Raw genomic sequence first — 72,089 nt, forward strand, 5'->3', positions numbered from 1 at the left:
AATAGAGGTTGCAGTAACAACTCGGAGTCTAGTCGATCCTGAACCTTCGGTCACGGTAAGCCTCTTTTCTTTCTTATTTCTAGCATTTACATTTTTTTTCTGTTCATTGCTCCATCGAAAGCATTTCTCGTGGTACTGTGTTGCTCATAGCGAACATCAGACCACCAATGTGTGAAATCAAAGGGAAACAAGCTATGTTCCAACATTCTCTTCCGATTTTATGATTTAGTTGTTTTTTTTATTATTCAGATATGATGTATTTTCATATGGATTATAGCATATATTATTTCCCTTTTGTTTTGAGTTTCGTTTCCCATAAATCCTCTTGATTCATGTATATACATTCTTTGTTTTCATCAATTCCAATGAGACTTATGCACCATGCTATGATTCAGTAAGTTTTTTTTTTATTATGAGACATACCATATAGATTTTTTTTCTAATTTCTCTCTTGCATCATCATCGTTTTGTTTAGATATTTTGATGTCCAGCCTTCAGCTTATCTTGTCACTACCTGCATTTCTTTGAAATTGAGCAATGGTTGCTCTTGGAGGTTCTGGTGTTGAATCCTCCCTGGTTGACCATTCTTTTTGCCTCGGTTTCGCAGATATCTTACTGTGATACTAGATACCTAGTTTGATTCAAAGAAGGGACTCGACCCCCCCTAAAATCTTGCTGAAAGCGAAGTGAGGGGATCAATTTGCTCACGCAAACTCATTAACATTTACCCGTACTTCATGCCATTTGGAATCAGACTCCCGATTTGTTTTAAAAATGCTTCATCTAATTCACAATCTGGTTATAATCTGTCATAAGTCCCCAAACTCCGTTGAGTTAAGATGGGTTTCCACCTACACTAGGTAGGGCGTCAGCATTTGCTCACCCAATGTCTATTGTGTTTTCTGTTGCTCTAATCCAAAACCTTTTAGGTCTCTAGTTCATGTTATGTCACATATTTGAAGGCCTGAGAAACTCACCCACCATCATTTCATAGATGCAAGCGATAGTGTAAGATTTCTTTCTAGCTAAAGCAAGTGCGATGAGCATAGTCATTGATCGTTTGGGGAACTCTTCTTAATACTTCTGCTTATTGAAAGTCTTATATGTCTCAGCATGCTTTTAGTTATTCCCTGCATTATCCAAGTGTGGTTGTATGTCATTCGTTTATATTATCATGATCATTGTGGCATGACATCCTTTTTCTTTTTTTTAATTTTCGTGGCAGCTTATGGTTGCTGCAACTCTCATGTATTAGCAACAGGTTGGTACACACTAGCCACATTAATGTGCACATGTTAACTATATTATACACACTAGCTTGTGTATATCAATTATACTTCTGTTTTAGTTCGTGTACATTGCTACATTATTAGATAGGTGTTACTCAACACCTACATCAGGTATATGGTGAATCTAATATTGGCACCCTCTGCACAAGTATATTTCATCACACAAATACCCCACAGTATGTTAATTTGAGCTTTTTGTTATATATCACCTCACTCACTCACAGATGCCCTGCATCTTCTTTTATTTACCAACCACACACCACTTGCCACTGTAAATATTACACAGCGTGTCCTCTTTAGCGATTATCGTATCCTCATTAGATATATCTGTATTTGCATCAGTTGTGCAAATTTTTCTTTTTTCTTTTTTCTTTTTTCTTTTTTCTTTTTTCTTTTTTCTTTTTTCTTTTTTCTTTTTTCTTTTTTCTTTTTTCTTTTTTCTTTTTCTTTTTTTCTTTTTTCTTTTTTTAGCGTTATATGTTCCCTTTAGTGCATATTAGTCTTGGTCTTTCATCAGACCTCCACTTTCCAATGCGATGGTAGTGACGAGTTTGACAGATTTTCAGATAGATTGGTACCTCATCTAACATGTTGGGTCCATCTTAGGGAGCCTTTGATTACGAATATAGTGTGGATTAGTAGCTAAGAGTGAATACATAAGGTGATTATTTTTCTCATCTCTCTTTCGATACTTTTTTTCTTTCTTCTGATGGATAGATAATAGAATTTGTATTTTTCCGCTGTTCTGGATCATAATCATTTTTTTATGTTTAAGGTACAGTTGGTGCTTGTTTTACTTAAGTATTGCAGAAAAACTCGGCAGAGATATTGAAAGGTGGAACTTGAGAATTTCCTACCCTTCAAAGTTATGTCCCTGTTTTACTTGTTGGTCAGAGTCGTTTTATTTTTTTATTTTTTTATTTTTTTTTCTTCTTTTGTTTTGCTTTTTCTCAGTTTGTTCTCACCATGTACTCGGTCCTCTACCATGATTTAGCATCAATCTTTTCATCCTTGTACTCATGTTTTCTGCAATTGAAATCCTCCTACCCCTCTCAAACATTTTGTCTGATTTGGTTCCATATGAATTCCTGTATTAACTATACTTTTGTTATCATAATCGATCAAGAGTTGCTAAAAAAAAAAAGAGATACTTGGTTCACTAGCCTTCGCAAGAAGGTCCACCATACTTTCTGTCATTCAGATTTTTACTTGTAGTTTCTCTTGGCATTGTCAAAACCAAGAAAATCTAGGGTCCACAGCAACATAAGTGGTTGTTTTATTGGTTCACCAACACCATGTTTTATTGTCACACAGTATCATATAATGGCTTCGATATAGGCTGTCCATTTTCAGTGATCTTTCTTTTTTTTCTTTTTTTTTCATTGTCATATCATTTGTATCATTAGCCTAATATCAATCTGATATTCCACATGGTATTCACATCCAATTTATAGCCAACATATCTCCCCATTGTCATGGTAAGATCAAATCTGGCCTTATGATAGACTCGATCCACCATGCACATGTGCCAATAAAATCCATCGACATAACATGGATTCTCGAATTTTGTTGGGTCTCTGGTTATTGTTGCTGCTGAATCATGCCTCAAGAATGAGATACGCTAGGAGTTATGTGTTACAGTTCTAATGATTGAAACAACTATTTTGTTTATCTGCATGGCTTTGACAGAAGGTTAATCCCCAGGGGTTAATTTAATTTTGTTCCCTTAAGTTACACAGCAGTGCCAAGGCACTGCTGTAATCTCCACTCTCGTTTCATATACTCCAACATCATCCCTTTCATAACACTATGCAGCATGTACACACACCTACTGCACTTCACTTGTAGCATGTGCACATCATTGTGCACACATTTACTGGTGCACATCAGTAACCGCAAAATTCCTTAGGGGTATAGTTCATATGCAATATTACACATGTTGGGAAATTTCAATAGATTTCCTATTTTCACATCAGAGTCTCTGATGTTAGCCGTCCCATTTACCTCAACAACACATGATTAGCAGAAATTTTCATTTAGTGGAAGCAGCTGGAGGGTCTAGTCCTTGGGACCGTTGTGCATTACAAAAAATTTGTTCACATCTGCCAAAATCATTTTGGTACATTAGCTGAAATGTAGACTCTTATGATCTACCGAGCATCAAGGTCTAATCTGTCACATTTGAATTTTGGTCATAAGCAAGTAGTATGAAAACGTTACCTGTATATTAATTTGTTTCATCCATATTCAGCATACTTTACTTATATACTTGTCCACTTTATCAATATCATTCTCATCCACCTATGTTGCCTATATATCATATGTAATGTATATATATATATATATATGTATATATATATACTCATATCTATATATATAAACATATATATATATGGGTATATATATGTCACTTCTCACATTATGAACCATAAAGATCGTAGCATAGAAGCATCTCATTTTGTATCTTTGAAATCAGGGTAGGTGTATGAATGTTTCATAATTTGCATCTTTGAAATCCACATGATATGAGCAATTCTCTTCTATTTTCATACTAATTAGGTGTTTTGCAGAGGAATATGTAGAAAGGGTCATTACTCGAAGTTGTAAATTCGATTTTATGTATTGTAATAAGTTAGGCCTTAATGAGATATTACATTTCCAGCTTTTAGATAGAATGAATGAGCATTGTAAATGTCATAAATTGCTTGTTTTCATGCTTTTTTTTCCAAAATCTCACAATGGTGAAACACGAATGACACGTGCACCATTTCGTAAGAGGTAATTAATCCTAAGTTGACGATTTACATCAATGGCCATAGTCAGGATGTGAACAAAACTTATGATTTTTATCTTTTATAAAATAACACAGAATCCGCATTGGATCCCTCTTCAAAAATCATCATACTTTCAAATATTTTCTTCTTTTATTAGAGTTTAACTTAAAATTAGCTCAAAATATATATCAATGGCCATAGTCAGGATATATTGAGAGATAATTTCATTTTAAACTCTATAAAAGCACCAAAATGTATTTTATTCTTCATTTGAATTTAGATATGATTATTATACAATACATTCAATGACCATAGTCAGAAGTGTATTATATCATTAATCTTATTTACATTCATTTAAAGAATGAAATACGATTTTCAAATCCAATTTCAAAATTATTTAAATTCATTCATAATTTAGGATAGAATTGCATCATATTTTCAAAATTCCCTTTTCAAAAATTCCAAGTGATTCTCTTTTTCTCATTTCTCAAATCAAATCTTATTTATAAATTCAGATTCAATTCTATCTCATTTCAAAATTCAAAAAACTCAATTTCAAAGACCAATTTGACTTTGAAATTTCAAAAATCATTTTGTACTCAAATTCCAATTTCCAAATCAAAATCCGAACTTCAAAGTTCAATTTAACTTTGAAGTTATCTTCTTTTTCTCATCTTTAAATTCAAAACCAAAGTTTGAGATTGATTTTAAATCTCAAAACTTGACTCTTTTTAAATTTTAAATTCAATCTGGGTTTTCAAAACCCAGATCCTATTTGGATTTTTCAGAATCCCAATACAGAGTTAGATCCAAATTCCATCTCAGATCTTGGATCCAATTCCATTTAAAATCTAGAATTCAACTGCATCTTGGATCTCAAACTTCAGATCCAAAATTCATTTTAGGATCCAGAATCCAATCTCATCTTGGATCTCAGACTTCAGATCCAAAATCCAGTATAGGATCCAGAGTTCACTTCCACCACGGATCTCAGACTTTAGATCCAAACTCCATTCCAAAAACTCGGATCCAATTCCCATTTAGGATTCTAAACCCAGATTTCAATTTTGAATCTCAAACTCTATTTAGAATCCAAACTTTGGATTCAAATTTCATCTTGAATTCCAGATTTCCAATCAACTTCTATTCTCAATTCCAATTCTCAAATCCAATTTTGTTTCATCCCGGATTTCAAAATCCAAGTTTTGATTCCCAAAATTCCAAAAACCAATTCCATCTATCAATTCTATTTGGATTTCTCAAATCTTACTCTGGTTTCAAACCTTAAAGTTGAAATTCAAATCACATTTCATCTCTATCCTGATTCAAAATCCTAAATTCAAAGTCCATTTATGACTTTGAATTTTCTTTTCTTCTCCTTTCATCTTAACTTCAAAACCATTCCTTTCAAAGTTCAGATTTAATTTCCCAAGCTCTGATTATTCCAAAAACTTAGAACTTTAAATCTTAAGTTCTAAAGTTAGAAACCATTTCTTCACTCTATTATCAGATTCATCTCAGAAACACTTAGAGATTTCCAAAATCATTTTTTGAAAGAGCATACATCTTTGCATTGCACAAGTATGATTCTTTGTGCATTTATATTTAGGATAAATTCTTAGATAATATTTAGGCAAAGCAAAAAGGCATAAGCTCGATCCTTGGTTCGATTACCCTGGTAAAGGCGCCAGGAACGGTCGAAGCTCGTACCGATGAGCGAGCCCCATCTCTCCATTTTCCCGCAATGTATTTCAAAAACGGAGGCGAGTAATTTTCTAAATATTTTCAAATCAAGGTCAAGTGAGACCCCGCAAAAGAGTTCATCTTCTTCTTTTCTCTTTTCTCTTCTTTTTTCTGTCTTTTATTTTACTCCCTTCAAAAAGGAGGAGAAATAGAGGTCAGAAAGGAAAAAGAGAAGGAAGAGAGAGAAACACCAAGAGTGGAAAAATTTTGTGATGATCACAATAGGGCATACATCTAAGGATCGATGTCGTCATCGTCCTGTTGACCCTGACTCTTGACTGATCGAAGAGAGTCCATCTCTTCTTCTAAAGTGGTTGAATATACGATGCCCTCGGCTGGTGCAGTTTTCTTTCCTGGCCTCGTCTGAACCATTAAGTATCATGAATGCTCTCTGTGGGGCAAAACTGAGGCTTAGGTTCTGAGAATGATTTTGAATAGAAAGAAAATATTTGCTGGAGATTTGGTAGACAATTGAAAAGATATCCCATTACTAGGGACTGAGTCATCGCTGAAGTTACGACAATTGCGCTGCTATTCTTTTGCAAAAAGAATAAACAACTGAAAATATGCCTTGTTACCTAGGCGAGGTCATCAAACCATGATAGAATGAAAATTGAAGGAATTTTATTGAAGAAAAACATGATTTTATCAATAATAAACTTGACAGAAATGAGGGGGACAAACAATTTTCCACCACTCCTGATAATCATTAGACATCCGAGGACCCATAAAAAGAGTGAGAGTAACAAAAGAATCCCAACCATATCTGACAGAATGGTATGCTCCGGACCACTATATTGATGCGAGATCGAACTCTGGCATAATTCCTGCTAGTAGTCGAGCTTCTATGCACTTTTGTCTTTGAGAAAACTGCCTGACACAGCGCTCTGAATGGTAATAGGTGCAGAAGAATGGGGCAAGTAACTTGAACCGCTTGCCATATGCATAAGTGTATCTGAGAGGTGATTCCTGATGATCAAAGTAGTCTCATATAACCTCTTCTTCTTGAAGGTTGTTGATCAAGAATCTATAATGTGCAAGTGGAAGAAGCTTCTCACCATTGTATCTGAACAAACTTGCTCTGGTCGACACTTGTCAGAGGAACCAGGACTGTAAGGCATAAGTGCACCCTTCGACTAGAATTGACTCTCCAAGTGTGAAGCGGGTCAACCCTCGATATAAGAAAGCGAGTGCGGCCATGGCTATCGAGAGGCGGTTGGTCTGTCAACTTCCCCACCTTCGCAGGAGCTGAACTATTCTGACATCCACATAATTCTGTCCATCTGGGAAGAAGGCAAGTCCTACAGTGTATAGGACCATCGCATGTTGAATTCTCTCTCGAGCTGTTCTGGATAACGAGCTGACTTCTGTGAATGCCCCATATTGTCGGTAGATCTCGAGCAAATCTATGTATTTATTTCTATATGCTTCGATCAGTGGCCAAGATTTTCATCCTATCATGCCAGCTAAAGCATCTCTGGGATCCAGACCCGTGACATTAATAAAAAATTGCTGCTCTAATGGATCTCCAGGCTGACCGGCTGGCTCGGGTGTGAACACCCCAAATTTTTCAAAATCTTTTAAATATTCCCCTTTTGCCCCTAAATTCATTTTTTTGAGTAAATAAGTCACTTTAAATCTAAATTCCAGTTCATTTCTCAAGTTTTATTGAAATTAAATTCATTTCACATGTTTAAATTGATTTTGGATCTGGATCCATTGTCCAGATCCAAATCTGAATCTCCTTGTTCAAATTTTAAATCAAAATTATGGAAAATACCAAAAATAGCCTTTAAATAGCTCGGATAGTCCATTCGACATCCGTTTGGATCCATAACATTGAATTTCTCAATTCGAGTGTCAAAACTCGAACATTCTCTCAAAACCTGGGTCCAAACCCATTCTTCTGAAGAAATTTCCCCGGAATGGTCTGAAATTCTCAAAAAAATACAAAAAAAAAATTAATTATTAGTGTTTAAAACTTAGTTTTCTTTTTTGAATTTTAGTTTTCTACTACAAAACTACAAAAAATGGAAAATGATGCAAAATTTGAAAAAATTGGGGAAAGCAAAAGATTTTAAAACTTGAAAAATTGAGTTTTTGCGAAAAACCTCTCTTGAACCACTCTTTTTACAAAAAATCTTTCAAAGGGGCCTTCTTTTGGAAATTTGGAAAATCTCCAACAAACATCTCCCGCGCATCCTCTCTCTCGATTCTCCATCGTCGATTTCAAAACAACCTCATCCCTTCTTCACCTTCCATCTTCAACCGAAATCCCCTCTCGAAGGCTCTTCTTTAGCCTTAAGAGGAGATCACGGAGGGGGAGCAAAGGATCCGTCTTCTGCCTCCCCATATGCTCTTCTCATTGCCCTCTCTATGATCGTCTTCTACCCCTCCATTTGCTTCTGATCCGTCTTCACCACACCACCGGTCTCCTTCTCTTCTCTCTACTTCACAAACCACGTTTCACCCCTGCATCTTCTTCTTCCTTCTTCTCTGATCGGCCTTCACCCTTTCCTTGCTGCTTCTTCATGCATCATTCGTCTTCATCTCCCCGGGAAACCAATCATCCTGGCAGCAGAATTACAGGTAAGTGATCTCTTTCCTCTACTCTTCCTTTTTTCCCTGTAAGCATTTCTTTCCCTTTGTTGTCAACATCCATCGGTTTTGATTTTTTTTTGTTTCCCATCATTTCCCTCCTTTTTTTATAAAGCAAAGTGGTGGAATCGACCTGCAATGTATGCAGGATCGATCCACCCATTTGCAACATTGACGGAATCTATCGATTCCTACATTTAAATTCCCATTTTCCCTTTCCCTTGTTGTCATTTTTGTTTTGTTTATCTTTTACATTTTGATTCATCATTCAGAAGCACCAGATGGCCTTTCCATTGTTCTAATTCATCGTACTGGATTCATTCTTTTTTATGAGTTCTTCTATGTATTTCACATAAGTTATAATTCATTTAGTATATATCGGTTTTTCCTTTACAGCATATCCCTTTTTCACAAAATTTTTTTTTTTTCTTTCATCCTAGCATCTAAATGTTTTTCGTAAACAATTTCTGATCAATGTCTTTGGCATTGATGTGTATTTATGTTTTCATTTCATAGGTTCTCATGTTTTTCATCTCTCTTTGTTTATTGCATTTTGAATCCACACCTTTCCTGTGAATTCAGCATTGCATCATCTGGCATATGGTTGCAGCATATCATCTTCATCAAACTGATGTCCAATAATGCCTATATTCGGATATACGCGTCTCATCTCTCCATTCATTACATTTATAAGCATGCCTCTTTGTTCTGATTTCATGCTCGGATCTAATCTTCTGCTACATGGTGACTCGCGTTTTAAACTTCCTTCGGGCCAGTTGTTGCAATTTGTATCTTGAATGGTATAACCTTTTGTTCCTGATGTTTGTTGTTGCAATAAGATGCCGGATCATATTCAGCATTTGGATCTCGATGTTAGAATTCCTCTATGGGGCTTCGCACCATTCTCAAGAAAGGTAACTGAAGCTACTGGGGATATCGGTGATCCCTTGAATTCATGATCACCTGATCATGATCGGAGGTCTATGGGAAAGCTGTGGAGTCACTAAGGGCGATTATGGAAGCTGGAGTCGAGCTATTGACTTTGATTGTACCACTTGCTGCGATAATCACAGTGTCTATCACTTAGAATCACACCCACAATTATGTTAACAGGTGCAAAAGTATTGGAGTTTTGGTATCTGAATGGGGATGCTAGCCCTGTCTATGATATGAAACGACGTTGTTGAAGCCAGGACAACCATTTCAAAGACACTTCATGCTGATAAGTGCAGGCTTTACACTCATCTGGGTTACTACAAGGATGGTTCTGTTTTGGGTGATTATACTGTTTCTCGTTTTATAGCAATGAACTGTCACTGTGTATGCGTTTATTTCTGTTACTTTTGATTTTCCTCCATGACTCTAGATTGTGGAAATATAACCCCATTGCAGATTTGTATTTTTGTATTAATACTCTTATGTCCTATCATTTCGGCTGCTCAGGTTATCCACTGTTTTCAAATTATTTTCTAAATTTTTGGCATACTAGCAAATACAATTCTTGCGGGTCTAGCAACCTGGTTTTGGATAAACCTCACTGAATCTGATGCAGGAAGTCTTTTTATTTTTAGTACAATTGTTAGCAATTTGTTTAATTATCCTTGTACCTGACCTATATAATTCATGTTGTTTTCTATGATTGTCCTGCAATATCTGTCTGTTGGGAAGAGCGTTTGCAGCTTCTTAATCATATACTTTGTTCTAACCATTTGATCAGTCCTGTGCCAGATGAAAGACTTTCATGATTGACCTAGTGCTGGCCATTCTCTGTTACTGCGAATTGAATAATGAAAATACAGGAATGGAATCTTTTTGACAAAGGGGAAGAAGCTTCACGAAGTTGAAAGATGCTTATGCTACTATTCAAGAGTGACATTAGCATCTAAACAACTACCTGGGAATATGACCTGAATTTAAAAGCATCTAGATAGTCACAACTCGAGGTATGAGGTAATCAGTTTTAAAATATGCGTGAAGCCAGCAAGGGTGGGTATATTATCATAGCTACAGGAGTGTTTTGCTAAACACTCACTTTGAACTTCATTTTCTGTGAAAATCTAGTGCAAAGGCAGATCTACTGTAAGCAAATTATTATGGACACTTTCTGCATCTCGAGTGGCATAATCTATAATTTCAATATTTTACTGATTTCTATGTCCTCATCTCTAATGTTATGTCTTCCACCTTTCAGGCGTTACACAACATCACCACCATCTGCTCTTCCGAGCAGAGAAATCTTCTGCTGGATCAATACCACCTTTTAGGACAGCGGAAGTGGCAATCATTCCTCAGCAGAATATATCTTCTTGTAAGATGCCTTGGTGCAAGTACTGAAGTCATCATGTTCCAGCTCTATCAGATTAAGCCGTGTCATGGGTTTCGCTATCTAATTGCTTGGAGAAACAATAAATCAAAGTTCCAGACAACAAATTCACTCTGCAGTTATCATCTTGGATCATCAAAGCCTCATGTTACTATCAGCATCCAGGAGGTAAGCATGGTATTATATCCTGTCATTCTTTGAAAAGGCTCTTTGGTTTCATTTAGGATAAGCTGGATATTCATGCTTGCTGACCCCCACACGAGCAAAGAGGGCCAAAGATGGTCGGCTCAATATTGATCCTCTTTATATTTCTGCAAAGACAACTTTCTAAACAAGCATGAATTATCAGAAGATTCTTTCATTCTGTTCATTTGTATAATGGGAAATTCCCAGCCATTTAAGGGTAATCGAGTATTGGGAAGTACAACCAGGCCCCTGCTGCTACGTCTCTCCCTAGTCATTGACTGTATACCTAAATTCTTATTCTGGTTGACCAATCTATTCTTTGGGATGTTTTGTTACTTCAGATGTCCATCTATGATACGTCATTTAGCTACAGCACTTCATAAATGATTCACACAATCACTTGTCTTTTTCTGGCATAAAAAAAAAATCCAGGACTATGAGATACGTTGGTTTCTTACTAAATATTTGAATGGCCAATGGTTAAAATGTTTCTTGTATCAAATCTGGATTTCGGAATACCTACAAATCTGTTTTCTTGATTTCTGAACACTTGGGAATTTTAGTGAGCGGAGTTAATTCCGATTCATTTGATCATTGGAATTGCCGAATGTTACTGCAAATTTCAGCACCCACTGAGTGTTATTGATTTCAAAATCATCTGGATTCTATTTATATGATGCCTTGAAATCTGTATATCTCAGATTTTTTTCTACTATATAGCAGCACTCTGCTGTTATTATCCACAATATATATTGCTGCCCATTTGCATATGCTGCCAACTATTCCAGCACAATTCTGCGATGAATGTGGAACTCCCTATTTACAAGTAACCTCCAAGTCTTGCTCGGAATGTGGTGTTAAGCACCTTGGTATTTAATTGATATATAGGCTTTACTGCTATTATTTGGGAAATATGTGTTGTGATGTGCATACATTCTTTACTTATTTGATATGGAGTTGATGGTCACGTACTTTTAAGATTGATTTAATACCAATGAATTCTGGTGCTGATCACATTGCTTGCCCACCACAAGAGAAAAGGAGAAGCTTGCTCATTGAAATCTCATCTCAGGACCAGCTGGTGTTTTGAATAACATCCTGCAGATGGCATCATAGAGGGTCAGTAAGTCTAACAATACAGTGATTCATATGCCTCATCTTCATAACAGGGTAAAAGGAAAATTTTCACAAAACCTATGCAATAACAAGTAATAAATGTAGGGATTTACTCAGGTAACTGCTCTCTATTGCTTTCTTCTTTTCTTTTGCATATACCTTGGCATACAATTCTCCGTTAATCTTAGTATATCATGTATGAATGACTTCCCACCAAGTATGAGGTGTCGAATTTTTGTTAGTATAAAGGTACATTATATCAATTGTCTTCTAGATTCAACATGGTACTTGGCAAACTGTTTTCTTTATGATAACCTGGAGTTCTCTATATCTTTCTTCTCCATTTAAGAAATTGAATCTCAACCCAATTCAAAATTTTGCAATAGTTAGATTGTAATATTAGATTAGAATACATGAACATATATATGTCTTGAAAATTGCTCTTTTCGCATCATTTTCCCTTTTATTTTTAAATTCTCACAATGGTGAAACACGAATGACACGTGCATCATTTCGTAAGAGGTAAATTAATCCTAAGTTGATGATTTACATCAACGGCCATAGTCGGGATGTAAACAAGACTTAGTGTTTTTATCTTTTATGAAATAACACTAGATCCACACTGGATCCCTCTTTTCAAAATCATCATATATTTCCTTCTTTTATTAGAGTTTAACTTAGAATTAGCTCAAAATATATATCAATGGTCATAGTCAGGGTATATTGAGAATTAATTTCATTTTAAACTCTATAAAAGCACAAAATATGTTTCATTCTTCACCTGAATCTAAATATAGATTATTATATAATACATTCAACGACCATAGTCAAGAATGTATTATATCTTCAAATCTTATTTTAAATTCATCTAAAGAATGAAATACGATTTTCAAAATCCAATTTCAAAGTTTAAATTCATTCATCATTTAGGATAGAATGGCATCACATTTTCAAAAAATTCTTTTCAAAAACCCAAGTGATCATTTTTTCTGCAACTTTCTATTTCAAATTTATCAATTCTATCTCTTCTTCAAAATCTACATTTTGACTTTAAACCAAAATTCAAAGTTCAATTTAACTTTGAAATTCTTGATTCATTTTCTAAATTCCAAAGTCAAGGTCCAATTTGACCTTGAAATCCATCTGTATATCCAAAATTCTAAACTTCAAATTTAAAGTCCAATTTGACTTTGAAATCCCTTTGTATATCCAAAATTCAAAACCTAAATGAAATTTTAAAGCTCAAATTGACTTTGAAACTTCAGAATCATCTTGTATTTCCAATTCTAAATTCTATCTCAAATTCAAAGTACAAATTAACTTTAAAATTCATTTGTATATTCAAGATTCAATTTCTAAAAATTCCTTTTCCCAAATTCAAAATCAGACTTAGAAATTCTCGATTCATCTTCTGAATTTAACTCCAAATCCATTTTAGGATCCAGGATTCAACACTCATATTGGATCTCAGACTTCAAATCCAATTCCTCTTTAGGATCCAAACACCAATCTCATATTGGATCTCAGACTTCAGATCCAAATCTATTTTAGGATCCAGAACCAATTTCACCTTGGATCTCAGACTTCAGATCCAAATCCATCTTAGGATCCAGAGCCCAATTCTACATTTGGATCTTAGACTTCAGATCCAAACTCATTCCAGGATTCAGAACTAAAGTCCATCTTGGATTCCAAATCTCGGATCCCATTCTGTTTAGGATCCAGAATCCATTCCCAATTCTAGATTTCAAAATCCAAGTCCATTTCCAGGTCTCATCTGAACTCCCTAAATCCATTCTATTCTTAAATACCATTTGATTATCTCAGATCCATTTCAAACTTAAAATCCAAATTCAATTCCATCTCAAGTATTCATTTCCTTTCCTAAAATTCAAATTCAAATTCAAATTCAAAGTCCATTTCGACTTTGAAACTTCATTCCCTTTCATTTTAAAGCTTCAAGTCATTCTTTCTCATTTATTCCTCCAAATCCTGATTTACTTCAAAAGCTTAGAACTTCTCTGATCTATCTCAAGCTCTAAGTTAAATTCAATCATTTCTTCATTCCTTTACCAAGTTCATCTCAAAATACTTGGAAATTTCCAAAACATTCTTTTCAAAAGAGCATACATCTTTGCATTGCACAAGCATGATTCTTTGTGCATTTAGAGTTAGAATAAATTCTTAGATTATATTTAGGCAAAGCAAAAGGCATAGATTCGATCCTTGGTTCGATTACCCCTGGTAAAGGCGCCAGGAACGGTCGAACCTCGTACCGACGAGCGAATCCCGTCTCTCCATTTTTCCCGCAATTTTTTCAAAACGGAGGCGAGTAATTTTCTAAATACTTTTCAAATTAAGGTCAAGTGAAACCGCGCAAAAATAGTTCCTCTTCTCTCTTTCTTTCTTTTTTTTTCTCTTTCTCTTTTCTTTCTTTTATTTTTTCTCCCTTCAAAAAGGAGGAAAATAGAGGTTAGAAAAGGAAAAGAGAAGGAAGAGAGAGAAACCAACAAAAGAGAGGAAAAATTTTGCGATGATCACATCGGGCAATCCCATAATCTCTGAAAACTCGTCCATCAGTAGGGCCATCTCGCCCCATGGGAACCAGAATGTGCAAGTGCACGGATTTCACCGCTCTGCCAGTGCATGGATCAAATTGTCGTTGACTATCAACTTTCTCGTTGCGGATGCCCGTTTCAATCCACAATCTCTCAAATGGTCCGAAAACATACAGGAGAAATTCTTGTGCCATGAATAGTACCACCGGAGAATGAAGGATCCAGTGTTGAGAGTTCGATGCTCGGGAAGACTCTACCGCACCTCATAGGAGATGTGGCTCTCAGGAAAGACTGAATCGAGCTGACTGGATGCCATCAGACTGGAAAACAGGAAAAATTGGGATGAGACTTGGGAAAATATAGGAATTTTTGGAAAATTACAGGCAGGATAAAAAATGAAGCCGGAAATCCAAGATCTAGAGGAACAAAAGGATGGAGAATCACCTGGAGTTTTGAAAAAGTTGATAATTTAAGAAAATCGTTCAGGGTTTTTGAGAAAAAGGAGATATTTCATAAAAGATAGAGAATAAGATATTTTGGAAAATCGCCCAGTATTTTTTGGAAAAATTGGGGGAAATATGGGAAAATAAAGAGAAAATGACTACAATACATTCAATCACATCCTGCATAAACAATTATGCACATACAACATTCCCTAAGAAGCAGACTCTAAATGCATCAATTTTGAAAGAGTTGTAGGACCCTAATCCTGACTCTAGACTCAGATCAGCTGTGTCCAATCATGCTATGCTGATATACTCGAGCCGAGGCTTGATGTACGTGGCATAAAGATTCATCTTCGATTCTAGGCTTGTGTTTTCCCAACATCCTTGAGCGCCTGCTGATATATGTTGGACTATGGCCCTTGGTACGTGGCAGGGGGGGCGCTAGCCCAAATAAGTGGCCCAATTATGAGACTTTGTCTCGAACTATGGTTCTGGAAGAAAGCCCAGCAACGTGAAGACCAGGTAGACATAGGTGGGGTGGTTTTTGAAAAATGATCACATGCAAGAAAATCAGAAGGCTCTAAAACCTAAAGAGATAGATTTTGAAAATTTTGAAGAAGCAAACATTATTTACATACAAATCCTAGATTGAGAAGGGTTATATTAGACCTAGGTCTATGTGAGCATGAAAATTTCCTCCTCAATATGGTCCTACCAAACCATACCTAGTCTATATGCAATCCATGTCAATTGGGTTCAAGCCTAGGCTCCTAGGTTCACATGATATCAGAAAGTAAAAGTTGGCATTTCATAGAACACAATTTTGATAATTGAACTAAGCTAAGGCACACAGTTGATCAGGCGAAGACAGATCCCATCTCGATCGCCAAACCTGTTATCATCGCAAAAAATTTTCCCTCCCTCTGTGAGAGAGAAAAACGATTTTGCGAGTCAAACTCAACCAAAGTTTTGAAAATGGTTTTGAAAATTACTCGCCTCCATTTTGAAAATTTGCGAGAAAATTCCCTGGAATGGGATCCGCCTGTCAGAACGAGGTTCAACCGTTCTTGGCGCCTTTACCAGAGGTAATCAAACCAAGGATCAAATGTGTACTTTGACTAAGTTCAATTTTCTAAATTATGCTCTATTTTCCTAAAATGCACAAAGAATCAGGCATGTGCTATGAAATTTTAAAAAGATGCAAGTTTGAGAAATATGATGTTTGCTTCTGATATTTGGAAAATGCTTGGAAAAGGGATTCCTGGGAAAGCCATTGAATTTCATTAGAAATCAGAAATTTGCATTGGAAAGTAACTTTTGAAGGGAAAGTTGATTCTCAGGAAAACTTGAACTTTGAGAAAATCGTTTTGAGATTTGGACTGCTTTTCTGAGAAAATCGATTTCTAAAATGGATTTGAGAATTCTGAGAAAATCAATTTCAGAAGTAATTCAAAGATTTTGAGAAAATCGATTTATGAACTTTGAAAATGAAATTGAGAATGTTAAAACATTGAAAAATCATTATTTGAACTTGAGAAATACTTGCAATATCATTTGAAAACACAGAGTTTTTGCGAAAATCACTTTCTGAAAAAGACTTAGAAAATTTTAGAAAAATCAATTTCTCTGAAATGGAATTGAGAAATGAGTTAGAAAATGATGCAAATTGAATGAATGAATATGGATTTGAAAGATATTGCTTTGAGAAATGCAGTGCAGTTTTGAAATTAGTCTAAGAGTGTAGGTTGAATGTGGCTAATACGAAGATCACAAATCTGGGTTTCCTTCGTATTCTGACTATGACCATAAATACAAATTTAACCAAGTTTGTCAACTCCCTAAGAGCTTGTGCACATTCCATTTGTCTCAACCATAGTGGATTTGCAAAAATATGCATGAATCATATATCAGATATTGAAATTTGTAGAATTAAACTACATGCAATGCAGTCCTATTCTAAACAGAAATGTAACTCTTATTCCAAATTTATTACATCTGATATTACATTGAATTAAAGAAAAAAAATAAATAAAAGAGCTAAGTCCTCCACTTGAATAATCCTGCTAAACTAGAAAATATGTTAGCACAGAAATGTATATTTATCTGGATTTATCCAAAAATATTGGGAAATTATCGGATATCATCCAGATGTAAACCCAATTCATACCTCTATGATATAAACATAAATGATCAAATTGGATTGGAAATATAAACATGAGCTTTGGAAATTCAATATTGGGGTCAAAATGACCAAAATGCCCCAGATAGCAAGACTATGGCCTTGATACTAGGGTTTTTCATAAAGATATTTTGTAAAAATAGGATTTTGAAATCCAAATGAAAATAAATCAAACACAATATGATATGATATGGTTGAAAATGTGAAAATCAAAGTTTGGAAATTCGAAATTGAGGTAAAATGACCAAAATGCCCCTGCTAACAAGACTATGGGCCTTGAAATCAGGGTTTTCTGAAATAAATTTTGTAAAAGTGCAAACTTTGAAATTCAAATGAATGAAAATGATATGAAAATCAACTATAACATGATATTAAATGATGATATGCATATTAAAACTCTAAAAATGCAAAAATATCACAAAATATTGAATTTCGCCTCAGCTTCGCTTTTGATTTTAAAAATTAACTAACAAAAAAGGCAAATGAGCTTGAAATTGACTCAAATTTGACATGGACACCTAGACTAACCCTAGTAACAGAATAGAATCTGAAAATTAATATTTTTGGTATTTTTTAATATATAAATTAGTAAAAATCTAGGAAAATACATGATTTTGCCTAAAAATCCATATTTGACCTAATAATGACCTGATTTTGGGTACTAACCTACCATAAAAATTCCCCAAATTTTATGGGGTGACAGAAAACAGTTAGGCAAAGATTTTTTCTTTTTACTGATTTTGGATTTAACCTATGGTCGGAGCTTGACAGCTCCGGCAAGTCGGATCAGAATCCAACAACTCTAGAATCTAAGGCAGACTGACAAGTTTTCACAAAAACTCAAAGAAAAATGGTAAACAGAGGCAAAAACCTCTGAAATTTTAGGAGAATGGTCCTGACACAAAGAGGAATAGTTCCTTTTTTTACTATTTCTGCAATGGGCCTATGGATTTGATGGACGCAGAGGTTTATTAGTCCTCTAATTCTGATAAAATCTAACTAATAGGGATTTAGCTGATGAATTTGTAAAATCTGGAAAACTAGGAATCTGAATCCTAAAAATCCTAAAATTCTGGGAAATGATAGATGAGTGTATTAAGAACAACTCTAATGTTGATGATTTTGGCATTGGATCTACCGATTGACGCACCGCAGCGGATTAGTGTTGGTCTAGACCCTAACAAACAGAAAAACAGATTTTCACAGAGGTCTGGAAAATCCAATTTTTGATAGAGGTCAAATCATTTTGGAAAAATCTAGAAAAATACATAAGAATAGTGGGTTTCACCATGAATCTACAATATTTTTTTGGGAATGATTCAGATCTCCCATGTGAGAGATCTCGGATATTCTTGTCTGCTAAAGAGACATTACAGGTTTTCACAGGGTTTAAAACCTGATTTAATATCTAATTTATTAGAGGGGGTTCTAAAACCCTAATTGATTCCAATTTTTGGCAGGTAAACAATAACAAATAAACCTAATTAACCAAAAAAAATTGAGATTTTTGAATGAAAATTTACACATGAAATAACAATGATACTATGCGCATAAAATAAAAAAAACAATGAACTAAACATTAGATATTAATAACACTAAACTAAATGAATAATATGATTATAAAATTAGGAAATAGATCTAAATGAAAGAGATTCATGAAATCTACATGATGGTAGTAATAAAACATTAAAAAAAATGTCAGGGAGTCATGGGTCATTTTGATGTCAGCCTTTGAAGGGAGGGAGGAAATATGATCCATTCATTGGACGGACCCCTTCTTCCACATGGCTTTAACATGAATAAGAGAGAATATAAAAATCAATGCCAACCCAATTTCAAACTGGATTTTATATCTATCATCCTAAAAGAACAATAATAATATTTCTTTTTCTTTTTCTTTTTCTTTTTCTTTTTAAGAAAATCAGTGTAATAGAAGAGGGATATAGGCCTACCTTGGATCGGCTGAAGCAATGGTGTGAGCTACAGTTGAGCTTGATGCCTTGATGTGGAGAAGTTGGAGATATTATTGAATGTGCTGGAGGTGATGCTATTGTGATGGTGGTTGTCACCGATTAGAGGAGGTTGTTGCTTCAAAGTTGAAGGAGATGGGGCATGCTACAAGCTGGAGCAGGGTTGGAGGTGGCTGTTTGGAGGAAGTAACAAGTGGAAGCCTTTTGGAAGAGGTGGCGTCAGTTGGAGCTACCTTGGAGGTGGTGCTGTCAAGAAAGGGGATGCCGATTGGAGGGGATACACCACTGTTGAAGGAGCTGCTGTCTTGGTTGGAGTTGTTGAAGATTCCTTGAAGATGTTGCAGGGTTTGAAGATGGCTGGAGTGGAGGTGGTTGTATGAGTTGCAGCAAGGTGGCGCCGCCTTGGAGACTGCTGGAGAAGATGCTACACCAGCTGGAGGTGGTGAATATGATGAAGGCTACACTAGCTGGGTGAGAGAGAGGAAGTAGAGAGGAGAGAAGAGAAGAGAATGAGAAAGGTGAAAAGGGGGAATAATTGGAGGCTCAAGATGGGTATGCGTGAATGAGTTGGGAGAGAGATAGGTTGGAGAAGAGAGAAACTCAAAAAAGGGAAGTTGTGTGATATGGTTTTTCCATTAAAACCAAAAGTTAGGTTTTAATGGAAAGAGGGAGTTATAAGGGGTGTGTATTGCTTGGGATTAGAGAAGAGAGAGTCTGAGAGAGAAGGGCCACCGTATGGTGTGTGTGGAAATAGAAAGGGAGCAAGGAAGAAATGGGAAAGAAGGAAGAGAAGGAAAAGGAAAGAAGAGGGGAAGAAGGAAAAGGAAAGAAGAGGAGGAAGAAGGGAAGAAAATAGGGGAATAGGGTTGTACGTGAATGAGAAGGAGAGGGAGGAAAGAGAAGGAAGAAAGAAAGAAGAATAAGAAGGAAAGAAAGAAAGAAAAAGAAGGAAAAAGGGAAAGAACGAAAAGAAGAAAAGGGAAAGAAAAAGAGAGGGAAAAGAAGAGAAATATGGATTTTTTTTATTATATTTTTTTTACATGTGGTGCCACCTTGGAGTGGGCCCATGTGCTTTTTCAAAAAGGGTTTCAAAGTGGGCGCCGCTTTGGAGTGGGCCCACACGATTTTTTAAAAATTAAATTTTAAAACCCGAAAAGGTTTCAGTGTGACGCCACTTAGAGTGGGTCCCTCTTTCAATTTTGAAATTCATTTTAAAGGCCAAAGAGTAAAATAGTCTCTCAAAAAAAATCTGGATGAAATGAGCTATTTTTGGCAGTTTTTGAAATGAGCTCAGAATTTGAAGTTCTATACCCCGTTGCGAAGCAAATCCAGATTAGAATTTGAAAAACCAAGTTTTAAAAGAATCCAGATTGTTTTCTCGGAAAAATATTTCCAAATTTATAATTTGGGGGTAAAAATATCAATTTTGGAAACCCAGGGTTTGAAATTGATTTTTGAAAACTTTAAAACTCGAATCTGAATTGAGATTTTTAAAATTGGAGTTCTGGATCTCAAAAATGAAATAAAATATGATGAAATGATGAAATGATGAAAATAATGAGAATGATGAGAAATGATATGAAATGTCATGCGAAATGATAACCCTTAATGAAGAATTTTGGATATTAGACCCCGATTGACAGTTGTACCAGTTCAAAAAGTGATAATTAGATAAAAAACGCAAAATGGTTCGAGAATTGGTTTTCGGGCTCTACCGGGCCAGAGTGGCACTGAAAATTGGGGTGTGAGCTGGATTGAACTGAAATGAACTGGATTAAGTTGGGTTTTAGGGTTTTAAAACTCAATTGGACTGACAAAATACTGACTCAACTGAACTCCCAGACTAAATTATCAAGAAAAGCTGTCATTTTTAGAGAAATAGTGAGAAATGGTCACTAGAGTGAAGTGAATTACAGACACGAGTTGGGTTTGAGCTGGAACAAAGATCAGTAATACTGACATGAACTAAAACTGAAGCTCAAATACTAGCTCAACTAACTTAACTCAACCCAATTCCAGCTGAAAGAGCTTAAATGGGCTAAAATGGGCTCCTAGACACTTGAAAATGGTTTTGAACTGAAACTGAAGCACCTGAACTCCTCGTGAGCTCAAGCTAGACACAGGGGAATATGACAAACTAGGAATGACTGACTCAGAGACAATTGGCTTGGATTTGAGTGAGAAATGAGCTCATTTCTGAAGAAATGATCCCATTTTGGCAGGAATGGTCAGAAATGGAAATGGTCTGTTCATTGTGAGATCAGATGAACTTGAAATGACTGATATTCTAACTGTTCTGAGCTTGCAAATGAGCTTGGTTGACTCCGATTGGCATGGGTCTAGGATGACCTAGGGGTAAAATGGTAATTTTCCTAATGAAAATGGGTAAAATGGTAATTTTCTAAAGCAGACTCGGGGTTGGACTCCTATACTGACCTATCAGGGTTGGCATATGCATGAGGAGGGTTGTCTGAGCATGGATAAGGAAAATTTGAGGTGTTTACAGATACTCTAGGAATAGAAATGGTGTTAGATCGCTTTACCAACAATGTGCTCTATCTTGGGTCGTGTGAGGCCGAGCACATGAATGAATGGCTAAGACCTCGTTGCGTACGCTACGGGGACCACATGGTATTTGTTTCTAGACATCTATGCAAGGTTTAAATTCGTGCAAAGAGGCACGTATTTGATATGCTCGCATTATCATAATTGCAAATATCATAATACGATCACTTGCTTACAGTTATAGTTGAATGCCACTTAGCACTTGCACGTATTGACACAAACGTCCTATGGATTGTATGCGACATGGGTACACATATATATGTGGTAATTCACCTCTTGGCATTAAGCCAAATGCTTGTCGCATCCCTGATTGTTAACATATGGTTATCGCCTTCGTCGATAAGGTTCTTCTCTATACGTGTTGTGCTGGAGCACGTAAATGTTTGAGTGTGACCTCGACATTTCTGCTCGTGTTACCCTGCGGGGAACACAAGGCCAGATGAACCTAAGTACCTTGGAAGGAGAAATTGTGATTAGAGATGCACAATTAAGCCTAACGGTGGATTGATGAATGCGATGATTTCCATTATCGTAATTGCTCCATTATTTGTTTGCTTTACTGCTTAAATGCCTGATTAGTTTCCTGTATGTGTGCACTAGGCACACGATTTACCCTTGACACTTGATTTGTCCCGTAAGTACAAAAAGGGGACTTGAAGCACCTTGCAGAAATACATGCATGTCTCTGAGACTGGATTGGATGCTATGAACTCCATGGCGAGTTTGTGTGGGCTATAGACCCATTTCGTGAGTTGAGCTCACCTGTGCTGAAAATGTGTGGTTACACGTATGTTCCGTTGTAGTATATCTTGTGTGCCTAGAATATATAATTGATGAAACATTCATCATTGCCCTCGAATGCTAATGCTAATTTCATAATCCTGCTAATCATTTGATCATGATAGTACTGCTTACCTTGGAGCATGATGCTAGAGTTATATTTATGTGGCTCACTTGCTTAGATACTGGATATTATTGTCTAAGTGTGTTAACGCTTGACATTGTTGTTTATCACTTGGTATCATCTTTACTTCACTGTTGGTGTTAGTACTGTACCTGTCTTACACGTGGTTCCTTAGTTTCTTATTGTTCAGCAATTGTTTAGCTCAGTTCTTTGTTTTTGCAAGTTACCTCATTGTACTTGCTACTTTCACTGTTGTTTAGACTTGTAGCATGTACATTCACCGGCCACATGCACATGTATTGTAATTAAATGTTTCTAACTATTTCATCGTGATAGTTATAGCTTGTTACTTGTAGTTTTTCAGTATGACATATCTTTATCCTGCTTCATGCTTTATATTGTATGCTTTTCCTTAAAGATGATAATGTATGGATGGTTTATCTCACCAACTCGCAAAAGTACTGACCCCATTTTATGGAGATATAGGTGTTGGACTTCTAGTGGTGCGATGGAGCTCGATGTGTGACGGAGGACTGAACCCACACTCTAGAACTGAAGATCTTGGCAGTGGTCTTTTAAAAAGGGAAATGATGTGTCAATTTGTAATAAATAAAATGTTTTTTTTGTTGTTTACCCTGTAACCCGCCCAGAATTTTCAACTATTTTCCCTTGTGAGTTTTTCTGCTTTGCACAATGCTTTCAAAAAAAAATTTACCCTGAAAATTTAAGGATTTTTCAAGTTAGGATTTTGGGGCGTTACAGAACTTGGTATTAGAGCAATGTTTTAGAAGTGTGATTCAAGTCTCTGTACGCATCGACCATTGCACTGTAAGTATGCCTCATTTAGTATAATTGTGTTTCTGTTGCTTAATTACTTTTTATATATGTTTGAAGTAGTATTCTCGTAAAGGGTTGCTTTATGCTTGTGGATGTGGATTCCCAAGCTAATTCGTGTCAACTCCTATGAGAGTTGAAGTTTTTTTTTATTTAAACTCAGAGACTGCTTTCGTATTTCACCTTCTTGTTCCACATTTCTTGAGTGGAGACGGTTGATGAATTGTAACAACGATTGAAACTGTTATACCAATCATGTTGAAGACGATGTGGTTTTGATAAGAGTCGTCTGATGAGGCTCTAAGTTAGTGTTTCCTTATGTTTTTCAACTACGTTGGATATGTTCGTAACACTATCCTTGTTGAAGGGTATATTTCTGGATGCAATCTTTCAGACAGAAGGCTAGAGCTCTGTCTGTGACGATTGAATCTTTGAGTTCCTCATTGGAGGATGTTGTTGATCCCCTAGTTGTTCTTGGTGATGAGAACATGTGCACTTAGCAGTGGCTTTTGCGTTGCCGATGATGGCAATCGACTCCTGAGAGGGTCGTAGTTGGGGACAACATAACACCGGACTTCAGGGTGTTGTTGCTCTTGAGAGAGTGTTGTGGGAGTTTTTGTTCCCCAGCCACAATCTGAGGTACTCGTGGTGCCATGTGTTGGCTCAGGTGGTGATTCCTGGTAATGCCAACAATGCTGTCAGGGTGGTGACTCTTTGGCGATGCCATTAGGACGGTGATTCCCTAGTGATGCTACTGAAGTGGTGACTCTTCAGTATTGCCGTTGGAGTGTGATTCTTCAGCGATGCCGTTAGAGTGGTGACTCTCTGGCGATGCCATTAGGGTGGTGATTCCCTAGTGATGCTACTGAAGTAGTGATTCTTCAGTATTTCCATTAGAGTGGTGACTCTCTAACGATGCCATTAGGGTGGTGATTCTTTAGTGATACTACTGAAGTGGTGAATCTTCAGTATTGCCGTTAGAGTGATGACTCTCTAATGATGCCATTAGGGTGGTGATTCCCTAGTGATGCTACTGAAGTGGTGATTCTTCAGTATTGCCGTTAAAGTGGTGATTCTCTAACGATATCATTAGGGTAGTGATTTCCTAGTGATACTACTGAAGTGGTGATTCTTCAGTATTATCGTTAGAGTGGTGACTCTCTAACGATGCCGTTAGGGTGGTGACTCTCTGACGAAGCCATTAGGGTGGTCATTCCCTAATGATGCTGCTGGGGTGGTAACTCTCCAACAATGCCGCTAGGGTGGTGTTTCCCTAACGATGCTGCTAGGGTGGTGATTCTCTAACGATGTTGATAGGGTAGTGATTCGCTAATGAAGGTTGTTGAAGTGATGATTCTTCAACGATGTCATTTGAGTGACGATTCTCTTATGATGATATCTGAGTGGTGATTCTCCGAATAGCGTGTTAGAGTGGTGATTCTCTAACATTGGTTATCTAGAATGGTGATTTCTGACGACAGTGGCCCTATGTGGTGTCGCTTGAGATGTTGCGCAATTAAATTGTGATGTGGCACTGTTTGAAATATGCATTATGTACTTAACACCTTTGAAAGATTACTATGGTATTACTTCGCGAACATGGTTATGAAACTTAATAATTACTATAGCTTTTTGTCCCGATAGATGGCATGGAAAGCCAAATGCATCGATATCATGGATACTGTGAACAACCTTGCCGAGGTTGTGCAACAACAAGTGGTTGTGATGCAACATATGGGTGTGAACTTTCAACAGGTAGCCAATGATAGGCAGAACATAGGTGAGGTCACCTATAAATGCTTTATGGAATTGGATCCTCCTGCTTTTAAGGGTAAGACGGACCCTGAAGTTGCTGAGTCATGGATATGAGAGATAGAACGTATTTTTCGCGTTCTGGATGTTCCAGAGGAGCAGAAAGTAAACTTCGGTACCTATTGTTTGAAGAACCACGCTGAGAAGTGGTGGGACATGATCTCTACGGTTAAATTCCAAAGCGGGAATGTTACGTGGGATGAATTTGTAGAGGTTTTCAACTCTGCATATTTCCCAAAGCATGAACGAAGCAAGAAGATGCAAGAATTTTTAGACCTGCAACAAAGGACGACAACCCTGTTTGATTATATCACTAACTTTCACTATCTGGAGTGATATTGTCTGAATGTATACGTCCTGGAAAAGGATCGAGCAATGAAGTTTGCTCGTGGCTTAAATCCAACTCTAAGGACCAATGTATTCACTAGCAGGCCAAAGTCACTTGTCGAGGCCATCGAGGTAGCAACACTGTTGAAAGAAGACCAGATCGAGAAGCAGAAGAACCAGTTGAGTGAAACCGGATCACAGACCAAGATTCTTGCACATGCTAGTGAGAAGAATTCGGGTGAGAAGGAGTCCTCGCCACCTACAAAGAAGCAAAAGCGTCAGGAAGACTACCAGAACCGCCAGCAACGAAGTCGATCTCGACAACTAAATGACCAACGAAAGTGTCGACGATGCAACAAAGATCATGCTTTCGAAGCCTGCTTTCTCTATGATGGCAAGTGTTTCAAGTGTGAACAACCAAGGCATATTGTCAAGTTTTGACCGAAGAAGTCTACTGGAAGCCTAGCTTATGCTGATTAGGCTTCATCGAAAGAGAAGACGTGACAGTGAACGAGGAAATCTATCAAGATCGTGGATCATCGAGATCAAAGTTTTGCGTACTGTGACCATTTGGTTGGTCAAGGTGTGTTGGCGACTCCATGGCATTGAAGAATGCTCATGAGAGCTTGAAGCGTGTATAAGGGAAAACTATCCCGACTTTTGTGTTTGTGATTTCGCGGACGAAATCCTTTTTAAGGAGAGAAGGATGTAAAGCCCACGATATTTATGAGATAATTTTATATGTGATGTGTTTCAGTGTTAGTATTTCTCGTACTATCGCGAGAATTTCTCATAATTATGCATATATAATTATACGTGGTCCTAAATCACATAATTTTTTATGTATGAAGCGATTAAGGACAAATCACGATAAATTAAATTTTGATATTCTTAAATTAGATTCATAATACATCTAACTAGTCACACCTCAAATTCAGAACCTAAACGAGGAGAAAACCTCGTTATTTTATGTATTTAACAAAAAACAAATATCGATAAAGTATAAGTCATAACAAGCTCAAAATTCATCAGAATTGAAAATCTAAATAAATGATTTTAAAACTTCGGTCTTGATTCATGAAATAAAAGTTTGAAATAAGACATTCGAATTATTAAAAACCTAACTTTTAAATAAGAAAGCAATTAAGGTTTTTAAATAAGTAAATTGCAATTTTTACAAAACCTAAGTGAGGTTTTTCAAAAAGTTTTGAAAAGGAAGCTTGTTTTGGGCATATTTGGAAAGTGGTTAGCATGGGACCCACTTTAGCCCATGCTAGTTTGAATAATATTAAAAAGAAATTTCAAAAAAATATATTTCATAAAGGGTTTTTGAAAAGTTTGGAAAAAACCCAAGTTGAGGTTGGTTTTTGGCATTTCAAGAAGTAGTTGGCAAAAGCCAACGGATTCCTAAGGTGGCATGGGCACCCCTTAGGGGGTAGCCCATGCTGCCATTAATGCAAAAAAAAAAGATAATGAATTAAAAAAATGGATTTTGAAAAGGAGCTAAGCTCCTTTGAAAAGTCAATAGACAACTCCCCCTAAATCAAGGAGTGATTTAGGGGAGAGTTGGTGGGGGTGGTTGGGGCCAGCCCTTGACCCTATAACTGGACGGGATTTCAAAAATTCAGTGTTTTCACTGGTCAGAATTTTAAAATCTAGTTTCTCATAACTGGTCAGGATTTCAAAATCCAGTTTCTCACAACTGGTCGGGATTTCAAAATCCAGTTTCTATAACTGGTCGGGATTTCAAAATCCAGTTTCTTATAACTGGTCGGGATTTTAAAATCCAGTTTCTTATAACTGGTCGGGATTTCAAAAATCCAGTTTCTTATAACTGGTCAGGATTTTCAAAATCCAATGTTTTCATTGGTCGGGATTTCAAAATCCAGTTCTTATAACTGGTCGGAGTTTTAAAATTCAGTTACTACAACTGGTCGGGATTTAAAAAAAATCCAGTGTTTTCACTAGTCGTAATTAACAAAATTCAATTATCGCTGGTCAGGATTTCCAAAAGCTAATTGTCACAGTATTCCTTCCCAAGCTTTTCGTTGAAGATTTAAGTTATAACTAGAGTTTTCTTTCCTTCAAAATCTAAACCTTCCTTTGAGATTCTAGTCTTGACTCGAACTTTTCAGCTTTCCTTTGAAGATTTGAGTTTTGACTCAAATTTTCTTGCCTCCAAAGTCTAAACTTTTCAAATGTTCTTTTGAGATTTGAGCCCTAACTCGAACTTTCAAGCTTTCTTTTGAAGATTTGAGTTTTGACTCGAGTTTTCTTTCCTTCAAAATCCAAACTTTCCAATTTTCATTTGAGATTCGAGCCCTGACTCGAACCTTTCAACTTTCCTTTGAAGATTTGAGTTTCGACTTGAATTTTCTTTCCTTCAAAACCCTAGTTGGTCTAGTTTTCCTTTGAAGATTTGGGTTTCAACCCGAGTTTTCTCTCCTTAAAAACCAAACTTTCTATTTTTCCTTTGAAGACTCGAGTTTTGACTCAAATTTTCCAGTTTCCCTTATAGAATTAGAGTTCAGGCTCGAATGTTCTTTCAAAACCAACTTCTAAGTTGGGCTTATGTGAACACCCCAAATTTTTAAAACTTTGTAAATATTTCTTTTTTGCCCTTTATCTTCATTTTCTGGGTAATTGAGCCACTTTTTAATCTAAATCCCATTTTATTCCTCAAGTTTTCTAAAATTAAATTCGTTTTGTATATCTGACTCAATTTCTGATTCGAATCCGGATCCATTGTTCAGATCCAAATCTGAGTCTCGTTGTCCAAATTTTAAAATTAAAAAATTATAGAAAATACCAAAAATAGTTTTTAAATAGCTCGGACAGTCCATCCGGCATCCATTTGGGTTCATCGCGTTGTATTTCTCGATTCGAGTTTTAAAATTCGAACATTTTCTTAAAACTTGGACCCAAACCCATTTTCTGAAGAAAATTTCAAAAGAAAAACTTGAACTTTCAAAAAAAAATCCTTCCTTTACAAATATTTCAAAAAAAATGCAAAATTAGCTTAAAATTCTTTAGTTTTTAGAACTTTATTTAAAAAAAATAAAAAATAAATACAAAAAAATCTAAAAATACCGAGAAAAGAACAAAAAAATAAAAAATAAACAAAGGAAATTGCAAAAAAATGGTTTTTGGAAACCCGTTTTAGAAAAAACTTTTTAAAGGGGCCCTTTTATGGAAAACCTTATTTTTTGTTTAAGAGTCGAGTTAGGGTTTTGAAAACCCTAACTCTCGCTTTCTCCCCTCTGCTTCCCCTCCAGAAGCCTCTTCCTTCTCCTCCATCGCCCTCCTCAAGCTCATTTCCCCATCTTCGGCCCTCCATCACTAACAAACTCGCTCTCCTCCACCCATCTTCAACCAATTTCTTCCTGAACCCTCCTCCTTCTCTTTAAAAGAACCTCTTCATCCTCCTCTCAGAGCATCCGCTTCTTCACCACCGCACCCCTCTTCTCCTCTCTCTTATTTTCCCTTTTGCTTTATTTTCTCCACCATGCATTCGTTCAGCCCCAGCAATACAGGTTAGTCTTGCAATGAAAGGCCAAGGTAAGTGTCGTCTCTTTCATTTTTTTTTTATGTTTCCTTCACCTTAACGCAACCATCGTGGTGTCGTTTTGTTTATTGCAAAACTGACCTACGTATATGCAATATTAACGGGATACATATTCCGACATCTCCCCATTTCTCCTTTACAGTTTATTTCTGAATCCCTTCTTCTTCTTCTTCTTCTTCTTCTTTATTTTATTGTTCGCTTGTTTTGTTTCTTATTTCCTATCTGTAATGCATTTCGCCCGTAGAATCTTATTTGCATCTGATTTATAGTGTTTTGTTTTGATCCAGTATTTTATTTACTTGTTTTTCTTTTTTTCTTTTTTTCTTTTTTTAACGACTTTGTTGCCCTCATTTTCAGTGATTTCCTGCTTCAATGGTATTTAATAGCATTTTTTTTATTATTGCAATACATTCAGATTTCAGTACTTGTCTTTAGTATTCATAGCAACCATTGTTTTCATTGATCCCCTTTCCCTTCATCTTCTTCGGATTCTCTTCTTCAGCAGTAGATCTGATCGTTTGAGAGATCATCTTGATCAGAATTAAAATGATTAAAATACAGACTATGTGGGATGGTTGTCGATCAGCTGATCGTGATGCTAGTGGCAATGGAAGCAATCCACGTGCTTCAAAAATGAAGACTCGGCTGGAGTTTTCTTATTAAACTTACAGAGTATAGTGGAAGAGATCTCCCTATCTTCCTGTCTTGACTTGAACGGGCCTGAAAATCAGCACAGAATCAGTTCAATAGAAAGCATCGAGGAATCAACTTGTGTTCCTTCCAGTTCATCTAAGTCGATCAGCATCTGCCATGAAGACTTTTCATCAGGATGCAATGCCTCCACAACTGCTAAATAAACTCCAGGATGTATGGCGGAATCATTTTGCGAAAAATTTTGGTTAGAAAAGGAAGAGAGAGAAACCACAAGAGACGAAAAATTTTGCAATGATCACAGGTTTGGCGACCGTGATAGGACTCATCTTCGTTTGGTCGAAATATGCCTTTGATTTACTTTAATATTTTCTAAGTCTTTATTCTCTTATGTCAGCTACATTTCCATGCAAACCTTAGGAGCCTAGACTCTGTCCTAAGCTGACATCATTGCATATAGGATCTAAGTATGGTTTGGTAGGACCATATTAAGGAGATTATTTCATGTTCACATTAGACTTAGGTCTAAAACACAACTCTCCTTAATTCTAGGGATTGAATGCAAACAATGTATGCAAGTGTATGCTCCTTTTCATTTTAATCTATCTCTTTAGGACTTGCAGTAGAGACATCTGATTTCCTGCATGTTGAGCATATTTTTGAAAACCTCCCTACCTATATTGTCTCGGTCTTCACGTTGCTGGGCTGTCTCATTGAACCATAGTTCGGGAGAGAGCCTCACAACTGGACCACTTATTTGGGTTCGCACCCTCCTACCACGTACCTAAAGGCCATAGTCCGAGGTATATCGGTAGGTGCTCAAGGATGTTGGGAAGCCATTAAATTAGAACCGGAGAGATATTTTTTATGCCACGTACTTCGAGCTTCGGCTTGAGTATATCGGCATACCTTGATTGGAATGAGATGATCTAAATCTTAGAGTTAGGATTAAGGTCCTATCAGCCATTTCAAAAATATTGCATATAGAGTCAAACTTTAGGGAATGTTGTTTGTACATCTTTTGTTTATATATTTGTGATTGTATGATATTCTTCAAAACCCTTGGTATATATTATTCAAAATTTCCTCTTTTATTTTTAGAACCCAGGTGTATTTTCCCTTCTCTTCTTCTGATTTCTTCAAATCCTTTGATCCTGCCTGCAATTCTTCAAATTTTTCTTTAAATATCCTCTTTTAAATTCTTTTATTCTTTTGTGATAAAATAAATTTTTGTCAGGATATGTCCCTTTCAAAATTAAATATTTGTTTATCCTTTTTTCAGAAAAACAATGCGGTTGTCACAAATTTTTGGTGACAACCCGATCCCTCGTAATGGGATATTTTCATTATCAGACTTTGATTTCTTCCTTTATCATAATTTCCTCCAAAAATTTCCTAAATATCCCATTTTTACCTACAGAAAGGACATTTACATTTCATCATGGTTCGGACGAGGACTGGAAAGGAAACAGTGCCCCAGCAAAGCGATAGTGAAGGAGAAAAAATGAACTCCATCAGGTCATCCAAGCAGTAGGGCCAAGAAGTAGAAAGCAATGTTGATTCAGCTACATACAAGTTTTTTCAGAAAGTGATGGCCAAAATGATGTCTGAACAAGCTGAGGAAAACCCTGAGAAAATATCTTCTAAAAGCAAAGCCAAGGGAAAAGTCAGCAAAAAGCAAGTTCAGTATGACAGCACTTCAGAGTCAGCAGAAGAGGACTCAGAGGAAGAGCATCCGGCATATTTTCATAATCCCTTGTATCGGCCCAAGAAAGTCAATGAGGGGCACGAGTCAACAAACAAAACCAAGTTTCAGATCCCAGCAGAAGATCTGATGCATGAGCAAATGAGAGAGATGACTTGTGCAATCAAAGACTTACAAACCCAGGACAAAGGCAAAAAGATCTACACCGGTGCAGATTTTTATGACGGCCTAGAAGGAGATGACAACTGGGAAGATCTTCCTCGTAAATTCATAAAGTTTGATGGGACCGGCAACCACAAGGCTCATCTGGCTACATTTTTCGCTGAGTGCAACCGATTTAGAAAAAACAACAGGGCTTTATTCCTATGCTTTCCACGCAGTCTGGAGGGAACTGGAGCAAGATGGTATGCTGATCATATCAACCCGATTGAACTTAGAGACTTTGACAAAGTCATCAACTTGTTCATTGAAAGGTTTCTCTTCAATACTGAGGCTCCACCTACCCTCAATCATCTTTTCAACCTAAAGCAAAATGACAATGAGAGGGCAAAAGATTTCATTCATAGATGGAGATATACCTGCAACAGGATGAAGGATCCGATATCAGAGGGGCATGCACTCTCAATAATTTTGAACAATTTCTCTCAACCTCTGAAGGGTCTGATCTCTACTTCTCCGTCTAAATCCTTCATCAAGTTAATAGAGTGAGTCAAATGGCTCGAAATGGGATTAGAGAATGGAACCTATCATGGCCTCACCTTGGCAGGAGGCAGTCAGGACGTGAAAAAGAAAACCAACTTCGCCTTTTCTACCAGTTCCTCCAACAACAATGGCAAAAACAAAAGAAATGGTAGAAAGAACCATACCAGCATATTGGGCAGAAATGATTGCTTCAGTCAAGAGAATGGGATCAGCAGAAAGAATAACATCCCTCCCTCGAGCATCCAATTAGAATCAAAGCCCAAAGGGAAACCAAAGCACGACGGCTGGGGATATGACTGTGAGTTTACCCCTTTAGAGCAATCGCTTGAGGAAGTTCTTGAGTATATGACAACAAAAGAGATGGTTAAACTTCCCAAGGTAGCAGATCCTCCTGTGACTATGGGAAGGTTCAAGGATTAATTCTGCAAACTCCATCGGGCGATAGGTCATGACATCGAGCACTGCTTTGTTTTCAAAAATATCATCCAAGACTGCATTGATAAAAAACTGTTGGTAGAAGATCAAGAAGAAGAGTAGCTACCCGTCCTGGCCTAGCTTCCCGAACCATGTCAATATTTTTCTGCTTTCTTTCTTTTCAGTCACTTTATAGGGACAACTCAGTCCCAGTCTTCTGTGACCTTTTGTCAACAAACTTGTAAATATTTCAGTCATTATTATCAATATTTCTTATCAATGAAATGTCAATTTTCTTCGTATTTGTTGATATCAAATACTTCTATCCTTCGCCACGATGGGGCATTTATTTTGAAAAAATTTGCATTTTTCCTATTCTTTTTAAAATAAGGGACAATCCCAAAACATCATCATGAGAGAAATGATATTACCTATGAGGATTTTCAAAATCATAAAATCTCAAAAATTTCTGCAAAAGTCTTCAAAAAAGTTCAAATATTTTAATCTAAATCCTTTTTTAAATAAACTAACATGTTGATTTTCCTTTTCCAAATTAGGTTTTGAAAACCATTTATCTTCAAAATCAAACCTCATGATGATCTCTCATGATGATCTCTCATGATGATTCCCCTTTTTAAAGGATCAGATCTCGCGTTGATCATTCTTCTTGCAGTGGATTTTCTTTCCAAAAATGATTTTCCACCTATCTTTTAAATAAACCTTTTTTCTTTCAAGATCCCATATGCAGGCAAGATCAGAAAAACTCCTTTTTCGCTTAAATCTCATAGATTTTTTTTAATTGATTTGGATATCTTTATCAGTTCCATTCATTTTATTCATATTTTTATCAAGTTTATATTAATTTTATCAAGTTTATCAATATTTCCTCAATTCTTTTAAAGTTTATCAATTATACCCTTTCAGGTTAAGGGATAAACATGATGCCTCTTTCCCATGAGGTATTCTTTTATTCTTTTCCCGCTCAGGTTAAGGGATAAACTTCATCCTCGTTGTCCGAGGTGTTCCCATTCAGGATAAGGGATAATCCTGAAACCCCTCATAGGAGCAATAATGCTACCTATGAGGATTCTTTTGTAAAGATAATTTGTCAATTCTTCCCGATTTTGTAAATGTTTATCAATTTCTCTTTTAATTTCCCCCAAAATTCTATTCTTTCACATTACCCTTTCAGGTTAAAAGATAAACCAGATGCCTCTTTTCCCATGAGGTATTCTTTTATTTTTTCCCTTCCCGCTCAGGTTAAGGGATAAACCTGACCCTCGTTGTCCAATGTGTCTTTCCCCCTCGGGTTAAGGGATAAACCTGACCCTCGTTGTCTGAGGTGTTTCTCATTCAGGATAAGGGATAATCCTGAGACCCCTCGTAGGAGCAATAACGCTACCTATGAGGACTCTGTTGTAAATACAAGTTTCATCCACCTTTATTGATTTTCTAAATTTATATCAATTTCTCTTCATTTATTTTCCTTAAATTCTATTCTTTTTCCCATTCAGGATAAGGGATAATCCTGAAACCCCTCGTAGGAGCCACAATGCTACCTATGAGGATTCTTTTGTAAATACAAGTTTTTTCAATCTTTGTTGATTTTCTAGATTTATATCAATTTCCCTTCATTAAATCTCTTTAAATTCTATTCTTTTTTCCATTCAGGATAAGGGAAAATCCTAAGACCCCTCGTAGGAGCAATAACACTACCTATGAGGATTCTTTTGTAAATACAAGTTTCGTACACCTTCATTTGATTTTCTAAATTTAGATAATTTTTTCTTTATTTAAATTCCTTAAATTCTTTTCCCATTCAGGATAAGGGATAATCCTGAAACCCCTCGTAGGAGCAATAACGCTACCTATGAGGATTCTTTTGTAAATACAAGTTTTGTCAATCTTTGTTGATTTTCTAGATTTATATCAATTTTCCTTCATTAAATCTCTTTAAATTCTATTCTATTTCCCATTCAGGATAAGGGATAATCATGAAACCTCTCGTAGGGGCAATAACGCTACCTATGAGGATTCTTTTGTAAATACAAGTTTCGTCAACCTTCATTGATTTTCTAAATTTATATCAATTTCTCTTTATTAAAATTCCTTAAATTCTTTTTCCCATTCAGGATAAGGGATAATCCTGAGACCTCTCGTAGGGGCAACAATGCTACCTATGAGAATTCTTATGCAAATACAAGTTTTATCAATCTTTACTTGATTTTCTAAATTTATATCAATTTTCTTTCATTAAATCTCTTTAAATTCTATTCCATTTCCCATTCAGGATAAGGGAAAATCCTGAGACCCCTCGTGGGGGCAATAATGTTACCTATGAGAATTTTTTTTGCAAATACAAGCTTTGTCAAATTGATTTTCTAAATTTATATTAATTTTCTTAAATTTTATTCTTTCCCCTTTCGGGTTAAGGGATAAAACTGAACCTCGACATTCGAGGAATTTTTTCTCAGGGTAAGGGATAATCCTGAGATCGCTCATAGGAGCAACAAATGCTGCTTGTGAGAATTCTTTTTACAAAGTAAATAAATTTCCTCAAAACTTTCTCCATTTTTTCCTCAAATTCTATTTCCTTTTATCTTCTCAAAATTTTATTCCTTCTTTTCCCCGTTCAGGATAAGGGGTTTAATCCTGAAAATTGGACCACAAACAACTAACTGTGCGGTCCATCTAAATCCTAGATCATAAATCATGAATCTTGTCCTATCCCTTCTAAATTCAAGTCTCAGGTTATTTCTTCACAATATATTCTTTTCCCTTTCAGGTTAAGGGATAAACCTGAATCATTGTTTTTCATATCTTAAATTTTCATCAAATGTCTATCCATTTTCATCAAATGTCTATCATATTTTCATCAAATGTCTATAAATATTCATCAAGCGTCTATCAACTTTATCGAATGTCTTTTATTTTCAAGCCTTCGGGTTACAATTCCATTAAATATCCATCATTTTTAAACCTTCGGGTCACAACTCTATCAATGCCAATCATTTTACAATTTTAAGCAAAAAATCCTGCTCTCGAGCTGGTCGGGCAATCAAATCCTGCTTTTGAGCTGGTCGGACAATCAAAATCCTGCTTTCGAGCTGGTCGGGCAATCAAATTCTGCTTTCGAGTTGGTCGGGTATGTTGAGAAACTCTGTTTTGATGTCACATAATATGATACATTGTCATATTTGATTTTATATGATATGATAATATGTCCTCTTGAAAAATGTTATATTATGACTGAATATGTTTTGCCATAAATCTAACGAGTATTTGATGCAAGGATATCTCACCCAAAAAGGATGAAGACTTCCTGTTCAAGTACAACTAGTGCAATCATACTCCTTGAAGAAAAAGCTTGATGAGCCATGCATTCCTAAAGATCAACTGAAGAAATCGGCTACCTCAAGATGAAGATTTTTTTCTTCTTTAAAGTCATATGTAACAGAACCTTCAGGAACATGCATATTGCATATTACATACTCATTCATAAAAACTATATCATAAAAGTATACGATAGTTTCAAAAAGCTCTTTTTTGAAAACTAATAATTGTACATTCTTACAACCCTTTATGAAAAAGATATTTTGACATGTAATAATTGTACCTTACACTATATACAAGACAACATGAAAAGAAATGTAGGAAAAAGACAAAACATGAAATCGGCTACATAGAAAAAACAAATATAATATGTTTTTGAAAAGACTCTAGTTACCTTCTTTAAAGAAATGTTTTTTAAATATGGGAAAAAGACAAAAACATGAAATCGGCTACATAAAGAAAACAAATATAATATGTTTTGAAAAGACTCTAGTTACCTTCTTTAAAGAAATAATTTTAAAATATGGGTAAAAGACAAAACATGAAAATCGGCTACACAAAGAAAACAAATATAAATTATTTTGATAAAGACTCTAGTTACCTTTTTACAAACCCATAGAATGTCGACTTACTTGAAGTCATCATTCTCTTTGTACAAGCATTAAATACCTCCTGTAAGAAATCCTTGTTAATATCCTTCTCAAAGAATGTTGACTTTCTTGTAGTCCTCATTCTCTCTGAAGACTTTGAAAAACACAACATAAAGAAAACACTTGACATGACTATGTACAAATAAATATCTCAAAGCACTCATTGTACTTACACTCATTTAAAGTAAAGAAGTACTTATGTACCTCAAATCATTAATTAGAATAAAGACAAAAATACAAATCCAACGTTCAATGTACTATTGTAAGAAATAGACTTTTTACATAAAATATGTATTACCTAAAATATTACAACGACTAAGTGTACCCTATATTTTACTTTTATGGAAAAAGGCATTCTCAAATTTCTCTAAAAGATGTTTTTGAAATGACATAACATTTCACATTTCAAAAAGGCTACGATTTCAAAATGTAACGACTACTTTTTTAAAGCTATATAAACACACTCAAATAAACTATTCACAAAAAAGAGGAATGGAATAGATGTGTGAGCTTACAACGAGAAAAATTCTATTCATTATTTGAAAAAAGAGCCTTGAAAAAGAAAGAGAAAAAGAAAAGAAAGAAAAGAGAAAAAGTCAAGTCCAGCTCTTTGACAAAGAGTATCCTCTGAGTGACAAACAGAACATTCTGAGAATCCTTCATTCGTGCATTCATATCATTCTGAAGGTTCTATAGGAAGTATTGTAACTTTCTGTTATTCACTGTATTCCTTCTTTGTTGAAAGAAGTAGACCTCTGAGAAAGAGGGTGTTGTCATTCTCTGTTGAGAGAAGAAGACCTCTGTAGAAGAGGGTGTTGTCCTTCTCTGTTGAGAGAAGAAGACCTCTGAGGAAGAGGGTGTTGTACTATTTATCCGGTGACTCGGATGTTATAGTGGAAAGCTCAAGTGGTTTGCTTGGGGACTGGATGTAGGTCTGGGTATTGACCGGACCAGTATAAATTTTGTGTTTTATGTGTTGTGCTTTATTGCCTGATTATTTTATTTTATCGATCTTTATCATATTTCACTATTCACCCCCCCTCTAGTAGAATTTCATTTGGTATCAGAGCAGGTTTGCTGGTTTCGACATAACAAGTCTTTCAGCACAAATGGCATCTACCTCTTATGCTCGTGATATTGAAGGTCAACACGCATCTCGTCCTCCTTTCTTCAATGGCTCCAACTATGGATACTGGAAGTGCAGAATGGCTATATTTCTCAAATCTATAGATTTTGCTGTATGGAAAATTGTTGAGCATCCATACACATCTCCATCTGCAGACTATAACTTATGGTCTGATGAAGAAAAGAAAATGGCAAACCTAAATGCAAAGGCTATGAATGCCTTATATTGTGCCATTGATCAGAACGAATTCAATAGAATATCTATATGTGAATCTGCATATGATATTTGGCATTCTTTGGAGGTTATTCATGAAGGAACCAACAAAGTAAAAGAAGCCAAAATCTCATCTCTTGTTAGAAAATATGAGTTGTTCAAAATGAACAAAGATGAACCCATCACAGAGATGTTTACCAGATTCACCAACATCACCAACGATCTGAAATCTCTGGGTGTAACATATTCTCAGACAAAAAAGGTGAAGAAAATCTTGAGATCTCTCACAACTGATTGGGAGAAGAAGACTACAGCTATTGAAGAAGCTCAAGATTTATCTAAGATTACTTTGGACGACTTAATAGGCAATCTTATGGCCTATGAAGTCCACATGAAAGAAAGAAGGGAAGAAAAGCAACCAATAAAGAAAACTCTAGCTTTCCCAGCTCTATCTGAGAATGAAGACTCAGATAAAGAATCCGAAATTGCGCTACTTATCAGAAAATTCCAGCGCTTCATGAGAAGGAACCGGCTTCCAAACAGGCACAAGGAAAGAAAAGATCCTAAAGAAGATCCCATGTGCTATCAGTGTAATAAACCAGGTCACTTAAGGCGTGACTGTCCCCTTCTCAAAAGAAAGTCCAAGACTGAGGAACCAAAGAAGAGGTTCTTCAAGAAAAAGGCTCTGCATGCTCAATGGGATGACTCAGAACCATCCACCAGTGAAGAGTCAAGTGATGATGAAGCCGAAACTGCAAACATGTGCTTCATGGCAAACGAAAGCTCTGTAAGTGAAATTTCTAATTTTTCCTTTGAAGAACTTCTAGATGCTTTTCAAGAATTATTTGAAGAATCTAGAAAATTGAGTTTCAAAAATAAAGCTTTAAAATCTGAAAATCTAGAGCTTTCCCAGAAAAATGAAAAACTCAACAGTGAAAATTCTGAGTTGAAAAAGAAAAACTTAATGCTTATGTCTGAAATCTCTTCTACTAGCTCCAAAACTAAAAATCTGCAAGTAGAAATTTCAGAACTAAAAAGTAAAACTAAGAACCTCATGAAAACGGTTTTCAAGTTTACTAAAGGTAAAGAGAACTTGGATAAACTCTTATCCTCTCAGAAAGTCTCTTTCTACAAGAATGGTATTGGCTACTCTCATTTCAACAAGCCTTCTTGTATAAATCAAAAGACCACGTTTGTGAAAGGTTCGTTTGAACCAAATAAGGAGTATTATAATGATAATTTTTTTAACTCCTCTAAAGATGTAGACAAACCCAAATCCAAATGGATATGGGTTTCAAAGTCTAACAAAAAAGGACCCGATTGGGTACCAAAAAAGAGATTTACTTAAAGTTTTGCAGGCTCCAAAGAAGAAGAACAGATGGATACTAGATAGTGGATGTTCAAAGCACATGACAGGACATCCAGACCTTTTTGTTGTTCTTCATCATAAAGAAGGAGGAACCGTCACCTTTGGAGAAAACAACAAAGGTTTGATAATTGGTATTGGTAATATTGGTAGCATAGATAAACCTCTTATCAAAGACGTTTTCCTTGTTAAAGGCTTAAAACATAACCTACTAAGTATCAGTCAAATGTGTGACACAGGTTATAATGTTAGCTTTAATCATGATGCATGCCTCATAACAGACACCAACAAAAACATCATCTTAAAAGGTATAAGAAAGAATAACATATATGAACTATACCTAGAAAACATCACAGAACATTGCCTCATAGCTAATAATGACACTCAACATCTATGGCACATGAGAATGGGTCATGTCAATTCTAAATACATGTCTAAATTAGCTAAAGATAAGTTAGTACGTGGGTTACCCAAAATATCTTTTAAAAAGGATTATTTTTGTGATGCATGTCAATTAGGAAAACTGTCAAAATCATCTTTCAAATCAAAAAATATCATTTCAAGTAAAAGACCTTTAGAACTTCTCCACCTGGATCATTTTGGTCCTTCTAAAGTAGCTAGTCATAATCACAATAAATACGTTTTTGTTATTGTAGATGACTACTCAAGATTTACTTGGGTAATATTTTTGAAAAACAAAAGTGACACGTTTTGTCAATTTGAAATCTTATGTAAAAAATTACAAAATGAAAAATCTTGTTCTATTGTTAAAATCCGTAGTGACCATGGAGGAGAATTTGAAAATGAACTTTTTGAAAATTTTTGTAACTTGCATGGTATTTCTCATAACTTTGCCTTTCCTAGAGTTGCACCTCAAAATGGTGTAGTAGAAAGAAAGAATAGAACCCTTCAGGAATCTGCTAGAACTATGCTCCAACACAATAATCTTGCTAAATCTTTTTGGGCAGAAGCTGTTAATATTGCATGCTACATAACAAATAGAGTTCTCATTAGACCCTTATTAAATAAAACTCCATATGAACTATTCTATGACAGAACTCCAAGAATAGACTATTTCAAAGTCTTTGGTTGTAAATGCTTTATCCTAAACACAAAAGATAGCCTACATAAATTTGATGCTAAATCTATTGAAGGCATATTTTTAGGATATTCAAGTCATAGTAAAGCATACAGGGTTTTCAATAAGCATTCAAAGTCTATTGAAGAATCTATGCATGTTAGTTTCTGTGAATCTATTGATCAATCTGTTCATAAGCAAACTAACGATGATGATGTTGAAAGTACAGATTTATTTTTAGATAACACAGCTAAGTTTAATGAAGATGATCATCAAAGAACATTTGTCGATATCAAAGATCATCCTCAAAAGCAGATTTTGGGAGACCTGACAAAGGGGGTTGAAACTAGAGCTCAGCTAGAACGGATTGCAAACATGGCTTTCATTTCTCAACTTGAACCAAAGAAGATTGATGAAGCCATCATTGATGAGTTATGGATGCTAGCCATGACTGAAGAACTGAATCAATTTCAAAGGAATGAAGTTTGGGATCTTGTACCAAGACCAAAGGATCATCCTATCATTGGGACAAGATGGATCTTCAGAAACAAGCTAGACGAAACAGGTAATGTTATAAGAAACAAGGCCAGACTAGTAGCTCAAGGATACAACCAGGAGGAAGGTATTGATTTTGATGAAACATTTGCTCCTGTTGCTAGACTTGAATCTATTAGAATGTTTTTAGCATATGCAAGCTATATGGATTTCAAACTATATCAAATGGATGTTAAAAGTGCTTTTCTGAATGGATTTATAAATAAAGAAGTTTATGTAAAACAACCTCCAGGATTTGAAAATGAACAATATCCAGATCATGTTTTCAAACTCAAATGTGCTTTGTATGGTTTAAAACAAGCACCTCGTGCTTGGTATGATAGACTTAAAACCTTTTTGTTAAAAACTGGTTTTTCTGTAGGCAAAGCAGACTCTACATTATTTGTTAAAATAGTGAATAATCATACCCTAATTGTTCAAATATATGTAGACGATATCATCTTTCGATCTTCTAACAGCACTCTTTGTGAAGAATTTTCTAAGTCCATGCAGAAAGAATTTGAAATGAGTATGATGGGAGAACTCACCTACTTTCTTGGGTTGCATATTAAGCAAACCAAGGATGGAGTTTTCATCAATCAATCTAAGTATGCTCGTGAACTTCTGAAGAGGTTCAACATGAACTCAACTGCTTCAAAATCTACTCCTATGAGCACTACTACTGTTTTGGACAAAGATGAAGATGGTAAGTCTGTTGATACAAAGGTATACCGAGGTATGATAGGATCACTTCTATATTTAACTGCTAGCCGTCCAGATATTATGTTCAGTGTTTGCTTGTGTGCTAGATTTCAGTCAAATCCAAAAGAATCACATCTTAAAGCTGTAAAAAGAATAATGAGATATTTAAAAGACACAGTTGATTTTGGATTATTCTATTCAAAATCCTCTATATTTGATCTAATCTCATACAGCGATGCTGACTTTGCTGGAAGTAAATCTGATAGAAAAAGCACAAGTGGAATATGTCATATGCTAGGGCACTCACTTGTATCATGGTTCAGTAAGAAACAAAACTGTGTATCCTTATCAACTACTGAAGCCGAATATATTGCTGCTAGCCTAGCCTGTACACAAGTTATCTGGATGAAACAAACCTTAAAAGATTTTGGTTTAAATTTTGAAAATACAACTATTTTCTGTGACAATACTAGTGCTATAAACTTATCTAAGAATCCCATTTTACACTCACGAACTAAGCACATTCAAATAAGACATCAGTTCTTAAGAGAACAAGTCTTAAACAACATTATTAAACTCGAATTTATACCCACTAATCAACAGTTAGCAGACATATTCACTAAACCATTAAAACATGAAGACTTCACGCGTATTAGAAGAGAACTAGGAATATGCAAACTAAGTGACTTATAAATTAATCACACTTATTAAGATTATTGCTTTTGATAAAATCTTATTTTAAAAGGCTTTTTCTTATCAATTTTTTGTGTTTGTTTTACTATTCAAAGTCAAACTATGTTTTCATATTTTCGTATACTCTCAATACTCATAGAAACACATTCATCATGACACATTCTTTATGTCTTTCAACTTGTCATCTTTCAAGTACACTCTCATAATGACTTCTTGTCCTATCTCCTTTTACGTATATCCATAAGAACCATTTACTTTAAGTAAAAAGCTATCATGACTTGGATCACATCACTCATTTCACCTTTTATATCTTTTGTCTTTTTGTGACAGCCTCTCATACGATAAGCTAGCTGACCTCCAAACATGATTCCTCATAATTTTGATTATTATTCTTAATTAATTATATTCATGTGATATATTTTCTTTCATGACCTTGTATCAATATACTTCTCTAAAATCTTAAAACCTCTTATAAAAATTCAAAGTGATTCTTATTTTTGTATCACCTTTTAAGTGGTTATATTTCACGTAAATTTTTTTTACTATATCATCGGTTATTTCATAGCTTAAGTATAATCTATTTCATCCTTCACATCTTTTATGAAATAATACTAGTCACTCTCCTTTTTCGACAACCTGTCCTCTATTATTTTTTTAACACTACTAGTACCACCCTTTTATTTCCTCTTTCTCTCTTTATCTCATATGAAGTGACTTTCCATCCGTGACCATGACTCTCTCATATATTTTATTTCTCTCTTAAATCGAGATTCATAATAGTCTTGTCTTCAAGCAAAACTTTATCTATTGGCTAATCTAACTCTATTTTATGTCATATCTAAATCAAGTGATTGTTGTCCTTTATAACCTTTATCATTTTTCTACATATCCGTATCATCTTTTTATGTCTATTCACTCTCCTTTCACGCTTATCGATATATATACTTCTTAAATAAAAATTATTATTGCCTCTCACTCATACCCCATGGGTTGTCCTATTCCAAACTCTCCTTTCACGAATTAGGAAAACTTCCACATAAAGTAAAATCATGTAGAAAAAGTTGCTTGTTTTATTAGGCCATTATTTTCTTCACTCTATAACTATTCTTTTAAACTTTTTGAATTATTCACTCTCTCAAGTTCAAAACATGACACCCCATACTCTATTAATGACTTGTCTCACTAGTCGATAAACTCACCCATAGTAAAGTTCATATATATTTATACAAATTTGTTCAAATCTATGTCCTTCTTAAAATACACACCAATATAATACACTATCTTCCACCATTGATTTGATTTATCATTCACAAGCCCTTTAACTTACAACTCACGAATTTCCTTATTCAAACTACAATCCAAAAATCATTCACTTCCAATATCATTCATTTCTTATCACCATTATTTCTCTTCTTCTATTTATTAGATTGATTCATATCTCATTCCCACAATTTTCTCTATTCTCTTACAAACCCTTACTCGTTCCAAGATCTTCTCTCTTGCTCGTTTTCTTTGTGCTCTTGCAATGGCATTCTCTGGCTCATCTGACTTACTCCAAGCTTCTGAGTTGAGATTTCCTGATCTCGTTCACACTTATCACTCTATAAAATCTTTGACCATCCTACCAGGCAGCTTGATTCACTTTGAAGCCCTTCCAGCATTTGACATACAAACTTCTCTTTTTGAACTTATTCATGTTCTAGCTTCTCCAAAACAAATGCCCATCTATCCTCACCTTATCAAAGTTTTCTACACCAACCTTACTATCGACCATGATCAATCTTCTATCACTTCCATGGTACATGGAAAAATGTTCTCCTTTGACATATCTCAGTTAGGCAATATTTTGAATATTTCTTCTTACGGTATTGAACTTCCCCACGTTGTTCCTCTCGACCATTCTATGTTTCAGAAAATCCTCCTCTCCACTCGCTCCACTCACTTCCCATGGCATGAGAACAATCTCCAACCTCATGCTCTGTTGTTGTCCAAAATTCTTTCCTCCAATATCCTCCCCTAATCGCCCTCCAGGGGATTTATTGCAAATGAAGTCTCCCTTCTTCTTTATGCCATCTTCTCTGCCTTTTCTATCAACTGGTCCAGTGTCATCTTCCACAACATGATCAACTTCCGTTCTTTTAAGTCTCTTCCCTTCGGATACTTCATCTCACTCATTCTTGAATTCTTCCAGATTCCTCTTACAACCGATGTCGTCTACTACTCAAACAATATAATTGATGACTCCTCTCTTCATGAAGAAGAGTCCTCTCCTCTAAACTCTGACGACGAAGGCCCTCAAGAAGCAGATCAAGCAGCAACTTCTGACCTTGACATCTTCACAGCTATTGTCAATATTCAGAACACCCAGGATCTCCTTCTGAAGAATCAAGCTTCACTACAACTCGGCCAAGATGCACTACTCCAAAAGTTTCACCCTTCCTCCGGCTCCACATAAACTTTTTTGGTCTGTAATAACTTTTAATTACTTTTGGTCTGTAATAACTCTCTTACTCTGATCCCTTCCTTTTTGTCTATGACAAATGGGGAGAAATCTTGTCTCCATTATTGGAGAAGTACTCTCTTTAAACATTTTTCAATATTTTATCATATTATTATTTCTATGCATAATGCCTTTTTGACAAAGGGAGCATATTTTGTCATCATCAAAAAGGGGGAGAATGTTGAGAAACTCTGTTTTGATGTCACATAATATGATACACTGTCATATTTGATTTTATATGATATGATAATATGTCCTCTTGAAAAATGTTATATTATGACTGAATATGTTTTGCCATAAATCTAACGAGTATTTGATGCAAGGATATCTCACCCAAAAAGGATGAAGACTTCCTGTTCAAGTACAACTAGTGCAATCATACTCCTTGAAGAAAAAGCTTGATGAGCCATGCATTCCTAAAGATCAACTAAAGAAATCGGCTACCTCAAGATGAAGATTTTTTTCTTCTTTAAAGTCATATGTAACAGAACCTTTAGGAACATGCATATTGCATATTACATATTCATTCATAAAAACTATATCATAAAAGTATACGATAGTTTCAAAAAGCTCCTTTTTGAAAACTAATAATTGTACCTTCTTACAACCCTTTATGAAAAAGATAGTTTGACATGTAATAATTGTACCTTACACTATATACAAGACAACATGAAAAGAAATGTAGGAAAAAGACAAAACATGAAATCGGCTACATAAAGAAAACAAATATAATATGTTTTTGAAAATACTCTAGTTACCTTCTTTAAAGAAATGTTTTTTAAATATGGGAAAAAGACAAAAACATGAAATCGGCTACATAAAGAAAACAAATATAATATGTTTTGAAAAGACTCTAGTTACCTTCTTTAAAGAAATAATTTTAAAATATGGGTAAAAGACAAAACATGAAAATCGGCTACACAAAGAAAACAAATATAAATTATTTTGATAAAGACTCTAGTTACCTTTTTAATAACCCATAGAATGTCGACTTACTTGAAGTCATTATTCTCTTTGTACAAGCATTAAATACCTCCTGTAAGAAATCCTTGTTAATATCCTTCTCAAAGAATGTCGACTTTCTTGTAGTCCTCATTCTCTCTGAAGACTTTGAAAAACACAACATAAAGAAAACACTTGACATGACTATGTACAAATAAATATCTCAAAGCACTCATTGTACTTACACTCATTTAAAGTAAAGAAGTACTTATGTACCTCAAATCATTAATTAGAATAAAGACAAAACTACAAATCCAACGTTCAATGTACTATTGTAAGAAATAGACTTTTTACATAAAATATGTATTACCTAAAATATTACAACGACTAAGTGTACCCTATATTTTACTTTTATGGAAAAAGGCATTCTCAAATTTCTCTAAAAGATGTTTTTGAAATGACATAACATTTCACATTTCAAAAAGGCTATGATTTCAAAATGTAACGACTACTTTTTTAAAGCTATATAAACACACTCAAATAAACTATTCACAAAAAAGAGGAATTGAATAGATGTGTGAGCTTACAACGAGAAAAATTCTATTCATTATTTGAAAAAAGAGCCTTGAAAAAGAAAGAGAAAAAGAAAAGAAAGAAAAGAGAAAAAGTCAAGTCCAGCTCTTTGACAAAGAGTATCCTCTGAGTGACAAACAGAACATTCTGAGAATCCTTCATTCGTGCATTCATATCATTCTGAAGGTTCTATAGGAAGTATTGTAACTTTCTGTTATTCACTGTATTCCTTCTTTGTTGAAAGAAGTAGACCTCTGAGAAAGAGGGTGTTGTCCTTCTCTGTTGAGAGAAGAAGACCTCTGTGGAAGAGGGTGTTGTCCTTCTCTGTTGAGAGAAGAAGACCTCTGAGGAAGAGGGTGTTGTACTATTTATCCGGTGACTCGGATGTTATAGTGGAAAGCTCAAGTGGTTTGCTTGGGGACTGGATGTAGGTCTGGGTATTGACCGAACCAGTATAAATTCTGTGTTTTATGTGTTGTGCTTTATTGCCTGATTATTTTATTTTATCGATCTTTATCATATTTCACTATTCACCCCCCCTCTAGTGGAATTTCGGGGTAATCAAATCCTGCTTTCGAGTTGGTACTTCCAAAAATCCTTCTTTCGAACTGCTTCATTCATCTTTAAATTCATTCATCTTCAATACCTATATCTCATCTCTACTTACATTAGGGAGTCAATCTCCTGAGCATCTCTTTTATTTGTTTTTTTTTTATTTGATGTTTGTGATAAGCGTGTTGCTCTGTATCCCATTTCTTTCCTTGTTCATAAACACCCATCACACATACCCACCCCAGGCGAAAGAACTTTGTGGATAAAATGTTATGTAAGTTGTAAAGAGCAAGTATATGAGGTGGATATTTAGAACCAGGAGGTATTGCCACTTCTCGGGGACTCCTCTGAGCCCAGGAAGGAGATGGTTCTTGAGACCTCTAAGAGGCTGAAACTTCATGTCAATTGTGCTTATAAACGATGAGGTTTGTTTGTTTTTTTATCCTAAGGTTCATATGCCCTGCCATAGTCAGTAAGCATATAGTTCAGTAAACTGAGCTTCTCTTTTGCTTGTCGTACTTCAATAATATTTGTGATTATGGCTATTTAAAATCCTGTATTTGTAAAGATATAACATTGTCTGCTCTGCAATATCATTCCTTCATTTCACGCACCCACAGTGCACAACTACTTACACTATCTATTCAGCACCCTACATTGATTTTATTCTCAAGTTGCGCTCCATCCTGTAAATTAGGATAAGTGTTATAATTTGTTGTAGGAAGCATAATATGGCCTCATCTCCAATTTCATCAATACCAATGAGTCAATTCCCTGTGCACACCTGCTTATTCACTTTATCTAATGCTCATGATCTGCACAACATCTTTTATTTATTTTTTATTTTATTTTCTTTCTGTTCATAGTGCCATCCATCCTGTTGTTGAAAGTCTGCTAATTCTTTTGTTTATGCTTGTAGTAGAATATATAATATCGAATACCCTTCCCTCTTTCGCACTTGAGTACTCTAGATGAATACTACCACACAACTAGTACATCAGATGAGTTCTAGAGCACTATCTGCAACTCAGAATCCTACCTTCTGAAGATTACAATCAATAAGTGTTCTGAGCTAACAGTTGTATCACCCCTCGATTATGAAATTCTCAGTCACACAAGTACCTCCACCTCACAGGTAAGCATCTAAACCAGTAAATCTCTCCAAGTAGTGTGGCGGGACTATGCCTTCCAAATTCAAACATATCAGCTGATTGGCTTGGTAGTGAGATAGTCAATGCATCAACAGGGGTTTTAATTTACAAGTTCTTAATAGAAGATGTATAACCTCCAGTATGTCTATGGATTCAATAACTTCTATGACACCATCTATTTCTCCAGAGCCATCTCAAGACAAAATGTTGATTATTATTTAGGTTGTCATGAAAAACAAAATTTGAAGGTATTGTTTTCTAAAAATGGTTGTCTTCGACCTTTAGGGGCAATATGCTTTCTGTAACCTTATCTCAGCCCAGATTAGGATAGAAAACTCGTTGGTGAGCTAGATCGGAATCCTCTTCTCTGTTGAAGGTTGTCCAGAAATATGGAGGCATGTATATTAGAACTGGACAAGATCTCCTAGGTCATCCAGGACCCTGTAGTGCTCCAAGGCTTGTGGCAATGGAACAAGGTCAGAAGAGAACTAGTGCCAAACATAATTGATGCAGCTCGGTTTGGTCCAGCTGCACGCCATCCACTTGCCTCTTCACCCACTGGCCATAAAACACACATACAACCTGCTGCATCTTTGTATCCACGCCTAGTATCCACTGTGTATCTGCCCAATCATGCATACTTATGGCCATTTCCACCTCAACTTGCTTCAAATCAGACTACCTTTCAGGCACTGACAACCTTGGGAACGTTGTCAGCACCAGTGTTACAGTTGCCCACTATTCGGCAGACACCAGTCTCGCTGATGCCACCATCTTTACAGGATAGTCATGTTTCGTCATCATAACAGACCCCCCCCCCCCCCCTCCATCGCAGACTAGCCTGCAGTGTGGAGGGCTGAAGAGGTTGCCAGAGGGGAAGTTTCCTATGGCACTTCAGAACTCTTATGTTGTGCATTCTCCTGCTCTACTTCAAAACATATCCAGGCAGCCCAGGCTTCAAGTTGTGTAGCAAATACCAATCAGGTCCAAACTGCAACTGGGGTTATTCGCAGGTCTAATAGCCCCAGTTCAACCTTTTACTGGTCTGCTAGTCCTACGGTCATCAACTCCCGTGGCAGCTCCCAAGTCTTTACAGCAGCACCATCATAGCTGTTGTAGCTTTTCACTAGAGCTCCATCATTTCCAGCCGTTGTGTTTTTACAACACTGCCACTTTAACATCTTTGTCCTACATTGCAAATATTTATGTTTATCAGTTGTAGCCTCCCTTAGCATCATCTTTTACTTTATGTATATAATGCTCATTCCTGCATTTCAAAGTTCCCCTTATACATATATATATATATATATATATATATATATATATATATATATATATATATATATATATATATATATATATATATATATATATATATTATATGCATGAATGTATTTAAAAATTTGCATAGGCTTTTTAGTCATAGGGATATATGTATATAGTTATATATGTATATATGTTGTCTTCATATATACATCTTCACGCATGGTTACACAGATCCACCCGCATATGTATATACTTAGTCCCATGCATCTCACATGCACTATTCTTTTAGACATATGAGCATTCATCATCTTGTATATGAAATGTTGTTTCCATATGTATTTTTATGCTAACTCGGTTTTGCAGGGAATATGTGGAAAATATCATTACTTGGAGTTGTGAATTCAACTTTATATGTTGTAAAAGTTAGATCTTAAATGAGAATTTACATTTCTTGTCTTAGATAGAATGAATGAGCATTGTAAATATCATTAATTGTTTATTTTCATATTTTTTACCTTCATTTTCTAAAATCTCACAATGGTGAAACACGAATGGCACGTGCACCATTTCGTAAGAGGTAATTAATCCTAAGTTGATGATTTACATCAATGGCCATAGTCAGGATGTAAAAAAAACTTAGGATTTTTATCTTTGACAAAATAACACTGGATCCACACTGGACCCATTTCAAAATTCATCATATTTTTTCTCTTTTATTAGAGTTTAGTTTAAAATTAATTCAATATATATATCAATGGCCATAGTCAGGATATATTGAGAATTAATTTCATTTTAAACTCTATAAAAGCACCAAAATATGTTTTATTCTTCACTTGAATTTAAAATTAGATTATTATATAATACATTCAATGACCATAGTCAAGGACGTATTATATTTTCAATCTTATTTTAATTCATTTAAAGAATGGAATAGCTTTTCAAAACCCAAATTTTAAATTCTTTAAACTCATTCATCATTTAGGATAGAACTGCATCATATTTTCAAAATTTCTTTTTCAAAACTCCAAAGTGATATAAATATCTTTTTCAATCAATCTTCAATTCCTCTAAAATCCAATTCATCTTTTCATTTTTTTCAAATTCTATTTCATTTTTCAATCTCAAAGTTCAAATTTAACTTTGAGATTTCAAATTCATTCTATATTCAAAATTCCATTTCCAAAATCAAGTACAATTTCAAAGTTCAAACTAAACTTTGAGATTTCTGATCCATCTTCTGATTAAAATTTTGAATTTGAAGTCCAAATTGACTTTGAAATTCATCTGTATGTCCCAAAAGTCCAAAATTCTAAATCAAACTTCAAAGTTCAATTTAACTTTGAAGTCACCTTCTGTTTTAAAACCAAGTTTATCTTCAAAATCAAAAACAAAAGTTAAAGATTGATCCATAATCTCAAAAGCTTGGCCTTTTCTAAATTTTAAATTCAATCTGGGTTTTTCAAAAATCCAAATCCATATTCAAAAGTCCCATTTGGACTTTCAAAACTTAAATCCAAAAATAGATCCACTTGGATCCAGTTTTCTAAATACAATTCTGCCTTTGGATCTTAGACTTCAGATCTAAAATCCATCTTAGGATCCAGAGTCTGTCTCTATCTTGGATCTCAGACTTCATATCCAAATCCATTTTAGGATTCAGAATCCAATTTCCACTTTGGATCTCAGACTTTAGATCCTAAACCCATTTTTTTTAAGATCCAAAATCCATTCCCAAGTCTAAATTTCAAATTCAATTCCGTTCTCAGATCTTATCTGAACTTCCTAAATTCATCCCTATTTTTAAATACCATTTGGATTTCTCAAGTCCATTCTAATTTTAAAATTCAAATTCAAATTCCATTTCAAATATTCATTTCTTTTCCTAAATCCAAGTTTGAAATCCAAATTCAAAGTCAATTTATGACTTTGAAACTTCATTTCCTTTCATTTCAAAGCTTCAAATCACTCTTTCTCAAAATCAAGATTTATTCTTCCAACTCTGATTTACTTCAAAGACTTAGAACTTCTCTGATCTATCTCAAGTTCTAAGTTAGATTTTACCATTCAAAACCATTTCTTCACTCCATTATCAAGCACTTGGGGATTTTTTAAATCATCTTTCAAAAGAGCATACATCCTTGCATTGCACAAGCATGATTCTTTGTGCACTTAGTGTTAGAATAAATTCTTAGATAATATTCAGACAAAACAAAAAGGCATAGATTCGATCATTGGTTCGATTACCCCTGGTAAAGGCGCCAGGAACGGTCAAACCTCGTACCAACGAGCGAATCCCGTCTCTCCATTCTCCCACAAATATTTTCAAAACGGAGGCGAGTTATTTGCTAAATATTTTCAAATCAAGGTCAAGTGAGACCCCGCAAAATAATTCCTCTTCTCTCTTTCTTTCTTTCTTCTCTCTTCTCTCTTTCTTTTCTTTCTTTTACTTTTCTCCCTTCAGAAAGGAGGAAAATAGAGGTTAGAAAAGGAAAAGAGAAGGAAGAGAGAGAAACCACAAGAGAGAGAAAATTTTGCGATGATCACAGCTTACCTTCAAAATCCAGTATTATGCCAGGGCTTACCTTCAAAATTCCAATTTCGTATTGGATTTACCATCGAAGTTCAGCCTCATGTTGGACTTTCCTCTAGAATCCCACGGATGTGTCAGCTCGATGTTAAGCAATTTCTACCATCAAGGATTTCAAGAACATTTTGCCAAATTTGTCATAAAAGAACAGTTGTTGATCTTAAGCTTTTAGCGCATAAAGAATTACCTCAAATTTCTTTAGTATTCTTTTCAAAAGGGTAAAGCTTTTGTGAAGAAAGACTCAAAATTCAGATTTCCTGTTGGTCAACCAAAAGGATGAAGAAAAATCCTCGATATGATTAGCAAGGAGAATTCAAAGATATCAAAAAACCATAAGTTATTGATATTGATCGCAGTTATGGCACATTTTTAAAGATCATTCTTGTCGTAATAAGGCAGCGAAAATATCCTAGGTGATAAAGAAAAAGGAATCCACTCAAATTTAATATCTCTTCAATTATCAAGTTGCAACTATCTATTTGCAAAAGGGATCTCTCAATCATCATCAAGTTGAAGATTGATGGATGAGTCAGACCCCCGGGGGCAAAGAAGACTCGGATCATCTCCAAGTTGAAGGAGCATGTGACATGTCCTTCCAGGGAAAGTTCAAATCATCGTCAAGTTGAAGATTAATGTAATGAACCTCCCACCAATCCCTAAATGATATTTGGTCAATGCTATCCTCAAAAGAGATTTTCAATCAAAGAAACAATATTATCAATCTTATTCTTGGGACCAATGAAGACTCAGATTATCTCCAAGTTGAAGGAGTTTGTGATGTGTTCTTCTAGAGAAAATCAGAGCATCTCCAAGTTGAAGGTTGATGTGATGAAATTCTTGCCAGACCCCAAGAAAAGCTCAAATTCTGTCTCAAAAAGAGTGCAAAAAGATCATCATGGGTAAATCCTAGATATCAAGCTGCCAAAATTGTCAAGAATCGTCTTTATTCATGTGTAATTCTTTTATCAATATCCTTTCCACCCAATTGTTTTTATGATATGGAGAACAAATTTCCTTTCTTCTCATATCAAGGAAATAGATAGCTTCCTTGAAGAAACCCAACAGCAATAATTTAACCTTGATTATAGATTCTACAAAGTTAGCCCAATTGGAGGTAATACTCTAGGTAGAAGAGGGAATATCTTTCAAACAAATGTGCTTACTTTCAAATTACCTTGAATTAATTGCAATTTTTATCATTTTGGCAATATTTTCTAGCTTTCCCGATATAAAATAAGAACTTGATGTCCATTTTGATACATCTTCGTGTTGCATTTTCCTTCTTTCGCATAGTCAAAAGAGTTGATTTTCCCTCTTTCATAGAGTCCCCTTATCCATCTTTCGCATTTTTGAAAGAATTGCCCTACTCCTTTTTCAAAAGGATTGCCTTATCCGTCTTTCACATTGTCAAAAAAATTGCCCTACTTCTTTTTTGAAAGGATTTCCTCATCTGTCTTTCGCATTGTTGAAAGAATTGCCTTACTCTTTTTTTAAAAAGATTGCCTTATCCATCTTTCGCATTGCTGAAAGATTTGTCTTTCTCCTTTCAAAAAGGATTGCCTTATTTATCTTTCGCATTGCCAAAATGTTTGTCTTTCTCCTGTCAAAAGGATTGCCTTATTCATCTTTCGCTTTGATCGAAAGATTTGCCTTTCTCCTTTCAAAAAGGATTGCCTTATTCATCTTTTTCATTGTCAAAAAAATTGCCTTTCTCCTGTCAAAAGGATTGCCTTATTCATCTTTCGCTTTGATCGAAAGATTTGCCCTTCTCCTTTCAAAAGGGATTGCCTTATTCATCTTTCACTTTGACCGAAAGATTTTCCTTTCTCCTATCAAAAGGATTGCTTTATTCATCTTTCGCTTTGACCGAAAGATTTGCCCTTCTCCTTTCAAAAAGGATTGCCTTATTCATCTTTCACATTGTCGAAAGACTTGCCTTTCTTCTGTCAAAAGGATTGCCTTATTCATCTTTTGCTTTGACCGAAAGATTTACCTTTCTCCTTTTAAAAGGGATTACCTTATTCATCTTTTGCATTGTCTAAAGATTTGCCTTTATCCTTTTCAAAAGTATTGCCATGTTCATCTTTCGTATTTATCAAAAGATTCGTCTCACTTCTCTCTTTTGGATTGCCTTATTTGTCTTTCACGTTGTCGAAAGAATTGCTCTGCTCCTCCATATTACCTTATTCATCTTTCGTATTGTCGAACGAATTGCCTCATATTACCTTATTCGTCTTTTGTATTGTCGAAAGAATTGTCTCACATTGCCTTGTTCATCTTTCGCATTGTCGAAAGAGTTGCCTCATATTTTTCTGCTCATCTCTCGAATTGTCGAAAGAATTGCCTTTACATTGCCTTATTCGTCTTTGCATGGTCGAAAGAATTGCCTCATATTGTCTTGTTCATCTTTCGCATTGTCGAAAGAATTGCCTCATATTTTTTTGCTCATCTTTCACGTTGTCGAAAGAATTGTCTTTTTATTGCCTTATTCGTCTTTTGCATTGTCAAAAAAATTGCCTCACATTGCCTCATTCATTTTTCGCATTGTCGAAAGAATTGCCTCATATTTCCCTATTTCATCTTTCGCATTGTCGAAAGAATTGCCTCATATTGCCTTGTTCATCTTTTGCATTGTCGAAAGAATTGACTCATATCTTCCTGCTCATCTTTCGCGTTGTCGAACGAATTGCCTTTTCATTACATTATTTGTCTTTCACATTGTCGAAAGAAATTGCTTCATGTTACCCCATTCATCTTTCGCATTGTCGAAAGAATTGCCTCATATTTTCCTATTTCATCTTTCGTATTGTTGAAAGAATTGCCTCATATTGCCTTATTCCTCTGTTCACACTGATAAAGTCTCACCTTATACTTCTTCAAAAGAATTGCCTTATTCTTCTTCCTCCTGCTATCTCACTTTCATTGTCTTTTTGCAACCCCTTTTGGATCCTTTGTGCAAGATCCGGAAGTCCCATCATAGCTTCCCCTTTCAGGTTAATGGATAAACCTGAACCTCTTTTTTTGAGGTGTTTCCTTCCCATTCAGCTAAGGGTAAAACCTGAGCCTCATTCTGATGAAGTATTTCTTTCAGTCCTATCATGGTTTTCCTAGCAAGGACTCCATGCCTTTTATATCCATTCAGGTAAGGATTGTACATGAACCTCGTCTCACGAGGTATTTTTCAAAAATGTCCCATCAAGGAATCTGTATATTCTCTCCCTATTTTGGTAAGGGTTAAACTTGGAAGTCATTTTTTAGATATCTTTGTCCCATCCAGGCTAAGGGCTAAACCTGAGTCTTTCCAAAAAAGATTATTTTTTCTCACCCATGAGACCTTTATCCGTTCAAAATCTCTATTTTTCTCGGGATCTTTATCCCAAAATCCCATCACAATTTTCTTGTTTCCTTCTGTCCAAATTATTTTCTTCTCGAGGATTTTGTTTCCTCCCAAAGCCATTCAGGACAAGGTGTTAAACCTGAAAATAATGTTTCACAAAATAATTCTTTCACACCCGGTTCAAATTTTTTAACTAGGGCATTTTTAAAATTTGGTGTGTTTTCTTTGCCCCTAAACTCGACTCTTTCAACTGGCTTAGCAGCAAAGAGGGGCATCTGTGAACACCCCAAATTTTCCAAAAAATTCAAAAAATCCCTTTTTCCCTTGGCCTCATTCTTTGAATAAATCAGGTTAATTTTTTATCAAAATTCCATTCGTTTCTCGGATTCACTAGAATCCAAATTCAAATTCCATATCTGACCCAATTTCGGATCCAGATCTGATATCCAAATCTAACTCTGAGTTCAGAACTTTTTTTTTTCAAAAAATCAAAAAAATCAAATTCTCAGTATTTTCTCAGATATTTTATCTGGATTTAATCTTGATTCAAGATCCAAAGTCACTATTTTCTTAAAATATTGAATTCAGACCCATTTTGAAGCCCAAATTCTAAAATTTAACCCTATATTTTCTCAAAATCCTCTTTTGTAAAAACCTCAAGTTTTAAAACAAAAATACTTCAAAAACCTCGTTTGGATCCCATTTTTCTAAAATCCCTCATAATTTTAGAATCTCTCTCAAAAATATAAAAAGATTTCAAAAAAATATAGTCTTTACACCATTTTGAAGAAAACTTGTAAATAGGTCCTCTTTTTTGAAAATTCCTAAAATTAAAAGATCATTTTTAAAAAATAGCCTAACGACTTTCTCCTATAAACCAATTGCAGGGGATCGACATTTTCCATCGCTTCTTCACCCCACCATTGCATCTGATGTTCTTCCCTTCTTCTTCATCTTTTCTCCCCTTTCCCTTCTCTTTCTCCGCTTTTCACTATTTTTCTCCTTTCCGATCAACTGAAGGAAGCCCTCTGAAGCTCCAGCAATCTAGTAAGCAACCATTCCCTTTTCCTCGTTCCGGTAAAATTTTCACTTACATTTTTCCTTGTTGATTTCATTTTCTTCTTTGCCTTGTTTTTCTGTTGTTCATTTTGAGCATAATTCATAGGATCGACCTGCATATAGCAGTGTTGATCTACGTATTGCCACAGCGACGAAATGCTTGCATTCCAACATCTTCTCTCCTCTTTACTTACAATTCATTATTAAATTTCATTGGTTTATGTACATTTGGACTGAGTCGATGCTCCTATCATCGACCTGTATGTTCCAACCCATATCTAGTTTCACTTTGATTTCCCCTTTTTTTATTTTTGATTTTCTATTTGCAATCTTCTTTGGTTTTTTGTTTTCTTGTTTTCATTGTCTTTCTGGTCTTGATTTTTTGTTGATGTTATCGATTTTCTGTTTTCGTCTCTCATTTTACATCATAGTTTATTCTTATACTCCCGTAGTCATCATCATTTAAGTTTATGATGAACTGAGTCTGCAATTAGTGGTTGTAACATAAGATCATATTTGTGTTTAGTCTCATGGTGTCTGTATTTAAAATTTGTTGAGAAGCAGCACGCAGTCCTCAGATTTATCTTGGGGCATCAGTTATGAATTTCTATGTGTTGATCCAAACTCCATCTATACCAGTTGATTGGGTATACTCTGCTCAAAATCATCTTGCATTTTGCATTCAATACATTTTATCTCTCGTATAACCCACACCATTCATTTCGTGATGTTTTTCATTACAGCATGTTAATTTTTCAGCACACTTGTAGGCCTTATATTCGACCTTAGTTGGCCTTTCCTATCTCATGATATCTATCAGATTCAGTAGATCGTCATGATCATATCATGTCATTTTAACCAGCATCAATGGCTATTCGAAGTCTACTGTTGCCAACGAAGTTCTGTTCTATAGTGGAATTTTTTGAAATCATCAAAAAATCTTGTTCACCGAGTTTGTGTTTTACTGGTTTCTCACTCCCTGTAGCTCACCACATATGCGCAGCACATTAAGTTTATAATTGTGTGCCCTACAACCTCACAAATCGGTTGATGGATTTGAAGTGTTTGGGCTTTCATCATCATTTTTGTTGAGAAATTTTGCTTGATTCAATATCAAAGAATATGCATGGGTGAAACATTCTTTTTTTTAGAGTGTTAGCATCAAGAACTTTTCATGAATATCAAATTGATGTTACTATTACAGATTTGATCTTTTCATTCTCTCTAGAAGGTTCATTTAGGGAATAGGGGATTGGTAAAGACCATTTGTTTCATTTTCCTGTTGCAATAACGTGATGGTCTTTATCTTTTGTGTTATCAATATGATGATCATTTATATTCTTATGTGAGTCCCATGAATGAATAGTATATCGGTTGAGAAATATTTCACATTTTGAGGTTTAACTGAGTTTATTTGGTTGTTTCTTTTCTTCCCATATGAAAGATCCCACTACAGTTGAGTGTTATGGCATGGTTTGGTTACATAGTCAATTTTGCATATTAGGCCTCTAATTATATGTTAGGCTGAAATCTATAACTTGAATGTATATGAAATTCATGCTTAATCTAGGTATGTCCTTTTTTTTAATTTGTTTTTCAGGCCTTGGTAAGTTGGTTATACTAATTGAAACACCAGGACCACCAAAATGGTGTCATTGAGATGGTGAATAAGACCATGAAATTTTGTTGATTTTATTGTTAAATCACATATAATCTACATAATGATGGTGGATAACAAACACTTTTAACCATTCTGCATCAGAGGGATTGAGGGTGGCCATGATATTGCATACCGACTATGATGAGTTGTTTTGGGCTTGGAATAACACTGTGATTTGGTATTAATAGGGTGAAAGTGGCACTAGTAGGTATGCCAGTAAAACTCAAATTACTTTCCTTCTTGAGTCTGGATTTTTTGGGTTTTGCAGAATTGCTTATTCACGTGCAGACTATTAGAAACAAATTATTCTATCTATGTTTATCATGATTTAACTCCGCCTGTGTATAACTGTTTAGTTACACACTACCGGTCCCAAGCCCGGATAAAGGAGGAGGGTTGCGGTAGGCCTGTGACAGCCAGCATAAAAACTTTGTCATACCCTATGAAAATGAACCAATATGAGATATTCGTTGGGGCAATCCCTACTGAGCAACGTGTTGTACTCTCTAGGCCCGGAGGCAGTGATAAATGGGCAAGGGTTGCTAGGTCGTCGCCCAGAAGCGACGCGTCACACCGGCGCCCGGGTGTGGTGTCAAATAGGCAAGGGTTCCCTCACTTTGTTGGACGGGTGGGGGTAAAGAAGTTAGTCCAAGACCATCAAATTAGGTTAGCCACTTGGAACATAGGGTCTTTAACTGGTAAGTTGGTAGAGTTAGTAGATGTTATGTGTAGGAGAAAGATTGATATTTTATGTCTTCAAGAGACCAAATGGGTAAGTGAGAAAGCAAAAGTGATAGAACCTTGGGAATATAAGATTTGGTATACATGAATAAATAGGAATAGAAATGGAGTAGGGATTGTTATGAGTCGTCAGTTTATAGATAATGTAGTTGAGGTCCGTATGAAGGGTGATAGAATTTTACTTATTAAATTAGTATTAGGTAGGGATATTATTAATATTATTAGTGTTTATGCACCTCAAGTAGGTTTAGATGATTCCATTAAGCATCAATTTTGGGAAGATTTAGATGGAGTAGTACAAGGGATATCTTATGGAGAAAAGCTTTTCATCGGCGGTGACCTTAATGGACATGTAGGCATTAGTAGGGATGGATTTGAGAGTACCCATGGAGGCTATGGTATAGGAGAAATAAATGAAAGTGGAGAAAGGATTTTAGATTTTTGTTTGTCCTATGATATGATCTTAGCAAACACTTGGTTTAGGAAGAGGGAGTCTCACCTAGTAACATTTAAAAGTGGGGTTAATGCGAGTCAGATAGATTTTTTCCTACTTAGAAAGAGAGATAGGGGTTGTTGCATCGATTGTAAGGTTATACCGGGAGAAAGTGTAGCTACACAACATAGAGTCTTAATTTTAGATCTTAGAATTAGACAATGCCGCAAAAGGGATAGACATAGGATAGATCCTAGAATTAAGTGGTGGGCACTGAAAGGAGCTAAACAAGGAATGTTTGTAGAGCAGGTAGTTAAGGAAGTTGATTGGTGTCTCGAGGAGGATTCAGAATCAATGTGGAATAAGATAGCGGGTGTCATGAGAAAAGTGGCTAAGGAGGTATTGGGTGAGTCTAAAGGCGGTGCACCACTAGGTAAGGATACATCATGGTGGAACGAGGATGTTAAATTAGCTATTAAGGTTAAAAGAGAGTGTTATAGAAATCTAAGTAAGAGTCGTGATAATGAGAATTTGGAGAAGTATATGTTAGCAAAGAAGGAAGCTAAAAAAGTTGTTCGAAACGCAAGGGCTAAGGTATATAAGGAGGTTTATGACAAGTTGGATACCAAAGAAGGCGAGAAGGATATTTATAGGCTTGCAAAGATGAGAGATAGGAAATCGAAGGATTTGGGTATGTTTAGATGTATCAAAGATGAAACGCAAAGGGTTTTAGTCAAAGATGAGGAGATTAAGGAGAGATGGAAAGATTATTTTGATAAACTATTTAATGATAGTCATGCTCAAGATCTTGGAGACTTCTCCATTCCTTTTCATGAGATAAATCGTGACTTCATGCGCAAGATTCAAAAGAAAGAAATTGCAGAGGCTTTGAAGAAAATGAAATCAAGAAGGGCAGTTGGCCCAGATGGTATACCTATCGAGGCTTGGAAATGCTTGGGAGAGAAAGGTTTAGAATGGTTAACAAATCTTTTTAACTTGATTTGGCGAACAAATAAGATGCCTAATGAGTGGAGGAAGAGTACTTTGGTGCCTTTATATAAGAATAAGGGTGATATACAAGATTGCACAAACTATCGGGTATAAAACTCATGAGTCATACTATGAAACTTTGGGAGAGGGTGATTGAGTCTAGGTTGAGGAAGGTTGTCATGATATCGGAGAATCAATTTGGTTTTATGCCTGGAAGATCAACTATGGAAGCTATACATCTTCTTAGACAACTTATTGAAAGATATAGAGAGAGGAACAAAGATTTGCATATGGTTTTTATTGATTTAGAGAAGGCATACGATAGAGTACCTAGGGACGTTCTCTGGTGAACAATGATGAAGAAAGGTGTTTCTCTCAAGTACATTAGTATAATTAAAGATATGTATGAAGGAGTAGTAACCAATGTCCGCACTTGTGGAGGAGTGACAACCAATTTTCCGATAACGATTGGGTTACATCAAGGATCTGCTTTAAGCCCTTTCCTATTTGCGATAGTGATGGATGAGCTTACGAGATCAATTCAAGAAAATGTATCGTGGTGTATGTTGTTTGCTGATGATATTGTTTTGATTGATGAGTCTAGAGCTGCGGTTAATGCTAAGTTAGAATTATGGAGACCGACATTCGAAGCTAGAGGTTTTAAGTTGAGTAAGAGTAAGACTGAATATATGGAATATCGGTTTAGTAAGCAACGAAGTAGTGATGAGAGTGTAGTGAAGCTTGGTGAGCAAAAAATACTGGTGAATGATTATTTCAAATATTTGGGATCCATCATTCAAAAGTATGGAGAAATTGATGGAGATGTAAATCATAGGATAAAGGTTGGGTGGATGAAATGGAAAAGTGCAACTGGAGTGTTGTGCGATCGTAGAATGCCATTGCGGTTGAAGGGAAAGTTTTATAGGACGACTATTAGACCCGCTTTACTATATGGTACGGAATGTTGGGCTGCCAAGAGACATCATATTCAAAAAATGAGTGTAGCTGAGATGCGGATGCTTAGATGGATGTGTGGAAATACAATAAAAGATAAGATTCGAAACGAGGAGATACGTAAGAAGGTAGGTGTTGCACCCATTGAAAATAAGATGCGAGAGAATCGTTTACAGTGGTTTGGACATATTCGAAGAAGGCCTAATGATGCTCCAGTTAGAAGGGTGGAGAAATGGGAAAATATATTAGTTAAGAGAGGTCGGGGTAGGCCTAGGAAGACTTGGATGGAGATGATAGGAAAGGATATGAATGCTTTGAACCTCACCGAGGACATGACATTGGATAGAAATGATTGGAGGAAAAGGATTCATGTGGAAGACCCAAAATGAATTTCTTTTTTTGTTCATATCGCTGACCCCAATTGTTTTCGGATGAAGGCGTAGTTGTTGTTGTTGTTGTATGTTTATCATGATTTATTTGGGAAACAATTTATTCTATATATGTTTATCCTGATTTATTGGGTTGCTTATAGTTTGCCCTTGCCTTGTAATCTTAACCTTGATGTTCTTAAAACTGAAAGCCTATCAGTTTCATTTTCTTCAAAATTTTGGTCATTAGAGATCAGATTCCCTACCCAGGGTTTGGGGCATCATTGTCTAACTTTATTTTATTTTGGTGCATTTTCTGAAAATCTGAGATTTGTGTGGCTACTCAGAGGGTGTTAAGGTAGGAAAATGAGGTCAATTAGTGGGTTTAGACCTGTTTAACCTATCCAAATTGTTCCCCTTCAAGTGGTGGGCCCATATTTGACGTTGATGAAGAGTTTTCAAGTGATATAAAGCTGGTGACAGGCCTGTGTGAAGTTCAACTCGTGAGTAGAAGATTGTGTTGCTAGGTTTGATCCTTTCACTATGAATTTTAACCACACTGCTGCCCTTCCCCACCTACTCACCTGTTGTAACACCTCTTCTGCATTTCCCTGTGCACAACATATCACATTCCTCGTTGTAGCGCCTGCACATTACCACCACACCTATCCTCACCAGTACCCCATTCACTACCTTATTATCCATTCTCCCCTTTTACATGTTATACACTAAGCATTATCCCTTCAATATTTCACCACTGGTTTGCGCATTCACCTGTGCATCAATCCTGCATACACAGCATCCATTCACAGAAAACACCCATTTATCCTCTTACATTCACAGGCTATACCTTCTTCACAGCCACTTGCTGCACTATTATAGCACCACCTCTCACACCATTATAACTTCATTGCATACATACCAATGTGCTGCACATTCCTACTACCTCATCTACAGCAGCCTCATCCTACTTCTGCACTCAGCATTTACCTGTCATTTCACCCACTATATTCACAACATCCCCAAAATGGTATACATCACTTTGCTTTAACTTTCAGCCACACCCTCACAGCATTTTCGCACTTGCATCTTTATCTTCTCACTTCATTACCCCCTAATGCATCTCCACGTGAACATTATGTTCCTGTTTTTATGTGCATTTAAGGTAGATATATTCTCATGTGCATCTAGATAAATGCACTCTCATATGCATTTAGATAAGATGCATTTCCATTTAGATAAATGCATTTCCATACGCACTTAGATGAATGCATTCATATATGCATTTTCCATTTAGTATAAGCATAACATTTAGATTTTGCCTAATATTTCCATCGTCCTCTATATTTTGCAATCTTCCTTTGTGTTAACTCTGTTTTGCAGGAAAGATGTAGAAATGTTAAATTCCTTTTCTAGATTAAGGAGTTTCATGATTTCAATTTCAATTTAAAAATTATAATAGCTAGATATTAGAGAGAATTCTTATCTTTCTAGTTTAGAATAGAATGTATGAGCATGCATTTCTCATAAATTACTTGTTTCATCTCATTTTTTACTTTTATTTAAAAAATCCACAATGGTGAAACATGAATGGCACGTGCACCTTTCTAATAAGAGGTAAATAATTCTAAGTAAATGGTTCACATTTATGGCCATAGTCAAAATGTGAACAATACTTAGGATTTTTATCTTTTATGGAATAACATTTGACCTTCACTTGGGTCTCTTTTGAAAATCATCATATTTTTTTGAAATATTCTTTCTTTTGTCATAATTTAACATGTGAATTAACTTAAGATATATTTGTGGCCATAGTCATGGATATATTAAAAGTTAATTTCATTTTAAATCCTATAAAGGCACAAAAATTTATTTTGTTCTTTATTAGAATTTAAATATAGATTATATTATAATGCATTTGTGGCCATAGTCATGAATGTATTATGATTTAATCTTATTTCAATTCTATTAAAGAATGAAATATGCTTTTAAAATCCCAATCTTTAAATAAATTTCAAAGCAATCATCATTTAGGGTAGAACTGCATTCCTTTTTCAAATTGTTTTCAAGTTATTTTCCAAATTCCAAGTGATTTCTGAGATAATTTTTCATATCTAGTTCTCATTTTCAAATTCCAACTTTCAAATTCCCTTTTGTTTTCAAATTTCAAGTTTGAATTCAGATTCTATTCTCAACTTCAAAAATCCAAAATCCATTTCGGATTCTAAATTCAATTTCAATTTCCAAATTCATTTCCTAGTTCAAAATTTGATTTCAAAATCAATTTAATATTCCAATTTCAAAGTTTAATTCCACTTTGAAATTCCATTCTGATTTCAAATTCTATTTCTAAATTCCAATTTCTAATTTCATTTCAAAAGTTCAAATCTCAATTACAGTATCAATTCCAAATTCAATTCTTATTTTCAATTTTCATATTTCTCTTTATTCTTCAAATTTCACTCTTTTCCAGATTTTATTCTCCTTCTTTAATTCAAATCTATTTTCATCTTTGACTTTAATTATGATCTCAAACTTATAATTTAAAATCTCTTTTTTTTAAAAACTCAAATTCACTTCAAACTTTCAAGTTTGGATTCGAATTCCAGTTTTCCAAATCAAGTTCAACTTTTTGAACCATGTCTTCAAAGATGTTTTCAAACTTATTTCAAAACCACTTAGAAAAGTCCCAAAATTTCTGAGGCATTTCTCAAAAGCATACATCTTTGCATTTTCATAAGCACAAGCATGATTCAATGTGCATCTAGGATTTTGAATAATCATTTAGAAAAATTTAAGCAAAGCAAAAGGCATAAATTCGATCCTTGGTTCAATTACCCCTGGTAAAGGCACCAGTTATGGTTGAACCTCGTACCGATGAGCGAATCCTGTCTCTCCATCTTTTCCTACAAATTTTTAAAAAAAAATGGAGGCGAGTTCATTTTTAAAATATTTTTCAAATAAAGGTCAAGTGAGACCTTGCAAAAGAGTTTCTTTTCTTTCTTTCTTTCTTTCTTTCTTTCTTTCTTTCTTTCTTTCTCTTCTCTCTTCTTTCTTTTGTTTTCCCCTTTAAAAAAGAAAAAAGACGATAAAGGAAAAAGAAAGTGAGAAAAAGGAAAAGGAAAAAAAATTCAACGATCATAGCACTTTACTATATCGCTCGTCCTCCTGTTACTTCAGATTTACTGCATTTTTATCGTTGCATTTCATGGGTCTGTTGAAGTCATTTATCATTTGGGGTTGTCATTTATCCATTACTGCATAACATGATTACATTCACATCGTTATATTCATGTCATAATATCGCATGGTTACACTCACTATGCACACTCCAACATTTAGTCACTGCCTACCTGCACCGATCTGCTAACATATGAATTTGGGCTTCTGCGGTATGAATGTGAACTATAGCAGGTTGTACTATGTGAGTTCAAATCGCTGGAGTTGATTGTTGCAATCAATTTCTGAAATCGACTTGTTTATGTGACTTTTAACCTTTGAAGGTTCGACATATGAAACCGATTGGCTATGCGAAATCGATTTGAGAAAATCTGTTGTATAGGCTCAATCTGCGCTCTTAGTGGTTTCCCAATATTGTGAGATATGCATACGTATATTTAAATTTCAAGATTGATAAAACAAGATTTTATGGTTCAATCCGAGTAACACATTGCATTCAGGTGCTTTGTATCATTTGCATAATCTGTGCTCTGCAGTACCTGATTATTGCAGAAATTGGTGGCTTGTATAACTACATTATGTGATGTTGGTGTCTCTTTGTGTTATAGGCATACTAAGTATTTCCAGTTGTGGTACCTCTTTATATTATAATCATACTGAGTATTGCCAACTCTTTTTCCTAGCAGAAGGTCCTACTTCCTTTTTTTTACTTTTCCATAATTGAGATCTTTTGTATGCCTCATTTGAAGCTTTAAATCACACAACCAGAAGCTTCCTTTTTTTTACTTTTCCATAATTGAGATCTTTTGTATGCCTCATTTGAAGCTTTAAATCACACAACCCTTTCAAAAAAAAAGAATATTCTGCAATTTTTCTATCTCAATGTGAATATATTGTCTAGATCATGCCCAAAGCTTCAAGTTGCTATTAACAGGGCAACAAATGAATACCTTATGTCTTCTAGATTGTCGATGTTGGCATCCTTTTGCAGAAAATTGTGTTCAACTCATTTGAGAGGGTGGCTGTCTTATTGCATGCATGATACAACAATGTTATTTTTCTACCATCTGGAGTTGATTGAAATCTAGGTCACTGGAGGCAGATGTTGCTTCTTTACTTGGTAATGCATTTGCAAAATGTTTTCAGGCCTAGTAAGTTGATATCACTATCCTGCAAGAGAAACAAAGTCAAGTTTGAGAGTTCATTGTTGTTGATTACTGGTTGTGAATCTGGAAAATATTTTCTAAAGGATACATGCATGCTTGCCACATTAATGATATGGTTAAAATTTAGAAATATCTTCGGTGTTTAGTTACTGGAGAATCAACCATATGTTTCAGGTAAGGTTAAAATAGTTGGAAGTCAAACTTTTGCAAACAAGGCTTGTCCACAAATTATCCATTTTGTGATGCTTCTGTAAGCAACACATTTATCTATCAAGATGTCTCTCACTATGAAGATTCAAATTTGAAGTAGAAGATTACAGAACTGAATGTGGTGCATGTCAAGTCATTAAGTTCGTAGGCAGTTACATATGATAAGGAGGTGGATGCAGTTGAATATACAGACTGCCTCCTCACAGTTTCACATAGGAACAACAGCTTAGGTCTGTCTGGTATCCTATTTGGTTTTACAACCAAATGAGCTCCAGATAACCTTTTGAATGCTGGAAAACATGAAAATTAAGAAGTTCTAGGGGAAACAGGTGCACTCCATGGGAATGGGAGAGTGACCTTGTATATGGTTATCATTCTAAAAGAAATGTGGTGCCATCGAAAACACAAACTACTATATCATGGATGATGAGGATCACAGTTTCCTGTTGATAATATTAATGCATCTCTCAATGGGAGCACTTTAGATGGGAACGAGTCAGTGGAGACAGTTTATACTTTGGAATCTTCTTTACATGGAGATGAACTGTACGCTAATGATGTTTCTGAAACTGATAGAAACAGCTCTTTTGTTGTGTCACCAAGTCCTGGAAATACCTTTACCTACGCTGGAATACTTGCTCCATTTTTTTTTAGTTTCTTTAGCTCTATAAGTGACTCCTAGGAAAGTAGTGGTTCCTTCAGTCATTGATCAGGTTCAGGCGCAGGCTTTGGCAGCATTGCAAGTTTTGAAAGAGATTCATTAATCTAGGGGAGGTGGTTGTTATGCATATTATATCAGCTATATGGGCTCCCTCAAATGGCTCTTTATTCTAGAATTTCTGTATATACATTCATTTGATCTCTACATATGAAGATTCTTGCACACCTGCATATCACCATTCATTGCATATGATCAATTTCCTGCATTAGCTGCACCTTTGCATTTGCATATTGTTCACTGCAGTTCATTTCTTATGTTGCATCGCATGGCATATTAGCATATACATTCATCTCTTCCCATGCATGTTAGTAGCTTCAAATGCATTCACAACATTCTCATGTTTTGTTGTAAGCTTCATTGTATGCATTCCTTCATTAGCGTAAGCATCACACTTAGGTAGATGCATATGCATTCTTTCATTAGCATAAGCATCACACTTAAGTAGATGCATATGCCTTCCTTCATTAGCATAAGCACCATACTTAGGTAGGTGCATCTGCATTTCTTCATTAGCATAAGCATTGCACTTAGGCAAGTGCATATGCATTTCTTCATTTAGCATAAACATTGCACTTAGGCAAATGCATATGCATTTCTTCATTAAGCATAAGCATTGCACTTAGGCAAATGCATGTGCATTTCTTGATTAGCATAGGCATTGCATTTAGGCAAATGCATATGCATCTCCTTCATCCATAGGCATTGCATCTTCACGTATGCATATGCATTTTCATTAGAGCATAGGCATGATCATATGTATGTTAGCTTTAAATATAGCATTCTCGATTTCTTTCTATATGTTGTATTTTTGTTGCCTTGTGCTATCTTGTATTTGCAGGGAAGCATGGGAGATTCTGATTTCCTTTCCTAGATTAGGATTTCAATATTCAATTTCAATTTGATATTATATTAATTTCATATTAATGAGAATTTATACTTTTATGTTTAGAATAGAATGTATCAGCATATAGTTCTCATAATTGCTTGTGGCATTTCATTTTATTTTATTCTTCAAAAAGCACTATGGGATAACACGAATGGCATGTGCACCATTCTAATAAAAGGTAAATAACCCTAAGTAAATGATTCGCATTTATGGTCATAGCCAAAATGCGAACAATACTTAGGATTTTTATCTTTTATGAAATAAAATTTGACCTACACCTTAGGTCTTTTTTTAAAATCATCATATTTTCAAAAATGCTTTTCCTTCTTTTATCAGAATTCAAAGTAAAGATCAAATGTAGATATATTTGTGGCCATAGTCATGAATATATGGAAATTTAATCTTGCTTTAACTCTATAAAAGCACCAAAATTTATTTTATTCTTTCTTGGAATTTAAATGAAGATTAAATTAAAATATATTTGTGACCACAGTGATGAATATATTAAAATTTAATCTCATTTCAATTCTATTAAAGAATAAAATTTACTTTCAAAATTCTAATTTTAAACAAATCCTTTAAATATATTCATCATTTTGCATCATTATTTGCCATCTTTTCAAATTATTTCAAGTCATTTTCAAATTTTCAAGTGATTTTTTAAATAAATTTTCAAAAACACTGTTTTTTCATTTCTAAAATTCAAAATCATTTCTCAACTTCCATTTATAAATACAGATTTATCTTTCATTTTTTTAATTCCACTCAGTTTTGAATCTTACTTCAAACTCCAACTTTCAATTCTTATTTCTGAACTTCACATTTTGAATTTCACATTTTAACTTTGAATTTCATTTTAAAATTCAAATGTTAAGTTTAAATTCTTTATTTCTTTTCAAAATTCTAAATTTCGAACTCTATTTTTATTACAAAATTCAATTGCAATTTTTTTTTTATTTCAATTCTCAAGTCAATCTTGAATCAAATTTTAGAAATTCACTTTTTAAATTCAACTTTCCAAGTTCAATTCTGATTTCAAACATCAAATCAAATTTCAAAATCAATTCAAAGTCTCAATTTCAAATTCTGATTTGATTTCAAATTCTATTTCAGAAATGAACTTAATTTTCAAAATTCAATTCAGTCTTTTACTTTCCAATTTCACTCTCTTCCAATTCCATTTTTTATCTTCATTTTCAATTCAAGTTTCAAATTTTTAAATTCTCAAAATTCTATTTCAACTCTTGATTTTAGCTTTTGATTTCAGTTTTAAACTTTTAAAAATTTCAAAAACTCTAATTTTCTTTTCAATCTCAAATTTGCTTCAATCCCAAGTTTTTGGATTCAAATTTCAATCTTTTCAAATCAAGTTCAAATTTTCTAAAGGATATTTTCATACCTATTTCAAATTCACTTGGAAAATCCAAATTTTTGAAATGTTTTCAAAAGCATATATCATAACACAAGCATGATTCTCTGTACATTTAGGATTCTAGAATAGTCTCTTAGTCAAATTTAGGCAAAGCAAGAGGCATTGATTTGATCCTTGGTTCAATTATCTCTGATAAAGGCACCAGGAACGGTTGAACCTCGCACTAATAAGTGAATCTCGTCTCTCCATTTTCCCACAAAATTCTCAAAACGGAGGCGAGTAATTTCAAAATATCTTTTTCAAAAGGTCAAGTGAGACCTTGAAAAGAGTTTCTCTTCTTCTTATTTTTCTCCTCAAAAAGGAGGAAGGAAGAAAGATAAAATTTTTACGATGATCACACTTTTCTGGATTTATCCAATAATATCGAGAAATTACTGGATTTATCTGGATATAAGCCTTTTTCATGTTTCCCTTAGATAAACATAATAAACGTTGATGTAAAATTAAATAAAGAATAAAAATAAACAACTTTAAAATTCAAAATTTGGAGAAAAATGATAAAAATACCCCTAAAAACAAGACTATGGCCTTGAAATCAGGGGTTTCAAAAAAGATTTTGGTAAAACTTTGGATTTAGGGTTCAAATGGATTCAAATAAACACCAAATCAGGTGTGAAGCTCCCTAGCATGATTATAAACATGATCAAACATTGAAAACATGAAACTTTTTATAAAAAAAATCAAAATATCATAAAAATAGTGATTTTCGCCAGTGTTTTACTCAAATCGGGACTTTATGGACACCCTATTTTCATGATTTAATCAAATAATATATCAAATGAATTTAAAAATCTAAAAAATTAACATGGATAGTTTTAATAACCCTAAAATTAAACTACCATCGAAAAAATATATTTTTGACATTATTTTAATGTAAAAATTGAATAAAACCCTAAAATACGTGATTTTGCCTATGGGTACATACCTATCAAAGTGTTAGACCCGAATTGGGTATCAAACCACCATAGAAATTCATAAAAATTTACAGATAGGTACTAGACAAAAAAACAAAGATTTTTCTTTTTACAGATGAGAAAAATCATCTTCGGTTAGGGAGATATTGCTCTGGCAATATACAATTGATTATGGCTTATATGTAACAAGTTGAAAAAAATACATCCGATTTTGGGTACAAAAAAATATAGCAAATCATATTCAAAAATTATAAAATTTTAGTAAATAAAAGTAGATATACAGATGAAAACACTCTTTTTTATGAATCATCAATCAAATCCTTGGTTAGAGAGATACGATCTGCCCAAGTTGATCTAGGGTTTAAAGAAGACATAACGGGCTCTGTGAAACCGATTCTGGTTTATATCATAGGAAAAATAGCAAACAGATATATAAAAATCTTAAAAATCTATAAGATATACTAGACAAAATAACAAAAACACTACAACTTACGGATCATCGATCAGATCTTTGACGAGGGAAATATCGCCTCGGCAAGTCTTTCTCGAATCTCCATAGTGATTTCACGGTTTAAAAATTAAGATTCGGTTTTCTATTTTTTTGATAAAGTTACAAAACCCAAAATAATTCAATTTTTTTACAAAAAATCATTGACACGTTCACAGTTTAACCCTAAAAAAATCATATTTTTTTGACCGGAAATCGAGCATGAGATAACATCGTTATCGCGTGCACATGATCAAAATCCATATATTATCAATAAAACATGAAAAACCTAATCTAAATATAAAAAATAATAAAGAAAACATGAAAATAACATCACAAATTTGGATTTGACATTTGAATGACCAAAATAAGCATGAACATGATAAAAAAATAAAAACAAATCAGAGAATACATGGTTAGAATTTGATTTAGCCTTCAAAAAGAGAGATTTGACACATTAAACGGGTGAATCTCATATTTTTATTGGCTTAAACACAAAAAATGATAATTTAAACGATTTCAATGGTTTGAAATTATGAAAAACATCTATACACAACCTTAGATCACTTTCTTGAATCGATTTTATGATTCTTGAATGAAAAAGAAGCTTGGAATCCATGTGCAAGGGGTGATAATGGTGGAAATTATAGAAACAAGCATAAAAAAATTAATAAAATTAATGAAATAAGATAGAGAAAATTTACCTTGGAGGTTGCTGCAACAATGGAGGAAGGAAGGCTAGCTAGAGAAGAGAGAGAGAGAGCAATAAAAGGAGAGAGAAAAAGCCTAAGGGTCGACCTCTTTGGTCCCCTTTTTATAGCCTCTTGAAATCCCACTTAATTAGGGCTAATTAATGCCCTCTTTGACTTTTTAAAATTCTATCTAAAACCAACTAAAGGGGGGGGGTCGATTTTTGGTGAACTTATAGTCTATGTGGGACTCTAACTAACCCTAATTATTGTAACTAAAACCCTAGATAGCTTAGGAGACTCCAAATGTGCCGCCACTTGGTTTTTCTAAAACCCTAATTTTTAAAACTTTAAAATCCTAAGTTAAAATCTAAAGTAAAAATGAAAATTTTAAAATCAAGTTTTGATTCTTCTAGACTCCTAACCTAATTAGAATACTGACTAACCCTAAGCTAACCCTAACTCTTTCAAATATGGTGCCACCTAGGGTGGGCCCCACTTGATTTTTCAAAAAATGATTTTAAAACTTGAAAATAAAGGTTTTCAAAAGAGGTTTAGAGTGAAATTGGTTTTGAAATTGGAAATTTCAAGTCCATCAGAGTCCTGAATGGATCAAGACTCCTCCAAATGTGGCACCAACTGAGTGGCCTCCACATCAGGGTTTTGAAAAAAAGTTGAAATAAAGACTGAAAAAGGGTTTTAAAATAGAGTTAAATTCACCAGATGACAATCGAAGGTTAAAAATAGAGTCCTAAACAAACTGAAACTCTAGACTAGAGTCCTAAACCAACTAAGACTCTAACATTTAGGTTTTTGAAAGCCAAATGAAGAAGTTTTTGAAAGATTTTCTCAAAACTAGTAAAAATAAGTCAGAAAAAGCAGTCAGGGTTAGAGTCCTAACTCAACCGAAACTCTGAAATAGAGTCCTGAATCAA

Source organism: Nuphar pumila, chromosome 8 (assembly GCF_984573655.1).
Source record: "Nuphar pumila chromosome 8, dmNupPumi1.hap1.1, whole genome shotgun sequence".
NCBI lineage: Eukaryota > Viridiplantae > Streptophyta > Magnoliopsida > Nymphaeales > Nymphaeaceae > Nuphar > Nuphar pumila.